Source organism: Carya illinoinensis, chromosome 3 (genome assembly GCF_018687715.1).
Source record: "Carya illinoinensis cultivar Pawnee chromosome 3, C.illinoinensisPawnee_v1, whole genome shotgun sequence".
Taxonomy (NCBI): domain Eukaryota; kingdom Viridiplantae; phylum Streptophyta; class Magnoliopsida; order Fagales; family Juglandaceae; genus Carya; species Carya illinoinensis.
In genome coordinates, this window is record NC_056754.1 from 9,065,428 (window position 1) to 9,129,815 (window position 64,388).

Sequence of the window (64,388 nt, forward strand, 5' to 3'; positions counted from 1 at the left end):
AAGGAAGTGTGGATATACAAAAAAATCCATACAAAAGACAACCTAACAGATATATTAACAAAGCCAATTAATAATGACAAGTTTATCTGGTGTCGATCCTCCTTAGGCCTAGCAGATATGTAAGCGGCATGGAGATGGAAAGTGTAGAAAAGATAGAAGGATTACAAAAGTGACTTTAAGCGGGAGATATGTAGCGGTAAAGCCACTTTTATGAACTTTTATGGGTTAAAAATGGTGGCTAGTTGATAACCTACATCAAGCTTGCGTTCACATTTGCTTCCGCCATCTTCCACTTGCTTCTGCCATCTTCCACCATCAAAGCCACCTTTATGGGTCAAAAATGGTGACTAGTTGACAACCTACATCAAGCTTGCATTCACATTTGCTTCCGCCATCTTCCACTTGCTTCCGCCATCTTCCACCTCCTTTAACTCCTATAAATACATGTTTTTGCTTTTAGAAACCTATCCCATTTTGAAAGAAAAATTTAGAGAAAGAGAGAGAGTTTTAGAGAGAAAAATAGTGAGGTTTCTCCTATATATTGTCTTTCCTTTTATAATAAAGAGTGAGTTTTCTTCTTTTATAAGAGAGGGTATTGTCAATTGTGCCCTCCTTATTCAAGAGAGAAATTCTTGTAATCCTTTTGCTATAAGTGAAATTCTTCTACAATTGGAGTTCCTTATTATTTTTTTTATTCTTTCTCATTTCTACTTCAATTGTAATTGTATGCCCCGTACCACAACCTCCTAACAAAAATATCATGCTAGAGGATCGGGTGCACTGTATTATAGATATTCTTTAAGTGGGAGCTAACTGTCCATTACCCTTTAGAATGACGATAATCTTGTGCTTGAGCTGTCTCTTGACAGGAAACACTATTAGAGTGCAAGATATGTCCCTTTGTAATGGAGATTGATATACTTATTTATTATGAAGTATATTTTGCATATTTTATATCAACTTAGGTAAATATTATGTCCATTATTTAAAATGCATTAGTCGATATACTCATTAGATCTGATTCTTTTGTTCTTTTAAAATAAACTCTTTCTTATGATTGGTGATACAATTTGGATAATATTTTTTTGTTAGAATGATTGGTTAAATTAATCACCTGAAGAGGTTGCTTATTTCTTTTTTCATTTTCTGAATTTTTGTCCACTTATGTTATCTAGTGTGGAGTATGTTTTAAACTTCTTGATTATATGTTTTTACATGCCTTCTAGCCTTCTTCAATATATATGAAAGCTTGACCCATGGATGGAACCGTACAGAGTCTCGGACATTTTGTGCTAAACCTGGAAAAACGTTTTTAGCGTTATCAATATTGCTTGTAATTGCTTGTAATTGCTTTTTGATCAGTAATATTACATGTAACTGCTGAAGATGTCTTGAATAATATTGTGAGTTTAGTACTCTGTAAATTGATTTCTTCATCAGAAAAGGAGAAAAGAACGCTTCAATCATGTGATTAGAAAATTGTGACTGGTTAAGAAGGAGAAAGTTGCTCAATCAACAGGCAGCAGAATTCATTCAAACCACGGTTTTTCCCTTTCCCTTCAACTTGTCCTGTTCAATATTTGTATTTGTTCTTTTTTCTTTTTCAAAGTTTCTAGCATCTTTTTCACCCATTTTCATATATGATTTGATCAAATATAGAGTTGGATTACCATGAAACAGAAAAATATTCCTCAAAGCCCAAAGGTGCCAGTTGCTATTTGCACTTAAAGCATCAAAACCAATTGCTGCTGCATGATCTTTAGAAGAAAACTTAGAATAGAAAATCTAAGTTTGAAATAGAAACAAATAGATCAAGACAGCGAAAGTGGGAGTTGAGTGAGTACTTGGACTACTGATTGTTATTTGACCACATAGCTTCAAGACAAAGCATCCATCCATACATAGGCACTATTTTCTAAAGAAGAAAAAATGCCCGTGTCTCCTACTTGCTCTTGCATTGTCACATCTGCCATAACTATATCCAATTAGAGTTATCAGTTATGCTTTTGGATGGCCCCCCATATTTACATGTTCAAACTACATGTGTGTGTATGAGGGTGCGAGAGAGAATAAGCTGAGGTCGACCCTCCACAGTGCTTATTTAACTACACCATATGACTATAGGTAAAGCCAACTACTGCCATGCTATGATTCTAATGTAATTTCACATTTGTCTCTTAACTGTTTAAAAAGCCACATGCCGGTGTAACATATCATAATATAAAATCCATTAATTAGAACTATACGCAATAGTGAAGTCGCAACATGCCCCCAACACCCAGAAATTTGATGTAACTATTTGGTTTACACTTTACACAACGTACCAAAAAATGGGACCCTTTTAATACAGCGGCAGCAAGAATCAAACTTCTCCCCCCATGTGGAGGTTGCATGAAGTAGCAAGCTTGCACACCAAACGACTTCAATTGCTTTTGATACTTTAGTCGTTCCTGGTCTTCTAATTCTGTCATGTTGCATGTGGAACCAACTTTTCCTGCATTGCTTACTTACTCTTATCCACGTTACTGAAAGTGCAAGGGGGAAGGTGAGCAGATCCCATGAATTGCCTCCCTCAAATGGGCCTCTCAATGCAATTGCTGGGTGGGTTCAAATCTTCCTTTTCTGCAGGAGCTTTGCTATACATAAACCTACACACCACACATCACATTTATTTTTATTTTTTTAAATTTTTTTGAGTTTATTCTTCTTAAATTAATTAAATTCTTCTACTCATTATCCATATATAAAAAATTTGGTAAAAGAAAAAAAAATGTAGTGTGTGGTGTGTATGCTTATGTTTATAATTTTTCTTTCTACATACTGTGGCACAGTAAAACAGTGGTCCCACCACAGAGTTTGTGGATTTGCTTTAGTAAGGTTGGCTAAAACATTTCTTGAGATAAAAACCCACCAACATTATAAAAACTTTCTATTTAGGATTTCTATACACTAACACGATGCTTTTCTGTCTGTATTTTTGTTTTGGTTTGTTGGGTCTTTTGACTATCAATGCATTCTTGTCGTGGTAAATTGAATTGCTCTATGATTTTGAGCAGAGCGGTCCGACTAGTTGAACCAGTGCCCCTGTTCTGCAACAAAGTTGGATTAAATTCCTGACATGGGCGGTAGATGGACAGTCCTGTAAACGACTGGATTGGTCCACTTGACAAAACGCAATGCACTGAAAACTGGTTTTAAAAGCTCTGACTGTTCAAATAACCGAGAACGTATTCTTCGTCCTAGATTTTATTATTCTATTTTTTTTTTTTAATAAAAATGATCAGATCTAAAAATAAAACTGTTGATTAGGATTGGTGGATGCATGGTCTTTCTGTTTCATTGTCTAATAAGAAATAATTGGAATGACTAATAAAACTGGAAGTTACCCATTGGAAAATGTATTCAAACTGATATGCATTAGCAATAAATCAACCAGATTGAACTTGGTTTGAAGACTCCAAGCCAAAACATTGGAAGTCCGTCCTAACATTGGAGCCAGCAGGGAAAAGAATTATAAGCTTGTCAAGTTTTGATTCCATGAATAATGATACATACAGTTATGTAATGTGTAAATATTATGTAATTATTTTGAAAAAAAATAAAGTTTATTATTAAAAAATTAATTTATTTTTATGTAAATTTCGTATTTATTTATTTTTTTAAAAATAATTATACAGTATTTACACATTCACGACTGCAACTATCATTTTTTTATTCTCCGTAATCCCATTTGAATTTGGTATACTAAAACTTGTCCTAATATAGTAAACATCTTTGACCTCAATACTTATAATATCCAGCCCAATGAGATAAAACAACATCCACATAATCCCCTCAGCTTCCCCCGTAAACATAGGAGGCATCCAAATTTAGCAGTAAAATACACAAACCTTGGTCGGTCCCCCTCATCTAACCTAACATCAGGGTCAATTGTCAAACTCCCCCACCACAAATTTTGTAGATTTTTCTCTTTCTACTCTCTTTCTCTGATCAAATAAACCCAACACGGTTTTGACTCCAAAAGTTCTGATTACGTCATTAAAATATATATTTTATTTTTTAATTTAAATTTATACAGTGTCAATTAATCAATGAGTTTATATTTTATTAATTATTGTTTATTTTTGGGTGGGAAAATGAAATTGATTAGATCTGACGGCGATCCACCAATGAAAAGGCACCTCACGTACTAAGAAAGAAATAAAGAACAAGAAGAAAAGAAAAGAAAACCCCATATTTTTCTCTCTCTTCCCCTGACTATCGCTCGCCCCCTCTCTCCGTGTGAAGACCCGTTGATCTGTGAGAGAGGAAGCTGTTCCAAACCCAGGAGCCCGATTTGGTTGATTGATTCAAATCAGTGATTGACTTCTCAAAAACCCAGTTGCTAATCTCCAATGCGGTCTCGTGGAAGACCAACAAGAAACGTAGTCTTGAGCGAAAAAACCCAGAGAAATAGATCTGAAATTGGTCAACGTCGTTGTGGGTGTGGGATAGGATCTAATGGTGATGATTTTGGGACCATTGGTGGAAGTGTGTGCAGCTAGTCGGGTCGGTATTGGTAGGAGCGTAGTAGTGGTTTCTGGTGCAGTGGTGGGGCTGCATAGACGACGATGCAGCTTCATTTCTCTCCTAGCATGAGAAGCATCACGATCTCTTGCAGCAATGGATTTATTGGATTGATGAAGATCAAGGTCGCAGCTCGCCACATCTCCTATCGGACCCTCTTCCACACTATTCTGATCCTCGCTTTCTTGTTGCCATTTGTCTTCATTCTCACTGCCGTTGTTACGCTTGAAGGTGTCAACAAGTGTTCCTCATTTGGTACTCTATTTTATCAACTTTTCATGCTTTTGCATTCCCAATTTTTGGTCCAATTATTTTACATATTGGTTTGTTCAGGATTTTATGTCATAGATCTTGATATGGACTCTGTTGTTTTAATATGCCCATGTTGTGATTATATGTGATATTTATTTTAGTAGCCTGTAGCTCAATATGATCGTCTTGTTCATTAATTGATTGGGTTGAATTGGATTTTGGTGCAGTGCCGTGTTTTGGCATGTCAAATAGGGAAGATATATTAAACGGCGATGATTAGATGTGATATTGAGTTTAGTAGCTGAATATGATATCCTTGTAATTTTTTTTTTTTTTTGATAGGTAAGATCTTCGTGTAAATTAATCGACTGGGTTGTTGTGTAGTGGCCATGTTTTGGCATGTGAATCTGATTGGTTTTTTCAATTTTTTGAGTTGAATTGGGTTATGGTGTTATGCCCATGTGGGGAATATTTGTCATGTTTATTTGCGTGGCTCAATTATGATTGGCTTGATGAATTGATTGGACTGAATTGGTTTTGGTGTAATGCCCATGCGTAGATTGTTTGTGATGATGATTTGTTTAGCTGGATGCAATTGGTTTATTAATTGGGTTGGAAGGTGGTTTTCATTGTAATGCTTATCTGATGGATCTGTCATTTGGGTATGTCTAACTGAGCTGGATGGTTTGTTAATCAGATTGGAATAATTAAAATTGATCTGAATATTAAGTTCTGGTATGTTTTAATCGAAATTGATGTATCTCAAAATCTGACATTTCTGTCAGTTTAAGTTTGTTTATCTGTTTTATAATTTTCTCTTGTTTTGTTTAATTGAAGTTGATTATGAGGTAAGAAATCATTTGTATTTGTCCCATTTAGACATGTATCGTTTTGCAGAACATTGTTGATTATTTCATGTCACTAAATTCATAGGTTATTTGTACATTTTCAAGCATCACATCATCTTAATATCTGAATTCAATTGTTCATTATGTTTCTATGACTTATAACTTTCTTTCTTATCAATTGATAAAAGGGTCACCTGCTAGGCAACCTGCTTTGATTTCCCAGCAGTTCGCATCTAACGGTGCCTACCTTTTTATCTGTAAAAAAGCTTATCAAAGCTTATTTTCTTTCTCATATTGCTAGCGTCAACTTTATTATTTGCCGAAATGTTGACTGTAAAAATTTGGTTCTTCCATGATTCATTTTTTTCTTCTCAATGTTGCCCCTTTTTTTATCATTGCATTAAATATAACTTGAACATAAATTGCAGTGTATGAATTATTATACGGTTCAATTGTGTTTGCTTTCTCTGGCCTGCTTGTAGCATCCATGGTAGTCAGTTAAGGTTTAGGATTTATTTCCTGAAATGATGTCATACAGCTTATGGCGGATCTACGAATTCATTCTCACTCTTCTGTGCTGCAGATTGTTTGGGCAGGCGTTTGGGACCAAGGTTTCTTGGTAGGGTTGATGATTCAGGAGTAAGAACTTTTCCCTGACACTTGAATTTCATATTAATTAGTGTTGATGGAAATCTTCAATTGTTCTTTTACATCTACAATGCTTATGTTATTAACTTATGCTGGATCCTTGCTGTGGTGGTGATGGTGCAGCAGAGACTGGTTAGAGATTTTTACAAGATTCTTAATCAAGTGAATGCTGAGGAAATCCCACATGGTCTCAAGCTGCCAGCTTCATTTAGTCAACTTGTTTCTGATATGAAGAACAACCAGTATGATGCAAGGACCTTCGCTTTCATGTTAAGGGCTATGGTATGTTTCACGTGACGAATATAATTGTGTAAAGATAATATATTATTGGTAGGACATAGGGTTTTGGAAACTGAGGTCTTCCTGAATGGTTCTTTCTAATCTCACAGTTTGTTTAGCTTTTTCAATTATAAACCTTTGAAATCATTTAAGATGTATGAAGGTTATATGAAATCCTGGTCTTTTTTCTCAAGTTAGATCCTTTGGTAGTATCATTAGCACTTATCAAAAAAAAAAAAAAAAGGTAGTATCATTAACATTTTAGAAACTGTCTTGGGTGAATGTATTTTATTTGGAACAATTTGCTCTGATGGTATTCATTCTTCTTAATTAATGAGATTACAAAGAATAACAAAGGGTGGAGTGGCGCTGATGAGAAAGTTCCCATTTTACATGCCCTCATTGCAACCATCAGGTTTTGATTTTAGTGGATGTACGAAGCATTAGAAAGCATAATTTCAGCATCTGCTGTCTAAAGTGGAATTCTAAGTGCTATTCTTTCTTAATTTGACCCTTTAATCTTGCAAGTTGATTTCACAAAGCATATTAAATCTTTGTGCTACTTCCCACCCCTCCTTCCTTCCTAAATGTAAAATCTTAAGATAAGTTAACACAAGCTCAACTAACGTCATGTTCATATGCACAGATGGAGAAATCTGAATGGGAGATTAGGGAGTCTAAATTTTCGGAGCTGATGAACAAGCACTTTGCAGCTAGTTCCATTCCAAAAGGGATCCACTGTCTGTCTCTTCGTTTGACTGATGAATATTCCTCAAATGCCCATGCACGCAAACAGTTGCCTCCTCCAGAGTTACTCCCTTTGCTCTCTAACAAGTCTTATCACCACTTTATCCTGTCAACTGATAACATTTTGGCTGCTTCAGTTGTTGTTGCTTCTACTGTCCAGTCATCTCAAAAACCTGAAAAGATTGTCTTCCATGTCATTACTGACAAGAAAACTTATGCGGGTATGCACTCATGGTTTGCACTAAATCCTATCTCCCCAGCCATTGTTGAAGTGAAAGGTGTTCACCAGTTTGACTGGTTAACAAGAGAAAATGTTCCAGTACTTGAAGCTGTAGAGAACCAGAATGGAATCAGGAATTACTACCATGGCAATCATGTTGCAGGGGCCAACCTCAGTGATACTACTCCACGAACATTTGCGTCAAAATTACAAGCTAGAAGTCCTAAGTATATATCCTTACTCAACCATCTTCGCATATATATACCCGAGGTAATTGCATGTGATTTAATACTGTTTCTTTTCCCCTATTTGATTTCTGGGGACCTATAATATACGATCCTGCTAGTTCAATTAAGGTAAAAGAAACAAATTAACAGGATCAAGGTAAAAGAAACAAATGAGAAAATAATGCTGATGCATGATATCATAGGCAGTTAATGCTTTGTATGGTTGCCCCCGGGGCAGTAATGTGGGCAAAGTTTTCCCTCACCTGTAAACCTTTACTTCACATTAATGACTAACGTATCTCATTATATTGTATATTGTGTCCCGAGATTTGCAATTGTTATATTGTATTTTTTGTTCTGTATAAAATTTCCCCTTCTTTCTCCTTTTGTTTAGTTCCCTTTTAATTTCGAAATAATTATGCTTTTTATTTGTATTGAACAGCTCTTTCCAAACCTCGACAAGGTCGTCTTTTTAGATGATGATGTTGTGATTCAGCATGATTTATCTCCACTTTGGGAAATTGACCTTGAGGGAAAAGTTAATGGAGCTGTTGAAACTTGTAAAGGTGAAGATGAGTGGGTAATGTCTAAGCATTTCAGGAACTACTTCAATTTTTCCCATCCTCTCATATCAAAGAACTTGGACCCTGATGAATGTGCATGGGCTTACGGGATGAATATCTTTGATCTTAGTGCTTGGAGGAAGACAAATATAAGAGAAAAATACCATTCTTGGCTGAGAGAGGTAAACCCAAGAATTCATTTTACTTGCCAACTGTTTTTATTTTACTTGCCAACTGTTTTTATTCTTGTTTAGAAGCATCCATATACACGCACCTCATTTGTTTTATTTTTCCTCTGTTTGTGTATTTTAAGTTATGGATTATGAAGAAATTGGAAATATTGATTTTAGGAAATATAATATCATCTTTCTATCTGGCAGGGGTGTCTATGCCCCGATCCATTGATGGGACCATAACCTTGTTAATGTTTCTTTTAGCCTCTGGGTTTAGAGAAAAGATGAAGTTCTTTTCTGGATACCCTTTTAGCTGATATATGATTACTACACTTTAGTGTGCATAATTTTCAGGCAACTTAAGCTCAGCTCAATATTCTGGATTTTGCAAAATGTTGTCTGTTTGCTTTGAAGTCTCTTCAAATATAAAATTTCAAGCTTTTGATCTCTTCTACCCTTTTCTTGATGAAAAGTGCTAGTGGGTTGACAATTTATTAAGGAACTCTGAGTTTCAACATCGAACTGATTTTTCAAATTGAATTGGTTCTTTTTTTTTTTTTTTCTGGGTTTTATTTTTAATTGTATTCCATAGGTTTTGCAATTTCTTATCCAACTGTAAGTAACTTATAGACCTGCCACCATTTAACTTGGATTCTGGGTTTGTATGTGGCAGAATCTGAAGTCAAACTTGACAATGTGGAAACTCGGGACCTTACCACCTGCTTTGATTGCATTTAAAGGTCATGTTCACCCAATTGACCCATCATGGCACATGCTTGGCTTGGGCTATCAGAATAACACCAACATTGAGAGTGTAAAAAAAGCCGCAGTTATCCACTATAATGGCCAATCTAAACCATGGTTGCAGATTGGCTTTGAGCATCTCCGACCATTTTGGACCAAGTATGTCAATTACACCAATGATTTTATTAGGAACTGCCACATCTTGGAATCGTAGTTGATCAAGTAGAGGAGCTATAAACAAGAGAGATGGGCTAGGAAAAAAGATCCGAGTTATACAGATTTCATACTGAGTCTTTTGTGGTTCAAATTTCTTTCCGAGATTTATTTGAGAAGACTAGCAGAAAGTGGCCCAAAGGTCAGAGGTCCAGATTTGCTCGCATTTGCAAACAAGGACCGGCATCAATATCACGGCATGAGATTCATTCTTTCAATCTGTAACATAGCAGTCCGTCCTTTATTTTTTGGTTGAGAAAAGGATATTGTTGTTGGTCCTCTGCCAGGGGAGTCTTGCCTGCTTTCTTTGAGCATATTTTGAAATAAAGTGAAAATATACAAGGATAGAAGGTACTGATGTTAATGCCCTTCATGTTGAATGGTGAATGGACAAGGCTGGCTAGGACAGATCTTTTGTGAGGCTCCCCCAGTAGCCCAGAAATGTTTCTTTGCCTTTATTTTTTTTTTTTTCTTTTGTTGTTTTCATTTTTGCTAGTACCCATTTTTCCCCTTTCATTGCTATTATTACGGTGGATTTGAGGGGGTAGGCCATGAGATTGCTCTGTTACAGATCCCATTCAAATGAGGAACTTTTTTAGGTTATAAATCGGTATCTGTTATGTGTATGATTAACGAGAGACATTGAAATGTGCAGAAAATTCTTTTGAACTTTCTTCCATCTGTATGCTTTATTGATAGTTTCAAAATGTTGTGTGGTATATTGTGCATGTATTTTTTTGTATGTATTCATTATGTCATCCAAAGGAAACAATTGCAGAAGCTAGTCCTTGCCTTCATAGTCATTGTTTCTTTTGTGGCTTTGCCGATCAGCCATTGACCATTATAATATATACTTCAATATGGTTTAAAAATAGTATAACTCATTTACAGTTAGTATCGATAATCCATGCACCGTCTCATCCAAAGCTCTAAGGAGATGGTTTTATGTATGGAGTTTCATCAGAATGGAATTTCTGCCGTCAACTGCTGGAGAATAATATTGGGTCATTAGAATCTCATAACGAGGTTTTCAAGAAGAGATTCTTTTATATAAATGGAACTTGGTGAGTTGGTGCTAACCATTCAGAATAAACCCTAAAAAATTTGCTATATTCTGATCTTTCAAGGTGCATGGTTCCTTATATTCGAGACGTTTTGTCAACAAACCAGCACCACATAATCACATATTTTCATTGGTCTAACCCTTTGTCACTTTGCTTTTCCTTAACTATAATACACTATTTGTTGGTCAATAATTCATACTATAACACTAGTGGGATTTGGGTGATTCTTCCAAAGCCTCAAATTGCAGAATCTTAAATAGTTAACGGCTGCCAATCCAATCAGACATCAAAGTGCATAGTATGAGGGACATGAATTACTGTGAAAGCATCAGCAAGGGGATATTGATTTGATGTTGTGAATATTAGATAAGTGGTGTTCTCTTCTTCTCCAAGGACAAAACAAGGGTCTCTGTGTTTATCTTCTTGCTGAAAATTCACGTGCTCATGCCTTATATTACTATCTTTTCCTTTGATATAGCCTTATAGGTTGTTAGAATGTCAAATTTTGTGAAACCTTAGCACATGATGCACAACCCTTGATATTTTCCCTCTGAAAATTCTACAGTATTTTCTTGATTTCCTTTTGTGTCATCCCAGTTGGGTATGAAAAGCAGCCATTTAAAACTTCAAAATGATGGAACATATAAACCTAAAGGAACATTCTAGAGGGGAGATAGACTTTTGATGGCTTCCCATAAATACCCCACATTCATGCTCAAATGCTTATGGAGCTTCTATTTCAAATAACATAGTCCGTATTTACTTAATGCAAAACATAATGTATATTGATCATTTTTAAGTGAAATAAAGATGATCCTATTCTCAAAAGTATGTCCATCTTGTACACACCTTTAATATTTAGAACTTTTGGTTTCCTCGTACCCAAAAAAGTAGACAGAAGTCTTCCTCCTTCCATAAAACCATCTTAAACCTTACCAAAATGATAATCTTCTACCGTTAAAAAAAAATTTAATAAAAGTAAATTTACAAACTAACATATTTTGATGTAGTATATTAGATTATAAAGTTACTTCTAGGTCTCATTTGGTTACACAGTTTAAATGAAATAAAATGAGATATTTTGATGAAAGTTAAATAAATATTATTATAATATAATTTTTTAATATTAATTTTGTTTTAAAATTTTAAAAAATTGAATTATTTATTAGATGAGATGAGATAATCTGATATTTAATAACTAAACCGAATCTTATTATAAAGTAAATATAACATATTATATAAAATCATCTCAATTTATAAATTTATTTTCATGAAATCTCTTTACTATCCAAAGGCTTCTCATTCGTAACTAGATTGATACCTCAATAATGGGTAATGTATCTTGACATTAATTGACGTCATCTTAGGATTTGAAGAAGGGTTATAGGTATCTCGTAAAAGGAAAAAAATGCAAATTTGCTTATACTTCGTCCGCCTTCACGATTCACGAATACGGTAACTTGTTCAAGTGGGATACAAAAATTGGTGTCATTGACCACAGATTAGAAGAGGAGACTTTGAAAACTCCGAAACAGCCTCGTTCCTTGGGAGCTTGTTCGATACCTTTCTATGACTTTTATTAGTATATTAATTATTAGAAGCTCCTCGACTTCTTCTTCTTCTTACGTTGCTTGGATTTCTTAACCAAAAGGTGCGGGAGAAGGGGAATAGATGAGAACCCTGATCAGTCTCTGAGCCAAGTAAGACGGACTATGAAGGGTTTTTGAATTTTTTTGATTGTTCCTTTTGATTTCTGATCGATTTGGAATTGGCCCATAGATTCTATATGTCACTGTGTTTATTCTTGTTTCGTATCTTGGTACTGGACTTAATTTCTCCCTGTTTTCTTCAAGACCCGGCTGGCCATATCTGTTGTCGAGTTCATTGCCCCAAAAACTCCCGTTGCAAATACATAATCCTTTCTTTACTGACCTAGTTGGGCATATTTGTTACTGATTTTCATTGCTAGTAAATGAAATTCACGCTGCAAATACAAATCCCTGTCCATACTGTTTCCCCTTTTGTATTAATTTCCAATTCCAGGCTTTGACTGTCATTAAACAAATCCTATTTAATTTACTATTCTCTCTATTTTTTGGATCGTAATTCAGATTTGCAGGATACCCGGTGGGAATTTGATGAAATATTAATGTTGGCGAGACAATTCAAGCTGCTCACTGCGCTAATAATTCCTCGTAGCGAGCCTAATTGACATATCGATACGTTAGTAGAAGGCCCAACTGAAACTATTTGGTGTCCAAAGTCTAATAGTGTCTTTCATCTTTGAAGAATGGCTGCGGTGCAAAATCAATTAGAGATCAAGTTTAGGTTGACTGATGGATCGGATATCGGCCCCAAAAGCTTTCCCGTTGCCTCAAGTGTTGCAAATTTAAAGGAAAGCATTCTTGCTCAATGGCCAAAAGGTTGGTTATCTTGTTTCTTTCTTGTTTTTTGTGTGTTTGGTTTTAATTTCATAATCATCTGTTCGTCAAGCCTTTATTATCTTATCATAGTTCTTCAGTGTGAAACAAGTAGTGAAAACTATTACATTATGAAATCTGGGGTAAAGATGCAGGGGATCATTCAGATTTACTGTACAGTGACTAAGAATTGTTTTGTGTTATATCTGTCATAGAGCATTACATTGCTTTTCAATTCACTAACCATCTTTTGGAGTGGAGCTATCGTAGCCAACCTAGCCATCACCATAATGATAACAAATACAGAAGTAGTGGACGATGCAGTATCCTACAAACTGATTCTATGCAGCATCCTCTCAAGAAAAACTAGGCTCGCTGGAGAGCACACTATGGAAACTTATTTTGAATGCGCTGGTTGACACAGAAGAGGCTAGCTAACATGGCATTGAAGGTGGCTTTTATTGGAAATGCTTCCTCAAAGAGATTGTCTGTATGACAGAAATAAGAACCAAGAACCAGTGAGAGTTAGCTAGTTATTCTTTGTATTGAAGTTAATGTTGTCCGAGATCCATGGGAAGTTTCTGAAAACTGCAGCATTTTTGGCAGCTGCCCACAAGAGGCAAAGAATAGCCTGTAGCTCTTATTGCCACATTGGGTAATGGTCCAGGAGATCTATATTTGCCGTCGACTAGCCTTATTTAATGGCAATAAAATGCAAGTCATACTTGGTAAAAATCAAGTGCATTAAGTTCTTTCTTGAAATTGCATTTGATATTCTAGATGATGAGAACTTAAGCATGGCCCAAGAGCATTTGATAACATGAGTCAGTAACACTAAAATTGGCATTCTTTAGGTCTTAAATTCCATCACCTTTTCTGTCTATTCTATGTCAGTATGTCTTAGTGGACCTCTTCGTTTGAAATTTATCTCTCTACTATCTTGCAATTCCTTGATTTTTAATGTTATATGAGATACATAAATGCTATATTTTGATTTTTTAGAGAAGGAGAATGGTCCAAGGACAGTGAAAGATGTCAAGTTAATAAGTGCAGGCAAAATATTGGAGAACAACAGAACACTAGGGGAGTGCCAGAGCCCATTATGTGAAATCCCTGGTGGAGTCACGACCATGCATGTCATCGTTCAGCCACCTTCTTCAGATAAAGGTAAAAATGTTTCTGAGACATTCCAAAAATTGTTACTGATATTTACAAAGTAAGACCTATTATTTCTCCGCCTTTTAGGTTCTTCTGTTGGGGAGAAATATATTTTCCTTTTCGATTCTACTGCTGTTTTCTTTTTAATTGTCACGTCTAAGTGATGGCTCCATTCTACCAATTTCTTGTTTACATATAATTAGAAATAGTTTGGTTATGTTAGCTCATACACTTTAGTTATGTTGACTTCTTAAACCTTGGCCATCTATGTATATTCATTTAACTGCTCTTCTTCCCAACTTCAAGTGCTATTTTACTCAACCTGATTTTTGACAAAATGCTTATCTTCTTCGAATTCAACAGAAAAGAAAGGGGGAAGCCAACCAAAGGAGAACAAGTGTCTATGTGTTATCTTATGATAAACAGTTTTAAATAGTGGACGTGTCATTATTATCAGGTGGGTGTGGATTTTTTTGTATGATTGTGGAGCTGCTGTCCCTTTTATTGCTAATATCATTCGGGCTCTTAATTTTACCCCTTCTCATTGAGTATGTGTATCTCATTTCTACTTCAGCTAAAGAGTATTGGAGCTAGTAAGACAATGAAAGTTGGTGGCTTGCTTTGATGCAGAATTAGGCACATTTGTTATTGGTCATGTTTCATTTCAGGTTAACGATTTCCTCATATGGTTGTTGCCTTTCTTTGATTCGGTATATTTTGTTCATTGTTAAGTACATCAGAGTCTCTTATAATGAAATCCTATCTCCAATTCTTTCTCTTTAAATATCTTATGCACTCCCCCAAACCTACATTTTAAATTTCTCATCTTATTTATAATAGTTTCAACATATGAATTGGAATTGCAATGTAGTATCTGAGGCCATTAATTTACCCCAATGAAAGGTTCAGAAGATACAGGAATGTTCATCACTTATGTACTTCATGGCATGCTGATTACCATAAATTGCCTTTTTCTTTATGAACGCACTAAGCTACATTTAGATGTTGAGATAATCTGTGGAAAAGTCTTTAGGATGACTTAAAGAAATTGATGCAGTCCAATGTGTTGTCTTAGTTTATTATTATTTTTTTAATATTCATTTTCCTTATATTTAAAAATGTACTGTCTTGGAATTATAAAGGATGACAGCCCTCATCTGCTCTCTGCTGTTAATGATTTTCATGATCTCTATTACCCCGAAGTAAACAAGTGAATGTGGTTGGAAGATGAAGGGCACCTATATAAACTTGGAAATGATAGTCCCGGCTCCCACCGATAATGGGTACAGGGAGAATCCACCGATTCTCTGGTTTTATTTTATTTATTTTTCTTTGGAAAACACTACTCCCTCCAAAACCTACCGATTGGGTTGTTTTTTTTTTTTTTTTAATACTTAAATGGTTAAGTTAAGGAGGTGTTTTTAATGAGTTTGTGATTTTTTATATTAAAAAAAAAAATATTTGAAAAAAAAGTAAAAAAAAAAAAAAAATCTTTTTGCTGTTCGGCGAGGATTCTTGGTGAGAATCCTTGTGGGGGTAGCATCACTTAAAAAAAAAGACTGAATGGTTAAGAAAATGTTTTAAAAATATTTTCTAATGAATTTGTGATTTTTAAAAAATGTTTAAACAAACAAAAATAAATTTTACAGAGTCGGTAGAAATTTTTGGAGTCGTTCCTAGGTGACTGTAGCCTGATCCTATAAACTTTAATGACGCAAATCTCTACATGTTAACTATTATAATCCCAATGCAGGAAAAACAGCACTACCATAATCTCAAAAATGTTAGATATATTTATGAACTGTATAACCATCACACACTTTTTTTTATAAAAAAATAAAATTTATTATTAAAAAATTAATTTTTTTATATAAATCGAGTATAGGTGCTTACTCACTCTAGAAGGATAAATATCATTTCTTCGAAAACCTTTTTAAAGGGGTTTCTAAAGTGGTATGCTTGCATATGGGGAAGCAGATCTAAGAACTTCAACGTCTGCCCAAATCCTGAATTTCCCGAGGCAGCAAAATAGAGATGGTATAACGCACCTGGCATACAACGAGCAATTTCAAGAATTCGAAAGTTAGGATTTTCTTGATTTTCGGCTTTTATATATATATATATATATAGAATATATGGATGTCCTACCAACTTTTGTTGATACTGCAGAATACAAGCATCACACTTTCTCTGATCGCCCCTATTACGATCTATAGTCTTTGAAGGTCAAACATACTACATCATAGGAATACACTTCACCTTCAAACTAAGTACACATTTTACCCTTTGCATATTAAACTCTAAAAATGGACACATTGACCTTCTAATTATCAACAACTGAGAAATGATACTTCTGTACAATTCTAAGAGTTAGTATGGATGAAAATAGGTGACATGATACAATCCGTTGCCGTCAGACATATTTCAACCTTTTATAGCTTCGCAATGCAATGTATTAAAGACAAATATAAAAATATATTATTTAGAGTATGTAAAATTAATTATATTTTCTTCAATCAAACTTTGTGAAAGTGAGAATAAGTCATTTATGAATGTGACATATTTGAGTTTGACTTCGAATTCAAGTAAATGTTGATCATATAAAGTCAATTATTATTTTTCACTGGTTTGGAAAAACAAAATTAAAAAAATTATAAATTAATTTCCCAAAATGAAATTGTTAGGACCTCTATCTATACTTTTCTAAATTACATACCAATTAGGAGCTAAAATGCATAGTCATTATCTAAAAGAAAAATTTTATGCGCAGTCATTTTTGTGGACTCCTTTGTACACTCCAGTGATATGATTGGTTGTGTATTAAAAAAAATTAATTCAGCCAATCATATCAGTGGAGTGTGCAGAGAGTACACAAAAGTGACTGTATGTAACATTACTCTAATATAAAATAACTATTTTAATCAATTATATCAATACAGTGAATAAAGAATACGAAAAAATAATTATATATAACAGAACTCTTTAATATTTATTAAAATTTTACATTGTTGGAATGTCCTATCCTAACTCATATATGTGTACTTCCATCTTCAATTCAAATTAAGAAGTGAAAATAGCTTCAATCATATAACCTTTTTCCAAATTCATGCAAAATATATAAATATATATAAAGATATTTGTAGTCTAATTTTCTTTTTTCTTTTTTTAAATTAAATTTTAAAATAAATTTACAAATGAACGTCTCAACGTAATAATAAGATAAAAAAGAAAGAAAAGAAAGATAAATCGTAATTTCGTAAGGAAAAATATAATTGTAAGTATAATTGTATATTAATTTGTATATTAATATAATGTGATTGATTAAAAAATAGATCTGATTAAAAGTAATATTAATTTAAATTTTAAATATAAATAAATTAATATTGCTATACAAATTAATACGTAATTATTTAGTAAACTATCGCATTATAACGATAGATACGGACAGTCTCCGAGTCGCATGTCAAAACTCCCCAAATCCCAACCCCACCCCCACGTGTCCGAGTCCGAAACTCCGTAACTCGACAAGTCTCGACGTTTCACGAACACTCTCCGAGTGTCTCCCTGTTTTTCACCTTTAAACGTGTGATCGAGGAGGAAGACTCTTAAACCTTTGCTCTATTCCCACGCAAAGTGCTCATTTTCTCTTTTAATTCCCTCGAACTCCCCTTTCAGTCGTCACTGAGATTTCGTTCGTTCGTTCGTTCGTTCAATCCTTCATTTTCCACGGCACTCTCCGGCCATGGCCTCGACGACCACGTCCTTCTTCTGGGTCAGTCCCGGTCTTTTGCAGTCAGCCTGGACCAACTGTTGCGATCGAAATGGTTTGTTCGGTCAGCCTCCGCGGCCCTCTATGAGCTTCTGTCCCGCGAAATCCAAACCGCTCATGGGCTTGAAGTCACTGCAACTGTGCAGAAACGGTGCGTTCCCAAACGGGTTTCGGAAATTTTGTCGGACTCCTAGGCTGCTTGTTGTCCGTTGTGAAGCTTCAAGTGGAAGGGTAATTCTTTGTTCTTTCTCCATTGTTCCCCCACCATCCTGAGAGATCTTTTTTTCTTCTTCTTTTATGGTATTTGCTGACATATTTTGGTACCTAGAGTCTACTGCGCATTGATGAGATTTTGGTTTTGAGATAATGATAGATAACGCAACAAGATTTTACGGATATGGCGTGGCAAGCAATTGTCTCATCCCCAGAAGTGGCGAAAGAGAACAAGCATCAGATAGTGGAGACAGAGCATTTGATGAAGTCCCTTTTGGAGCAGAAGAATGGGCTTGCTCGCAGGATATTCTCGAAGGTTGGAGTTGACAATACCCGCCTTTTAGAGGCCACTGATAAGTTCATCCAACGTCAACCGAAGGTAATTATTGAAGTATCATAGTTTTGCCTCCCGGGATATGTTTCCTTGTCTGGTTTTAGTTCTTGAATTTGGATTACTTGTGTTTCAGCATTCACGTTGATTGGCTATTAACTCCTTGTCTGTAATACAGATGTCATATGTTATAAGTTCATGATAGGAAAGAAGTTAAGCACCGTTTAGGAGTCCCTTAGCATGCATGCTGGCAGTAGCTTGATACGGTTCTTGATATTTTGTATTGCCTACTTTTTGAAGTATTGGATTGCCTGATTCAGACTTTCTGTCGGTTCATCAGTAAATGCATCTTCAGTCCGTGATCTTTTTATCCAGAAGCTAACTAATTCACCTCTATATCTGTACAATAACGGTAGGTTCTTGGTGAATCAGCTGGCTCAATGTTAGGACGTGATTTGGAAGCCTTAATTCAGCAAGCGAGGGAATACAAGAAAGAGTATGGGGATTCATTTATTTCTGTTGAGCATTTGGTTCTGGGTTTCACCAAAGATCAACGATTTGGGAAGCAATTATTTAGAGATTTTCAAATATCGCTGCAAACCTTGAAAGCTGCAGTAGAAGCTATTAGGGGACGCCAATCAGTTATCGACCAAGGTTGTGTTATATTCTTGTTCTCTTTTTTCAAATCTTAATTATCGTAAGGTAGTGTGTGCTTGTGTGTTCACGCGCTGACTGAAGGCAAATTTAGTTAAAAGTGTAAATGAACCTTAAAAGCCTTGTTTTCGCATATTAAAGTTAGTTGCGTTGATTGTTGTACAGGACAAAAGATGTCTTCCTTTATGATGTATCCAGGTTCTTTCATATCCTTGCAAAGATCATTATGTTAGTAAATATCATAATAGTGGATAGATTCATTATCCTGGTTATTAGGTAGTGAATCTGGAGTGGAACTAGGAAACTATTCAAAGACTTCCATGCAAATGTTTGTCAAAGAAATTTAGTTTCCATTCATGTATAACCTCTAGGTGTTGGCTCAAGTGGTAAAGGTTTTGGTTTTGGTGGTATGCTCACTCTTAAGTCTAATGTTCAAATCCTCTTGGTTGTTTAGGACCTTGTTCTCGGACGCCCATTGCCAATCAAAAAATTTTTGTTGGATGTATTGTTTTCATCTGTTTTTTAATTTCCTTTATATTTTTTGTTGGGCAAATATAAAGCGGCATTATTTAGTGTTTTCATTTCTTTCCCTGTTTGATTTTTATTGTGTCCCCACCCTAGTTAGGGAAAAAAGGTAGTGTTTTGATGTTTATGTGAGTTAGACAATGATTTTCTTCTCTCTCTTTTTAAACAGATCCTGAGGGGAAGTATGAAGCACTGGAAAAATACGGAAAAGATTTGACAGCCATGGCAAAAGAAGGGAAGCTTGACCCAGTAATTGGAAGAGATGATGAAATACGTAGGTGCATCCAGATTCTCTCAAGGAGAACAAAGAACAATCCTGTTCTAATTGGTGAGCCTGGCGTAGGGAAAACTGCAATATCTGAAGGGTAAGCACTTGGTTAGAGCTAGAATCCTGTCTTTGTTCATGGGTTTGTACAGGACGTTAGGCTGAATGGTTTTGATCTGATTTGAAGGCTCGCTGTTGCGCACTAAGCTTAATGATTCGTGTGAATTCCTTGCATGTTAGTCTAACTGTGCCTCCTTCAACAGGCTTGCTCAAAGAATCGTGCAAGGAGATGTTCCTCAAGCTTTGATGAATCGTAAGGTATGTTCTATATGTAGAAGTTCATACCAATCCAGCAATCTCTCTCTCACCCCCTATCTCAGGCTTACTCAAATATACTAATCTATGCCTGATGGTGGTCTGATTCATCACTCTCTCCATCTCTTTACAGCTAATATCCCTTGACATGGGTGCACTAATTGCTGGGGCAAAATATCGGGGAGAATTTGAAGATAGACTGAAGGCCGTACTCAAGGAAGTTACAGAATCAGATGGTCAAACTATTCTCTTCATTGATGAGATCCATACAGTTGTTGGTGCAGGTAACATGCTTGGTTATTGACAAAGGTGGCTGAAGCGACTAAATAGTCTTTGTTACCTGTACTTCAGGAATACTCTCTCTTTCTATTAATCATTTTCACATCAGTTTTGACAGCAGTGGTGGATTCATTAGGTAAAAATGAAATGTATTGAAGAATAAGAATGCCAATGGTGACCCAATGCTTTTGTTTCTCTTCAGGTGCTACAAATGGTGCAATGGATGCAGGCAATCTGTTGAAGCCTATGCTTGGTCGGGGAGAGTTGCGGTGTATCGGTGCAACAACTCTGGATGAATATCGTAAGTATATTGAGAAAGATCCAGCATTGGAGCGTCGTTTTCAGCAAGTTTATGTTGATCAACCTACGGTTGAAGATACCATTTCCATACTGCGAGGACTGCGTGAAAGATATGAGCTGCATCACGGAGTCCGCATTTCTGATAGTGCACTTGTGGGAGCAGCGATTCTATCCGATCGTTACATCAGTGGCCGGTTTTTACCTGACAAAGGTAACAGCAGATGCAACATTTGAGTGGTTCTTGTTTTATTGGAAGGCTAATGTGTTCATGATGACTCGCATTTTGCATGTGGCAATCAGAACATTATAGAATTAGTGACTGAAGCATAGATTATATTTATATTGTTCAAGCAGCATAAAGATGAGATCATACTAAAGAAGCACACAATGATTGTCATTTTTATGATAATATTAACATATAATGAGCATCAGATGGTAAGAACTTCAGTTTGGAAAGTATTCTTCTGAAAAGGGTATGGTTTTGAGAAGTACTCTTCCTTGCTGCCTGTTTAGCTTAAAAACCTGATGGTACTCTCATGGAGTTTATCTTTAAGATCTGCGCATTAGTTGAGAGCTAATATATTTCCCAATTGCAGCTATTGACCTAGTTGATGAAGCAGCTGCCAAACTTAAAATGGAAATTACTTCAAAACCAACTGCCCTGGATGAGATTAATCGTTCAGTGTTGAAGCTGGAAATGGAGAGGCTCTCTCTCATGAATGATACAGATAAGGCTTCTAAAGATAGGTTGAACCGGCTTGAGGCTGAGTTGTCTCTCCTCAAGGAGAAACAAGCCCAGCTCACTGAACAGTGGGAGCATGAAAAGTCTGTCATGACCCGTATTCAGTCAATCAAAGAAGAGGTAAGTTGTTGATGCTAACGCTATTACTGTCAAAAGTCTGTCAGACAATATAAATCTTGAGATCCAGCAATAATGATTTTACTAAGAAATCCAGTTGGCTGAAGCATCTTTAGAAATAATGAGTTTCTGAGTTACTGATGAATAAAAATTCTGGTCTGACTGACTTTTATGTTTATTTTATACAGATTGACAGGGTAAATCTGGAGATCCAGCAGGCTGAACGGGAGTATGATCTTAATCGTGCTGCAGAACTGAAGTATGGCAGCCTCAACTCTTTGCAACGACAACTTGAAAGTGCAGAAAAAGAGCTGGATGAATATATGAACTCTGGAAAGTCTATGCTGAGAGAGGAAGTTACGGAAAATGACATTGCTGAAATTGTCAGTAAATGGACAGGTATCCCTCTTTCCAAGCTTCAAGAATCCGAGAGGGAGAAGCTATTACATTTGGAGGGAGAGCTGCATAAACGTGTTGTGGGCCAAGATCCTGCAGTGAAATCAGTAGCTGAGGCTATTCAGCGATCTCGAGCTGGTCTCTCAGATCCTCACCGTCCAATTGCTAGTTTTATGTTCATGGGTCCTACTGGTGTTGGAAAGACAGAACTAGCTAAGGCACTTGCTTCCTACTTGTTCAACACAGAAGAAGCTCTTGTTCGAATAGATATGAGTGAATACATGGAAAAGCATGCTGTTTCAAGATTGATTGGGGCCCCACCCGGTTATGTGGGATATGAGGAAGGTGGACAACTGACTGAGACAGTTCGCAGGAGGCCATATGCAGTCATTCTGTTTGATGAGATAGAAAAGGCCCATTCCGATGTGTTTAATGTGTTCCTTCAGATTTTAGATGATGGGAGAGTGACTGATTCCCAAGGTCGCACTGTGAGCTTTACTAACACAATTATCATTATGACATCAAATGTGGGTTCACAGTACATACTCAACACAGAAGATGACACATCACCAGAGAAATTAGCATATGAAACTATTAAGCAGCGAGTACTGGATGCTGCAAGATCAGTCTTCCGTCCCGAGTTTATGAATAGGGTTGACGAATATATAGTTTTCCAGCCTCTGGACCGGGAGCAGATAAACAGCATCGTCAGGTTACAGGTAAGCTTTACCACAATGGTGCTTTATTGACTCAGATAAAAAATAACGATTTTTTGTTATTAAGGAATGAGCATTTTTAGTTTTCCGAAGGTGACAGACTTTCAACTTCGGGCACCACCCTAGACTTATGGGTGGATGGATCTCAGTGTCATCGTGAGATCTGATTGCCCCTCCCAAGATTTTGGGCTAGTCTAGGTTTTCTTTAATGGATCTTTGAGCTGTAAGTTAATGGGAAACCATCTCTCAGAGCTGCTTGTTTAGGGTCTAGACTCTAATAAGTGGACCCGTTTAGCGAATGGGAAATATGGTCATGCCACCGCCACTTACTTGTATCTTACACAGCCATTTATGTGGACATGCCAAACCTAGACGTTGATATTTTTTACTGACCTTCAAGGGAATTTGTTATAATGTTCTGAACCTAATGTTTTTCTGCAACATTTTCATGTATTTTTTGGGCAATATACGTATTCTGGGCTTAACTTCAAAACCTTATAACATGCATGTACGTGTTTTACAGTTGGAGCGGGTGCAAAAGAGGCTTGCAGACCGGAAGATAACGATCCGGGTGACGCATGCAGCTGTTCAGCTCCTTGGAAGTCTTGGATATGACCCGAACTATGGTGCGAGGCCAGTCAAGCGAGTGATTCAGCAGAATGTTGAAAATGAACTAGCTAAGAGTATCTTGAAGGGCGAGTTTAAGGATGAAGACAGTGTGTTAATAGACACAGACCTTACGGCATTTTCTAATGGCCAGCTTCCCCAACAAAAGCTTGTCTTCAGGAAGCTTGGAACTGGTTCAGAAACTCCAGCTGCGGAGGACAAAGAAGCTTTCTCACCCACTCCCTGAGGCCTTTAGTTTCACCGTATTTTATGTTTTACAAAAAAATTCGGCCAAAAATCATGGGCTAATACTATTGAGTATCCCCTATTGTATATTGGCTTATTACAGAAAATACAAACTTTAGTACGAGTGATTCTTGATAAGCCCAAAAATAAATAATAGATTATTCTTTTCTCGCTGGTTTTCTTAAAGATTATATAGACTGCATGCCGTTTGGTTTGTGCCGGCCTGAATAATTCGTGGTTTGAAATGTCTTGAGAATTCGTGGTATTCATACGAAACTCAAGGGGAGAAAATCCTTGATATTTGCATAATTGCGTAGGAGTGCAATGAAGCTGCAAGTATGTTTGCAGCTGCTTCAAAATTCGCCTCCATTTTTATGCCACGAGTGAGTATGGCCGGTAGGTTGGGAATCTCTCTAGGCATCACCAATCCTCTGGGCTTAGGTTACTTTCTTTAACTGACTCTGTCCTATTTTTTGTCCTGATGTTGGGAAAATATGTACGTTCATTATAGAATCGGGTCCCATTTTAATGTCAAAAGTTTAGAATTCCTTAATCACAGTGTCTATTTCTTAACTAAATCATTCATTGATAAAACCGAAAGCCAACAAGAAAACCGGTGGTCCAAAACAGCACTAAACGACAACTACCAAGCCGCATACGATGGATAAAAGTTCAAACAACACGAACCGACCAGCCAACAGTTGAAATCAGTGAGCCTGTAGAAACCAGCAACTTGACAGCAGCACAAAGAGCAAGCTGCAATTCCGTGTCCAGTACAGCAGGAAAAGGACGAAGCACAAGCATATAAAGCAGAAACAGCAAGCAGGACATCGAAACCAACAAGAACAACACAGGCACAAGCACAACAGAGGGTCAGAGCACAGAGTACACAGGATATGACATCGATTCTTCAAGACTGACTGATAATTAAGCTAAGGATAATGGGGGATGAACCTGCAACTGGAAGTGAGTTGCTGATGAAAGATTCATTAAAAAAAGTTAAGTGAGGAAGTGGAGCGAGGGAGAGTTCCATCTCCTAGGCCCAATTCGCATGCACGTCGTCTAGCATAGACATAAACCACCCCCTATGGCCTATACCCGTGTTTACTTGTCCAGTTGTCCTGTCCTCTGAGCTGGTGGCCGGGACCAGGCTCTCTTATACGACTGTCGTTCAGACCCAGACCATAACCTTGTCGTTCTGGCGAGTTCATTATAGCCTGCCGTTTAGCGCAAACGACCAGCGCATATGCATCGTCAGAGAACGCACAGTTTTCATCTAACGTCACCGTTTTGAGATTTTCTTTCACGATCATCCCCAAAGGCCAAAGCAAAAAGATACTACAAGCCACAAGGGTAGAACTTAGAAGGGTGACAACCATCGGCTGCAAAGAAAGGGCCGTTTTCCTGAGAATTAATTAATGGGTACTCTGATTAAACTGATCTTTAACTCTATTTTCGCATTTTGTTCTTCACAAATTTTTATTTTTTCTTCTTTATTTATTTATTTATTATTTTAAAATCCGTAGCAGAGGAAGTAGGAGCAGAATCCGAGACTGGGAAGGTGGAGAAGGCGATGGAAGGAGTGGCATCAATAGCACTGTTGCCATGTGGGTCCATCTCTGGCCACTTCATCCAACTTCCCCATTCTGTCTGCTATGGCCTTCATGGCACAGGTACTACTATCTCTGTGCACGTATATTTCTTGAAGAGTTCGTAACTGGGTTTTGTTTGTAGTTGCACCAGATGGTTGGAGAGAGGATGAATATTAGAAATCTTGGGGGGGTTTGGGATGCTTATTTCTGTGACTTCTTTCATCTTTGTCTTCTTTGAGTTAACTTTTCGGTCGTGGAAAAAGTTTTGAATTTGAAAATGGGAAGAATGATCATATAATTTCGTGTCGGAGCGATAGGGAAATTAATAGAATTTCAGCGGTGGCGCAGGTAGAAATGAAAATCAACGTTAGTCTTATTAAAGGGGAAATTTCGATTGGATGTCAATTTTATGCGTGAATTTTCGCTCTCAAATATCTTGCTTGTAAGACTTTTAAAACTATGCATCTACGTTGGCTTGGAAATTTTGCATCAAACGATACATTTTTCCACCTTAGTTGGCCTTTTTCATGAATGGAGATTTCTTAGCTTACTTCATACAATGTTTGTCATGGCTTATGTAGGAAATTCTCTAAATTTACGACATTGTTCTACCACGATATTATGAGCTTTTCATATCATGTATTTTTAACTTTCTTTTACATGGTGAAAGAGTTGGAATGTGAAAGCGAGTGCAGCAGGGGTGAGGATTACCGCTTGATCAAGCTTACAATCATCGACTACAATGTAGGAGCTGTTCGATTCTTTTTTATGACTTACATTTTTCTCCTAGTTTCTTCTATGATTATACGTAAGTACAAAATATTATCGTTGGGGACGATTACAAATTATTTTCATCTCTTTTGGAGGCTTTCGTTTAGACTCCCTATAGTTTGATGTAAGATAAAGTATATTTTCTGTCCCAAGTGCATAATTGTTGCATGAAACGGTCAAAATTTAGCCATCAGATGGTCCTCAGAATGAGCGCAAATGGGGGCTGTCTGTTTCCTAACCCAATGATCAAACTGTTTAACTGTCTCTTCCATGAAGCTTAAGTTCAATTGAGTGTCATTGAGGGCTAAATTTCATGTTCCAAGTAATAAGTTTACGTCAAATGAGAGAGTAGGTAAAATGAATATTTGAGTTTACTCCAAATGACAGAAAGATTAGATTAAGACGATGATTCCAGAAAAACAATAAGAACAACAATTTCTGAAAAACAATAAGATAATCTGTAAATGCCACTTAGCACAATGAGGTCATTTGTAATTTACTGTCAATCTCCTCTAATAGGTTCTGAAATGTTGCAGAGAAAGAAAGAGCAAAGTCTCGTAGTGGAGTGCAGAGGCCATGATGCTGCCCGCTTCCACAGCATTGATCATGCTCATGGGTAAGCAATGTTGGATGATCTTCTTAGTTTTCTTGACAGGGTATACATTCTAATATTGACACCTTCAATCCGCATTCTTTCATATTTTTAGTGTCATCTAAATTGACACAAGTTTCTTTTTTGCTCTGTTTCAGAGTAAATTATTTCCTTTTAGTTTGATTTTGTGAGACAATTTCTATCAAGTAGGTGGAATTGGTGCTATTTTGCATGAGATTGCATTTACTGGATGAAAAAGATTAAATTATATGAGCTTAACGTACTTTGATAAATTGTTTATCTAATGATTTCTATCATTTATCTGATAACTACTGTCTGAATAAATTAAATTTCCATTCATAAGTATTATATGCTGAAATATGTAACCATATATAACTTTTATCTTTAGCAGTAAATCCCGAATTCTCTTGTTTTTTTAGTTGAGATCTATTGTTCAATACCAGTCGACGTTGCATGTGAATAATGATTTCATTCCATCTTCATTTTGATTTGGAGGTAGGTGGGAGAATGATGTTGTGGGTATGGTTGAACATAAGGATGGAAAGAACAAGATTTTGGTTTCTTTTGCATGTGAGACACTGAAAGCCGAGAAAGCAGCAGAAGAACATATCAGGCAGTTCATGCCAAAATTGGCCGGGCTCGACGTTGTTGGTATGTGATGCACTCTCTCTCTCTCTCTCTCAAAATCCCTCCTCTATAACTTGCACGGAAAAGCTTCTGTTACCTAGGCAATGGTAATGGTCTGGGCTTCCCCTATCAGCTTGTTTTCTTGCAATACAGCAGGGTTTTGTTGTCCACTCTACCTTTAAATTTTATCGGGTATCCATTGTCTTAAGAATCAGCAATGATAACATATCTCCATTGGAGCTTTTGCTTTGGTTTTGCGGGACCATTACCGTGTACTTCTGTAGCGGTAATTAGTCTACAGTTGCATGCAGATCTTTAGACGTTGGTTTTATGGGAAAATTTTATACCTTGAAAATTGGAAATGCCTGTCAAGTTCATTAATTGAGAATTAAATTCTGCAGTTAACATCGGTCCAATGAGCATTGCTGGGCTTGACTTTGGAGCAGAAGAACCGGACATTAGGCAGGATGTATGATCCTGTGAGTGTGAATGCGCTTCTAACCTTGTTTGTACTCAATTGGATTGTAAACCCTGACCACGTGAAATCAGTTTGATCCATGCAGTTCATTGCAATATGAGTTTTTATTTATTGTTTTTAGAGTTTTGTCAATGAATGAGGTTTTTTTTTCTTGATAAAATATTATTTTTTATTCTAAAATTTATTATCCCCAATCACATTATTGGAATATTATATTTTAAGCATATATCTATTCAAATAATTAACATACGAAACCATTTAAAATTTATAACATAAATGACGGGTTACAATCTTTTTAAGTTTTTCAAGGAAACAGCAAGCAGTCAATGCCTGATTTGAACAAACATAGCTGTATTACAGATGACAGTACTTTTTGTAAGCCGGAATGTGAAGGGGTAACCTCAGACTTTTCAAAGATTTGTAGAATTTTGCACAAGGTTGTGGCTATCCACTCCACTAGGAATGCTGGGTACAACAGCTTTACGAGTGTTGATAATCATGATTTTAAGTCACAGCTCCAAGGTTTCTGTGCGCTACCATGATTCTACAAAGAAATTGAATTTCGTTGACAGAATGCAAATTAGAAAAGTAATGACTGCAAACTTCTTGCTCTCGAGTTTTAACGATTCACAAAAGGGTGGAACCTAAAAAGGCTAACGTGAGTTGTAATTCGTTGAGAAAATCAGTAGACAATTAAGCAGAATGTTCTTCGCAGACGAGTGTGTATGGTTTATTGCACAAACCAATCTACCATCCAAATGCATCTATGGCTCAGACATACATGTACACGTTGTATATTGTTCACATTAACAGTTTATGTAGAGGATGGTTTAAAAAGAAGTGTTTAGCAGCTGCTTTTGGCCTTTTGCAGGAACATGCCTGTCCAAGGCGAGACTGGTAAGCGGCTGTCGCGAGAGTCCGTACGAAATTGAGATAATGGATTCCAGATTCCACCAAATAAGTTCAACAGCAGCTCACTGCATGTTTGCCCAACCCAGATTAGGCGCAATGATTATAAATCTATCCAGGGAAAGAATATGTCTGTTAGAATATATCAAAGAATTCATACCAGGGAAAAAAGAACAAGACATTTGCTACTCATTATTCCCACAAACCACACCAACTTATTTTTATTTTTATTTCTTCTTAAACTAATTAAAGTCTTCTACTTATCATCTATACACCATACATTTTGTAAGAAAATAAATAAATAAATAAAAAGTGTGGTGTATAAAGATGATGAGTAGAATTTTTCATTAAAAATAATCCATAAGACAGTTTGACAGGGAGAGAAAAAGCTAGTTTTGCCACAGGGTTACATAGGCATAACAGCGCTAGCCAAAATTGACAACATCTGAGGGCTAAGACAAACATACATAAACATGAGCTACGGTTCGATGCAATTCAAGGCAGTTTGTCCAACAGAGTGTTTCCGTTGCAGACTCTGGGCAAAGCTACTAGGTAAGAGAACAGAGTATCACAATCAGAATTCAAAGATACTTTACACCTGGCTCAAAAATTTTCCGGTCAATAAGGTCTTAATGAGCTGTCATTCAGTCTCATAATGCCTAGCATGCATGAAGAACACGCAGCTGTGGGAAAGAAAGTTCACCATGCAACAGATCCCACCTAAAAGATTTTACTCTAGTTGTTTATGACCAGATATTTCCTGCGGATATTTTTATAGTCATTTCTAGAACCATCCAGACTTACTAAACCCCAAAAATAAGCTTCACTCAAAAATAATTCACATTTATGATTTACCCAAAGTTATATTTAACAAAATTATAAATACTTGGCGCAAGAGAGTACCTGAGCTTCATTGCAACTATCACTCCAACTCAGATGCCTCTTCCGAATCAGACAAAGGTAAAAGGGTGCAGATCCCAAGCATATGTCCATTGAGACACACATAATACTCAATGCAATCCTCATAAGCACCCAACCTGCAGCTGGCACTTTGTGGTATCATCTTGGCTTGCAGCATGTTCCACAACTTTGCCTTACAATAGGGACACACCTCTGTCGGATGAAACTCGGCCCCCCTTTTAATTAGCAGCTTCCGCGCCTTTGACCCCAAGAATGACTTGAAAACTCCACGGAAGAATCCCACATCCCCTTCCTCCCCTTGATCAAGATGTTCACATGGGTCAGACACGTACAAAACATCTGATCTGCATTGTGGCAAAAGAAAACTCTTCCCTGATGTCCTAGAGAACCGAGTTCTATAAACGAAGTGGCCTGGGATTTGAATTCTATCAAACAGGCCACCTTTCTTACATCCTGAACAATAAATAAGTAGTTTCCCAAGTGCTCTCCAGTTCCCATCTACATTGTGACTCCCGTTAGATTGCAGATCAATCATCATCTTTGGTGCTCTAGTTCGGCAAAACTCCTTCCATAGTACCCTCTTTGCAAGATCATCAAACCATTTGCATACACAGGACAGAGTAGCAATTAACTTAGGGTTCCAGTTCAATTGTTGAAATACCAGGAATATCACATCTTCGCTTAGATGCCCTTTTGTGCATTTACAGCTTGCTGAATGTATGCAACGATACTGCTTTGTTAGAATCATTGCCAGCCACCTATTCACATATTTTTTTTATAAGTGTCACCTCTTAACAATCATAATAAATCTTTGTCATATATAACACAAAAACACACTACGTAAAAGAACCAAATAACAAACATGATCTCAATGGCCAATATCACTGCAGGAATATGCAATTTCTAACACCGCAAGGTAAAAGGCAAGGACATAGTTCAAGCAGTGACATATCCAACCACAGAAAATGCAATTAGAACAAGCAGCCACTGAAAGAAAGCCGAAATGTATACCAAGAGTGACAGTATCATTCAAGGCAGCTGGTTCAAAATTTTACATGAAAATGATAACATTCCCTCCCACGTGGAATAACAAGCATTAGCAATGATGCCATTAGACTTTAGAACGGCTAAAGAATGTTGTAGCAACACATCCTCCAATTCAAAGTTGACCTCGGGTCCACAACCCTACCAGTCAAAATTGTGTCAAGTAATCCAGGAGAACTCCTAATGCAAAATCAATCCCAGGATATCTATGTCTACAGCTCATCCCAAGTCCTTTTAATCACTAGGCTGCATCCTGACAGGTATTTACCAAAAAGAAAAATTACCTCAACGATAAACGGTAGATTATAAATGGAAAGGGGATTTTCAAACCATATACTGCAATGGCATACACTTACACACCCAAACATTACCCTTTCTTTTTTTTTTCTTTTTTATTTTATAAGTAAACGATTGGATTAATAAGAATAGGCATAGCCCAAGTACACACCCAAATATTACTTCTACTACTAGCGTAAGCAGTGATGGAATCCAATCAAAAGTAGTTCTAAAAGCTAATCGCCAGAAGCTCAATTAAGACTCGCCTGAAAATTTTTCAAATTCTACAATGCCCATTGCCCACAAATTTGACATTTCAAGAGCCCGATCCTGTCTTATGAAAAATCAAGAGGGACCGAACTCGTGAGATGGGTAGCTTTGCATTTTGATCAGAATTCAGTCTTAATATACTAAAACACAAACTAAGAAGCAACTCGTTATACAAAACACGAACAATTCGAAGCCAGAAGCATGTGTTTCAGTCGCAGAGAAATAAATTTGACTTCAGTATATTTTCTCAATGCATGTCAATCACTTCTGAAATTCCAGATCCACTGGCCCTCCGCGACAAAATCTACAACAGCTTTAAGCAAAAAATTAAATACAAACAAAACCCATGTTAGTTTTCGACCTCATTCGACAAAACAAACAGGAAATGAAAACCTTCACAAAACCGTACCCCCCCCCCCCCCCCCCACCCCCCCCACCACACACACAAACAACACAAAATCAAAACCAAACAAAACCAGGGTAAAGAATTGGAGAGAGGCTTGGATCGCAAATAGCATGAAATCAAAGGGCCAAATCCTCACCTCAGTTACGAGCCCGCCCGTCCGCACATTCCCAAAACCCCAAAAAGTGAACTCTGCGCAAATAAAAATCAACACACAGTTAGGGTTCAGCAAGTGATAGAAAGCAAAAGAAAGGCCAGAAAAGGCAGAAAACCACAGAAAAAATCAGAGGAATTACATACAAGGCAGAAGACGGAGTTTGGCTTTCCGGCCGGGACAGTTTCGTCAGGTAACAAATACAGTCATGGAAAGGCATGCACAGAAAGCAAACGCAGGAATGGAGTGAGGTAAGAGGAAGGCCTGATCGGTTAGATTCTGAAGAAGAAAATGTAAAAGATTTCTGCATGGTTAAAAAACGACGGACCCCTTTTTTTATCTTAGATGAAGGACAAAGGGGATGACGCCACGTTTACAGATATATAGTTGGACTGGCTAGTTGGCGTCTTGGTGGAACTTATAGCGGGACCACTTTGTCCTACATGTCATTCCGGCATTGGCAGGTCAATTTTATTTCAGAGTAGGGGCAACCGAGGCCAGTGTTTTTACTGTTTGTATGTCGATTGTTTTGTCGGGACCTGAGTGGTATATGTCAGGAGTCGCAGATTCTTTCAGGCACAGCTGGCATCTCATCATTGGTTGTCCTCATTTCGATCTCGTCGATATATATTTTACTGTGCCGCCCCCACTTGTAGTATAAAATATTTTTTTAGTTAATAATTAAAAAAGTGATTTTAAATATATTAATATATTTTTTAATTAATAATTAATAAAATAATTAAAAAATATTAAAAAAAAAAAAGAAAGAAACCCAACCAGGTGGTACGCATAGTATACTACAGGCGGCATCCTTATTACATTGTAGGATTCAGTACTTATCATTTTACTTATATTTTTATTTAAAATACTTATTTTATTAATTATTTTTTAAAACTCAAATTTTGATTTTTAAATTTTATAATTTTCAACGGATCAATAATTGATATGTGTAAAAATAAGTTTTTAAATTTTTCTTAAATATATTTAGAATTTTTATTATATTTTTAATTTTGATTATATTTTTATATTTAATAATCTATATCATTAATCACTGATTTAGTTATATAAAACTAAAACTATCTCATCTTATTTAATCTTATATAATCATTATAGTTTTTCTAAATTTTTACATAAAACATGATAAACAATTCAACTTTTTTAAATACCAAAACAAAACTAATATTATAATAATATTTTATTTAATTTTGAACAAAATATATATTTTTATCTTATTTGAACTGTGTAATCAAATAATGTCTTATATCAGGCAGAGTTCACTTTTAAAAATTATATACTTATTTTTTTTTTTTGAGCTTAAAAATTATATACTTATAGATTAATAAACAAATACCAGAATTCTCACATAAATCCACTTTCTTTTATAATACACCAACTTATAAATAAACGTTCAACGACAAGTTCATTAATTTAAATATAAATGTAATCATAGTCTTTTATATTGATGAATTTAAGCCCGAAAAATATAAAACAATAGATGTTATGGTACCACGTCTCCTTTTCTTCACAAAATAAATATCAAAGTTTTTACTAGAATTGACAAAAGAAAAATATATTTATCATCATTTTTATTATTATCTTGTCAATATGTATTGATGTGGCATTAAATAATTGATCCATAAATAAAATATAATAAATAATTTTTAATAATTTAATATTACATCATAAAATAATAAAAATATGATATTAAAATAGATGACGAGGATATTACTCATTTACAAATGGGTTTTGCTACACAACATCCCAACACCCCACTTTCTTTTAATTTTTTAATATTTTTTTAATATTTTTTTTTGAATTTATTATTTTTAAATTAATATAATTATTTTATTTATTATTTATATATTAAATATTTGATAAAAGATAAAATATTAAAAAATAAAAAAAAGGTGGGGTGTTGGGAGGTTGTGAAGATTTTTTCTATACAAATACTCTTTCAGTTTGCTCGGCAGACTTAGGCACCTCTTGATAATTTTCTTCGGTCATCATAAAGGTTTCTTTCTTCTTCTTTATTTTCTTGTTCGTGGTTTCTCCATTTTTTTGTTTACTTTAGTTTCTGTTGGTACTCGGAAAATGGAAGAGAAGACAAAAGAGAAAAAGAGTAACGCTGAACCATTATAAATTTGTGTGCGGCAGTTGCTGTTTCTTTCATCTTGTTTTTTATTCACCACATACGCATAGCATCATCATCAACAATATGCCATTTTAGGCTCTGCTTTTTAAGAGACCCGACCATACCTAAAACAAACAAAAAAACCTCTGTTTCCATCCTCATTCTACATCTCTATAGACTCAGTTGCAACAAACGCCAGTGGAAAAAATAAAGGCAACTCATTTCTCAACCGAAAAAAAAAAGAGGGGAAGAAAATACAGCTAAAGTTGTGTAGTTTTTCCTCCACGCGAAGTATAATAAAGTCGAGAGTATGCTTTGTTTTTTATTCACAATATACAAACCAATCACATTAGGTATGAAATCCGTTGAAACAATCACCGGACCCTTCAGAAATGTAGATGAAGCATGTTAAGAACAGAACACCACATGACAAAGTTCACAACAAGACCGTCCATTCAACTCTATACACAGGCCTTCCAATGTCAACTGTAGCAATCCACTATTAGGCTGTTGCAGCTCCATATCTTGTTAACTCGCTTCTGCTTTAAAAGCTTAGACTTATTTCGTATAATTCTTTATAAAAACTGAGGGATTTTTATTGCAGATGCAAGGGGGGCTTTAAAAAAGAGAGAAAATTTCAAGTGACAGTATTTATGAAGGATTTTTCTCTTGGAGGGAGATCACGGTTTCAAAAGCACCTACCAATGCCTTAACCTTGCTCTTCCGGGTTTCAACAAGTTTACTTGCCGTTTCTTCAATGACATTATTAAACAAACCCTGTGCGTCTCTCTTTCCCTGCACATCTTGATGTCTCAAAACAACTTTTTGGGGGCTAGGTTTGGTGCCATTTGTGTCACCATCAACTTCCGTCCTCTTAAAGCTTCTTCTTCGGGAAATGACCTTGACATTATGGTTCTCCCCCAACACTTTTCCTTGCCTAAATTTGAGCCTCCTTGGATTGTCGGTCAAAGACTGACTATCAACTACCTTCCCTCTCTTGAATTTCAATTTCAACAATTGGCCCTTTTTATCTTCAGAATGAACCACTCCAGCCTTTCTGGACTTGCCATTGAATCCTTTTTCCACAGTTTCTGCTTCTTCTATGCTCTCAACTCCATTGTTTTCTGAGGGTGAGTCATCTTCTGCTTCACTTGCTATATTTTCAGATTCCTCTTGACGAATTTCTTCATATGATGAAGAAGACTGAGCATGTGGGGGGGATGAAGACTTTGGTGATGACAATAAAGCAGGCGATAATTCAATCACACAACTTTCATTTTGATCAGATTCCAGAGGCCCATTCTCTGTTTCCATCTTAATGACATACAGGGTTTTCTCCTGGACCTTGTCGTCATTGGGTTCCCTAGGTTCAGCCTTTCTGATCTTGTTTTTGTTCGTGGGAGGAGACACAGTTTTCAAGTCCCCATGCTTTCTTCCATTTACATTTGCAACTCTATTGACAGAAGACTTTGAAGACAATGGAGCTGCTGGATGAGCCAAGACCTTATTTGCAGCTACTTTAGAGGTTCCTGACATCCAGCCCGTCTTGACATCACTCTTTCTTAGGCCACTTTTACCTACTGTTGAATTAGGAAAAGATCTTGGCTCCCCTCTCAAAGATTTTGGATTCAAAGAAGCAACAGGCTTCACAGACAAGTCCAAATCTTTAGCCTTCAATGAACCTTTTTTTGCAGAAACTCTCACTTTTTCAGCAGATGGCACTTCCTGCTTCATGGCTTTGGGTGTATCGGATGTATGGGTTTTTGAATAGGGTGAAGATTTAAGCATGACCCCAGATTTCTTTTTCCTTTCGGCCAGAACTTTATTTTCCACAGGACTTTTTCTGTCAGATGGTTGTATTGACACTTCCTGCTTAACGATTTGAGGGGTATGAGATGCACGGGATTTGGACGTGGGTGAAGGTTTGAGCTTGACCACTGGTGTCTCCTTTCTCCTTGGCAGATCTACACTCACTGCTGCACTTCCACTGTCACATGCTTTTTTAGTAACTCTTTTCAGCATGGGACGTCTTGTCTTTGCTTCAAGTGCATGACATCTCCCATACTTACAAAGATCATGACAGGAACCAGTTGACGCCCTGAGATAATGAGGAAGAACACTTTCTTCAGGAGTTGAAGAACTTACTTTTCCTGTAGAACTTCTCCTCAAATTGTTGACATTTGGCTTAGTTCTTTCTGGGGTCACTGGTAAATGGACACTGTCCTCACCCATCACGCAGGAAAGAGATATGGAACAAAACCCAGAAGAGACCCTGAAAACCAACCATATCGTAGTGATGCAAAGGAATAATGAGTTAAAATCACTAACCTAAATGACAAAGATATAATTTTGGAGAAAAGATCAAAGAAATTTAAACGTAACGGTATAGTAGAAATAAACATACCAATATCTAGTCTAAATTTGCAAATTACAGAACTTCAAGCAGATGTTTCCACAATATCTTTAACCTGAAAATAAGAAGAAAACAATTAAAATGGGATATCATTTTTGGGATCAGTTGAGACGTAAACCAAAAGGGAGATAAGGCACCGTTACCATTTGAAATAATTGATAAAATTACGAATTAAGAAATGGCAAAAACTATAAGCTTTCAACACTATGATCTGTCATGGACTAAAAATATTCCAGACTGACAACATAATAAATGCTTTCTTGTATGCTAGTACCAAATTTAATATCATATTGGCAACCATTGATGGTATGACGTTTAAAGAACATATCAAATGAAATTTAGAAGTTTTCTCTTTCATCCAAAATATTTTATGTCATTCTCTTTGGATGGAGGAGAAAATTCTCACTTATGTTGTGATCAAATATGTGAATATACTAATAAGAAAAGATGAGCAAGCCGAAGGCAATAAGAAAAATAACAAACGGACAGAAGGTATCCCTTAAAAACTAAAGCAAAAATAAGAAAACCTCAACTGTCAATCATTCCCATATACGAATCAAAAGTACGCAGCCTTTTATAAAAATACAACCCACGCAGACTCGCAATATTTACAAACGCCAATTAACGGATAGATGCATCAAACTCGTGCAATTTATAAGACCACTACAGGGCGACAATTACAATTCCGCAAACTACACTCATTTTAAAGATATAGATAATAATTTTCCAAATAATCCAATCCAAGATCCCAAATGCAAGAGAAAAGGACATCACCGGATTCGTTTCTAATAACAAATATCAGGGAAAATTAAATAAGCAAGAAATAAAAATACGGCAACACAAAATTGTAAAATTCAGTTAAGGGGAAACAGAAGTCAGCGCTCCTAGGTTGCATTCGATGGGAGGAAACAGGTCTTTTTGGAAGAAAAGGAACTCCAAAATCTATAATTTAACAACATTTATCGATAAGAACAATGACAAACTACCAATATAACAATCAGACAAGACAAATCCATCAACAATGGCTAATTATTCTTCGAACCCACTTCCAAAAATCAGAAACTGAACACAGCCCACATCAGAATATTATTAAAGAAGATAAGATGGCGCCCATAGCAAGCATGAAAGCTAAGTAACCCTTTCAAATGCCACAAGAGAAAACAAACCTTTAAACAAAGAAAACCCAATGTCCCAAACCCACGGACATATACATATTATCAAGATCGACCCATAAAAGAACAGAGCAGAAACAAGGCTTACCAAAGCTTTCTTTACAACAAACCACCGCCGAAACCAGGATTTTCAGCAGACGCCTGCGTGTAAAGGTGGGGAAAGAACCAAAACGGCAAAACCCAGCTCAAATTTTGAGAGAAAAACGACTTTATAGCGTGGGGGAAGGCTCAGCAATGATCCTGAAAACGCGTAGAGATATGTACCTCTTTTTTTGGCTCCCTCAACTAAAGCCTGCTTAACCAGAAACCGTAGAAAATGCAAAACCGAAAAATTGTGAATGAACGAATGCGGCGTGCACGAGTGTACGTGCCTACCTGCCTGCCTCCCCGGCCGTTCTGCATTTATTTTTTCCCTCTATTGGGAAGAAATATATAAATACATACGATAAAAAAAGAAATATATAAGTGTGGGATTTCTTTCAGAAATTGTGCAAGCAACTGTTTCTGTTTTCTAGATTTTTATTTGTTTATTTTTATGGATTAGGTGCGCTTTTCTCTTCCCTGCGTGCTTGTTACAAATACAGAATCCAATAGAAAGGCCGAAAGATACGAGGAAGGAAAGCGTTGGGAAATAGCATAAAGGGGTCCCGCACGAAAATGGAGAACTTGTGAAAAATCTAAAATCGAAAAATACTACACGCATAATTTTATTTTAAACGAGGTGATTTTTTTATAAAATAATATATAAAAATAATTTTATTCCCTCAATAATAATTAGATCAATTTTTATTTTAAAAAATAACAAACTTAAACCTCATTTGTTTTCGCAAATGGGTTAAGATTAAAGTTGAAAGTTGAATAAAATATTATTAAAATATATATTTTTAATATCATTTTTGTTTTAAGATTTAAAAAGGTTGAATTGTTTATTTTATTTTGTTGGAAGAATTTAAGAAAATTATAATAATGAGATGAAATGAATTAAGATAGATTGTTAAAACAAACGAGACCATATTACATTAATTATAACAATAAAATATAAATAAAGTATGAAGTATTTTTCTAACATATAGTAAAGAATTGCAAGGATAAATGTGTTCGTCACAATTAAAACGACTTGATATCCCATTGCCTTTTGAGCCATGGAATATTCTTGTGGCTGATGATGGCCTTAGAATGAGAAACATTTCTTTAATGGAAAATTTTCGAAAGTTAGTTCTATAACCATTTTGTAATCATATTTTTCTTTTGTAGTTGTTAAAAATAATCCATTTTTCATCTAATAAATCCTACATTTTTACACTTATTAGACAATAATAGTTGAAAAAATGACAATAAAAAATCTTACTGTATAGAGATAATAAGTAGAATTATTTTTTCTAAAAAAAGTCAAAATACTAATAATTTTATATATAAGTTGATGTGGTAGACTTGTACATCAGTTATGTGTTTAGTGTGTCAATAAAGAAATTTATTTCTTTTTATTATTATTATTGATGTGTCGGTGCAAATTTTATAGAAGAATTTTGCTATATATAAGAAAAGTCGCATACTAATTTGCGTATCAATACTGATTATTTCATATTCAAAATTTAAAATAGCATTGTTTTTAATAAAATTTACTTTTTGACCAATCACATTCCATTGGTATATATATTATTGTACATTTATACTTGTAACTAGATTTTTCTTGTATAGAATCGAAGACATGTATGATGACATGTCTTAAATGTGACCTTTTATTAGGAATTTTGTTGGCAAAACCCCTTTTCTTGATATACTATATTCTTAATTAAATAGAAAACATATTTTCTAGATCCTTTTAGTGTTTATCCTTTTGATATTTTTAATTGAGATGGTATACATTGAAACATGCGTTGTCAATTGCACTTAAAAATAGTAATTTATAGTTGGCATTTTCTAGGCCAAAAAATAGAGGATTTAATTATTACTTTCTTTAAGAACTATGATGAAATATATATATAATCCATAATTAATTAAATCTAGGACTTCAAAATACCTCTATATTGGAAACAAATATGAGACACTTGGAGTCTATAATCTGATTTGATAGAGTATATATATGGTTATGAGATATGAAGAACCGCAACAATAGGATATGAATATTGTCTAAATTTCTTTATTTTTATCGTCTCAAAATAATTAATTTTTCAACTTTAAAGGATATTATAATTAAAGAGGATGAAGTGTCAAAGAATCGAAGAATGAGGAAATCTTGAATGGATATTGAAACGTTTCATCTTATTTCATCATTAAATTTTTTTTTAAATTTTCATATAAAATATAATAGATAATTCATTTTTTTCAAATTTAAAAATAAGAATAATATTAAAAAATAATATTTTATTTAATTTTCGACTTTCATCTAAAACTATCTCACCTCATTTTATTATCTAAACTACACCTAACTTAGAGGTGCTTACAATTTCAAAGAGTTAGTTGTGTAGCGGGTGTCCCCTTAATTGAAGTAGGTGTGTGCCTATTTTTTATTTATTAATATAGCATATATATATATATATATTATTTTGTACCATAATGTTAAAATATTATAGCAATGACGATTTATATTAATTATAATACATTATGATGGTCCTCTCTCTCGATCATGTGGACCGACTTTTCAAACTACTTAACAAACAAGAATATTATGTACTATGGTGGGGAAAATTATAAAAGAAATTATAATTAATTTCGTACAATATGAATGATCTAAAGCAAAGCATATATAGTTAATTGAAGTTTATAAGCTTTCTTATTAATATTTGATATTTACATAATTTTTTAAGTGATACTACATATAATCGTGGAGTATTCGAGTGTCGTGTTGTTGCTTTGAAAATAAGTGAGATTCATTATTAAAAAATTAATTTATTTTAATGTGGGTTATGTATTTAATCAAATTTTTCAAAGTGATTGCACGGTACTTATACACTCACGACCGTCAATTGAAACTATCATTTCTCTATTTTTTTTTTCTTTGGTGGGTTGCAGAATGTGAAGTTTTCTTAATGGTTCCTAATGGCTGTCACGTTTTCTGGTTTTTTAGATGAACATTATTTAGAAGTACTTTAATCAAGCTTGATGGCCCTTTTCATCGAGAGAAAGCTCCTTTGTCCTTTGATTAAATAGAGGTTTGCCATTTTGAAATCTCATTAATTTATTCAATAATTTAGTACTTAAAGCCAAATTGAGATTCAGCTCAATAATTATTGCTTAATTAGTACATGCAAATTGAAAAGATTTACACTAATTGTGTGAAAATTAATTGGGACAAAAAAGAAAGCACGTAAGAGTTCAAAGCTTAAATAAGAATGAGTTTAATTGCCAAGATCGTAAACCACAAGGCTACCATGCATCGATTGAATTCATTACTAATAATAAAACTATATCTATGTATACAGCATCAAAGTTGCAGTTAGTTCAAGCAATGATGATTGGTGATGATCATCCATGCATGCCACCACATAACACTCATTGGTTTTCAACTAAATTTCTTGCAATGATGACATTTCAATTTGTTTGTTTTAACTTAAAATAAATCATGTGTTTTCAAATGATTGTTTCCTTATTATTATAATCATAAATAAATATTTTAGTCAAAAAAAAATTATACCAAATTAAATTTACAATTTCACATTACTTGATGCAATACGTTAAATTATAAAATTATTTTTATTATAGTATAAATATAATAGATTATATAATAAAACTACGTCAGTTTGTGAATTTATTTTTTTTATATATATATTTTAAATATATTTAATATTTTTTTTATGTAATTTATTTGTATTTATATCAATTCTTTATTATAAATTAACTAAATTACAAACGGAAATTGATAATTAAGATCCTATGTTTGAAAACGAGGATAAAGCTGAGGGGAGGAATTTCCCTTTTCAATCCAAAGTCGTATGTTTCGAACTTTTCAGAGCCTGTTACATTCTATGCGGGGGAGGACTTTAAGTAACGACGATCTCTTGTCCAATAAAAAGGAATAACGTGATAACGTTCCGTTGCTTGTTCAGCATGTCATGACACGGAGTAGGATCGTGTCATGACAAAGGACGAGGTGGGGTTGGTTTCAAATATGACCTGTTCTTTAATAAACTTTTTATAGGATCAATAACAATGAAAGAGAAGATAGATTGCGTCAGAATGTGAAGGTGGGCTTGCTTGCCCTAAAGTTTTGATAAAGTTGTAGCAGCAAAATAAAGTAAAGATGGCGGAAAAAGACAATAAATATAAGAGGAAAATATACCACCTTGGATTCTGATGTCTCTGATGTCTCTTTCTCTCCAACCTTTGAAATCTAGCATCATCATGTTCTGCCATATAATTATTACAGATAAAAGGCCACTTGCCCACTTTCATACAGAGTGCACTCAGTGCAGGGCCACGTTAAATAAATAAATAAATAAAATATCTTAAAAATTATTTGAATAGTTAGATAAAATGAAATGATTTAAAATATAAGTTAGAAATTAATAAAATATTATTATAATTTTATTTTTTAATATTATTATTATATTAAATTTAAATAAGTTAAATTATTTATTATATTTTATATAAAAATTTTAAAAAATTATAATGATGAAATGAGAGATTTTTAAATCCAAACGGTTACTTAAATTCAGGTACACGTACAAGTGCCCAACATGCATGCAATGGAAAGTGGAATCAAAGTGTCAATGTATTTGGTAGTAAAAAATTAGTTGAGGAGGATGACCCTCCAACCAAAAAGTTTGCTATGCTCTCTTATAAACTCCTCCCCCTTTGAATATTCACAGCTTCCAGACATGTCCAATGGTGGTGGAGTGCAAATGTGTCTTATATAGTCAATTAATCCTCAAAAAGTTTAAAATTGGTGGGAATAAAATGAATTTAACTATTTAATTTATATTTAGGCGTTGTGAATTTTTTGTTTTCTTCCCAGAAACCAGAGATCAGTTTGGAAAATGATCAAACAAGAGGAACTACTGCTACAATCTCGATGTCTTCGATATGTTTAATGGGTTCTGCAAGATGCATGGCGGATTTTTGGAAGGAAACATTAGCAATTAATTGCTTGCTGCCAACATTTCTTTAAAATTTTCTTTTACTTTCTTTGCCATAAACTAAACTGAATGCACAGTTATGTTAGTACTCGATCGGCAGGTTGCAATTTCAGATTTTGTTTGGTATAAGCGCTCGGAGGAGCTATGTTGGATTGTCCTAGACTCCTAGTACATGGAATTTTAGTTGCTAAAAAATAATAATAAAGGAATAATGTCCAAAAAACACTGAAAAGAAAGTTCTGAAAAAAATGATTTCTATGTTCCTTCCTCGTATCAAACAGAGCCGGACAACAAACATTTATTGACATAGACTTTGGTAGGGTTTACGTGCAAATTTGCTTAAGCTTAGTTGAACTTCGGAATTTGTTTGCCAATAAATAGCCATGCATAAAGGAAGTCATACAAACACAAGCTACCTAAAGAGATTCGTAAGGCCAAAAACTTCCAACAAAAAGAGAAATTTTATAAAAATAAACTCACAAATTGAGGTGAATTGATATAATATATTATATTGTAAATCTTTTTATTATAAAATAGATCTAATATATCTTATAAAACCATATTAATTTATAAGATTACTTATTTTTGTAAGATCTCTTTGTAATCGTAACACTTCTCAAACAAAAATCAAGTGCCTTAACTGATATCCCCCATTAGGGTTGTGCTTGTTGAGGAGGGATTGCAGTTTTCTGCAACAACAGGCCGTTCCAATAACTCAATGGTAGGGAGGGTTGTTCAATTTATTTCAAGTAAGAAAAAATCTATTCATCATCATAATTCATCATCCTATGATGTGACATTAGATGGTAGGTTCATAAATGAAATATAATAAAAAATCTCTAATCATCTAATGTCACGTTATAGGATGATGAGTGAATGATGAGAATTAGGATGATGAGTAGCATTACTTTTCAAGCAAATGATGTAACATGTGTTTACCACCATAGTTGTCTGTACTCCAATGGCCTTTACTGTATAGAAGTATCACAAAGCGAGAAATCTGCTGCACTGATTCTGCTTATTCTTTTCCTTCTTTTATCGTGAATTTGAATGGAAATTGTTGAAGATTCACAGCACAACGACAAAAAACAAATCCAGCATGATACATGCTCATTCACGAGTTGCAGGTGATGCAAAGAACCTGCAGAACAAAAGACTATAACATAAAGTTGCTTTGTCCCAACTCTACCATCAGACAAACAACTGTAATAAAATTACATAACTATTACGTAGAATTTGTTCCAACACAAACAAGCGATCAGGCTATTCATATATAGGTCTCGTAAGAATTACCTATTACAACTGTACTCTTACAGGAGCTTTGAAAATCCACAATGGAACCGTCCGCAAATAAAGAATTTGCATTTGGACCTGGATGAAATCAACACTTTAAAATTCCAGAAACTAATGTCACATCTTCATGCCACCTGCATTCGATAAGAGGCAAAACGATTCTGAAAATGAAGACTTGGATGCTACTGAGACAGAGGGGCTTCGATGGAAGCACTCAGTTCAACCTTACAAGGTGGAAAATCGTCGCCCACTTGCAAACTAAGAGAAAACGAGCATCTTATGTGATGATTTCTCTCACAAGCCAATTCAGAGTAGGATATGCAAAGTAAAGTATGAGAAATGATGGGAGAGCAAACAGAAGTGTGACAAGTATGTACAGAGCCAAGATGGTTGCACTGGCAGGTATTGCATATAAGACAATCAGAAGAAATATGACAACCAACGGGAACTTGGCTGTCAAATGAACGAAGAAAACCAGTGACTTTTGAAGCGAAGAGTGTAAAGCCTCCATACTGAGGTAATTATTGAGACCACCATGGTTATGGCTTGATCTTGATGGCTCAGGATGTCGAGTATGTTGTGCCCTCCTAAGGTTAACCTGGCCCACTTGACCATTTGGTAAATTGCCATTTGCTGGCCAGACTGATTGATGATCCATAGAGAAGGACGAATGAGACTTCCCTCTATCACCATTCATGCTCTCAACCATCCAGAGAAGAAAGTAGTTCTTGCGAGGAAACTTGAGATTTCCCCCATAAATGAGACGAAAGGATAAGAGATTACACCACGGGCAGGAGATAAAGAGTGGAAGCTGAACTGGTAGAGTGGGAAATTTCACAACGGCCCATTGCAGTCCCAGTATGCAATTTTTACAAAGGGTATGGCCGCACCATAACACATAGGGTACATTTTCAACAATGTTGAATGATTCCCAGCATATTGGGCACTCTAGACCTTCCTCTCTGCTAACAGTTGAAGAAGCCTCATCATCAGAGCCTTCCGAAGCAGCTTGGGTGGCGTTTAGATAACCATTTTTCAGTCCAACACTTCTAGATATGCAATTGGATGCAAAATTCCACATTCTAATATCAGAGGGAGAATGACCAAAAAATTACATTGCTTGCTAAGGCTGACAGCACTTTGGCCCTGAAAGTAAACATAGAGTAAATTCATCAGGCAAATCAACTTTTATGCGGCGCTTTGATTAAGCATTTATCCAGTGCTTCATTTTGTATCATACAATTAAAATCTGTTGAAAGTGCCAGCACTCAGCAGTATAAATTCATGACAAGACAGCCCAACTATGCCTGAATCCTAACTGATTGGGGCAGGTTACTAACATATATTAATTGTACTTTTTTCAAAATTGACATAACGTTCTAATTATAGTCCTCCAGGGAACAAAATCAAATTCAGGCCTGTCAAGGCCCCTAAGAGGTATAGCACTAATAAAATACAACGCAAGCAAAAGTGTGCAGAGGTGGAGTGAATAACCCAAGATGAAGAGAAACCAACTCATCCAAAAAAGTTTGGTAGCAAATTGATTGAACTACAATGGTGAAAACTTGGAGCTTGTAAGTCAAGCAAAAATATATCTGCTTTGCTCATAAAATCTGAAAAAAGATCTATAAAACCAAGAATTACCAAGCAGCCCAACTTTATGCACTAGAAAGGATATAAATATGCCTCACTAAGACTTGTTACTAAAAAAGATACACAGAAACAAAGTGCCTGATAGACGCTGATCTATATAAAACAAAACTTTTTATTTTTATTTTTTATAAGTCTATATAAAACAAAACTTGATCAAATCTTGAATCAAACCAGTTCGTCCTAACTCCTAGTTAAACGCATACCCATGACTATTCAAGGAAAGTAATTCAAAACCTCAAAAAACATTTTCTTGGCAAGGTTTTATATTATATATATATGTATATATTTAAGTCAGAACCCCAAACAACATTGAAAAGAAATATTTAACAATCTCAAAATTTCCTCCATTAAAGCGAACTTTGAATCAGTTATCAGTAACCCCATACATTTCCACACCAAAAACTAATCCCCAGATTCAACTAGAACCACGTTTATGTTTCTAGCTGACACAGATTTACCAAAAGGTTAATCGGTCAAGCTTTGAAACAGGCACTCCGGACAAACAGTGAAAACAAAACGTCCGGGGTCCGGCTTCGCTTCGAAGACTACCCATTTCAGAATCTAACCAACGAATTTCAAATAGGGCCATTCAAATTCAGCCTTTCATACCAAACCCATAAGAACTCAAAGAGAGAATCATCTAAAATTGAGGTCATAAGCCTAGACCTAAAAACCTAGGTAAAAAACAAAGGAGCATTAAATAGAAGTGGCAAACGATCCGCCAAATAACAAGCACGCTTATAAATATCAATTAAGCTAGAAAGCTTAAAGACTGAAAGGAATGAAAGAATTGAGAGACGGCCTCACACCGATTGATCGTAGTGCAATTTGACAAGAAACGGGGCTTCAGAAGCAAACACTCCCAATCTCTGAGCTTCAAGCCCTGAAACGGGCTATTGTAGAGAAATCGAATTTGGATATTTTTGTTGTCGGTTTCGCTGGGTAACAAAAAGGAACGTCGCGGAGGTCTCGGCGGTCTCGGCTGAGTCGGCTCTGCAAAGTACCCTCCCAGTTTTACAAGTGGCAAGGCAAGCTCCCATCCCGGATTTATGTCACCTCCGAACAACGTCGTTTTCGGTTGAATGGAGCTGCCGCTGTATTTAATTTTATTAAAGAAAACTACGTTAATTTATCATAGAGTTAAATATTTTGAATTATAAGCTTACGTATTAGCAATGCCTTTAATATGTCAACAACTAGATTTAGATCTTTATTTCTATTTATTGATAAAAAAATTTTATTTGTAAGCTGATGCGTAAAAGCACACCTTCCATCTCGTTGAGACGAAAATATTTAATTTACAAAAGAAACTTAAAATTTAAATATTTTATAAATTAAATTGAATTTTGTTATATATAAGCTCACGCTATATTTTTTTATTTTTTAATTTATTTTGAGTTTATTTTTTTTAAATTAATTAAATTCTTCTCCTTATTATTTATATATCAGACATTTGGTTAAAAAATAAAAAACAATAAAAAAATAAAAAAATATTATTTTTTTTTAAGTAATATAATGTACAAATCCCAACTAAACAAAACCTCACGCAAGCATTTTGTAAAAAAATATGTTTCGCAAAAATATAATAGATTTTTTTTTTTATATGTTTTGAGATATAATCTACTTTTTTTATAAAATAATTGTGCAAAATTTATCTATTTGGAAGTAAACCAAGAGAACTTGGGCTTGGGCTTCCCAAATCTTCCCCCTTTGAACGTGGCAACCTTAGTCAGAACGAAACGTAAGGAGCCCATAATGCGAAAACTGAACACCGCCATTGGCAGCAGGCATGCCTTTCAACAAGCCACAAACGTCTAATAATGCAAGATTATCATCCATTGGTTGAAATTGTTTATAAAATAATGGTAGAAAGGAACAACTATACATTTGTATGCTGAGATGATTTCAAATAATTAGAATTGATATATAAATAATAATATTTTGTGAATCCTATTGAAATGTGTTTGATATGTATTTGAAGCTCGGTTGGGATCTCACGGAGTTATTAGCAATTGGGATTCCTGGGCTTTGATTCCTCACTTATTGAGAGGTGTACTTCGTACTGATAGGCTTTGCTTGCCTCAGATTCGATGACTTCGTTTAATGTATTTGCTGCTTTTATAGGTCATTGTTTTAGTTTTGTTTTGATGGTTGAGTTAGTAGTTAGATGCTTGGGTTTGAGTTTTATTTCTGAATTTCTTGTAGTTCCCAAGTGTTAGGTTATAACCACATAAATTCCTCTGCCTAAAATAAGGTTTCTCAATAGAATTAAGGAGGAGTCATCCATGGACAAGTGATCCTAACTCTTATATAAAAAAAAAAAAAAAAAAAGGTTGAGAAATGTGTGTTAATGTATGAGTAAGTTAAAATGAATTTAATTTTTTTTTTTTTATGTAAAGTTAAAAAAAAAATCTCATTAATAATTTATTTGAGATCAACCAACCAGACACAACTTAAAGGTTGGAAAGTTGAAACTACGTATCTATCTACTATTTGCATCAATAATATTGATAGATGAGAATATACTATTTGCATTGGGGCACTCAATTGCGCAGCGTTTGCAATTCCATGACTGTATGTAACATTGCTTATAGAGGAAAAAATAGTAAAGCTTGCATGGCTATAATGTTACATTGGAATTAGACTCATTGGACGGGGATTCGTGTTCAAGTTTAATTGATTAGGCAGGTTTGGAGAATCCTAGAATGAGATGAGAAGAAAATTTTATAAATAGTAATAAAATAATTTGTGAATAAATAATGAGATAATTTGAATTAAGTAATTTTTGAGTTTTAAAAAATGAGATAGAAAAAGTTGAATAAAAAATATTTTAAAATTAAAATATTGTAAGAATATAATTTTATAATATTAATTTTTTTTAGAGATTTGAAAAAGTTGGAATTATTTTTTAATTTTTTTTTTAAATTTGAAAAAATTATAATGATTAATTTAAAAATTTTATATTTAAATTATGTTTAAGAATAAAATAGAACAAAATAAAATAAAATTAAATAAACATTTTATATCTTATCTCATGCTTCAAACCAGCAATAAATATGTGAAACAAATGTCTCACATATAAGAATTCCAACGGTAAACTGTACCCAATCCAATGCCAGGAAAAAGTGATTGGAGTGATGCGATGTAGACAAAATTGAAGGGAAAAGAATCATGAACACCACATGCATGTACAAGTACCTAAATGAAAGACCATGATTACGTTTAATAGGACCATCCTTGATGGTGTGTCCCGAAATTTCGTTTTTGTGAATTTTTTATTTTTTTAAAAATATTAAAGTTGATTAAAAAGTAAATAAAAAAAGAGATTGCATCGTGAATCTCTCGTTAGTTATAGTGCTAGTCAAATAAAAATGATTGTAAGTACTAGTTAAGAATATTGAGATATGATGAGATTTTTGTCCTTTATTTATAAGTCGGGCCATTTGGCCTGATATGAACAACCTATTGCACGGACTTTCTGTTTCAATGAATGAGTGTGTTGGTTATAATAAAAAATAAATAAAAATGATTGTACTAGTTGTACAGGCTAGGTCAGGGTGTTCAAATTCAAAACCCTTCCACTTTCCAGATTAGTGTTCACAGAAGCATGTGCTTCTGAATTTCCCTCCGATTCTGGGCCTGACATGAATTCGGTAGATATGTAAAAAGCTTCCAATGATCTCCACCATAGGAGCCGATCGAGATCAGGGAAGTAATTCATGAGATGGTTGGTCCGTACAAGAATCTGGTGTGTGATAATTCAGTGCAAAAGGTCCCGATCAAAGGGACACCGGATTGGATTCCATTCCATCAATAATTGATGCCTGTTCCGTGCTTTATTCATTCACTTTCACTGAACCTGTTCACGTGTTCTAGCTGTATGCATCTGTCTCCAACTCTGACCTTACTGTATATAATCTCCATGGCCTTATGGCTTAAGTCGCTATATGGAGGGATTGCAGGCCCCAGAAACAGGAAAAAAAAAATGCCATTTCTCAGGCCACCTCAGGTAGAAGTAGTACTTTAGTTTACCATGATGTGTTGCAGATGTTGTCCACTTCGATAAAATTTAGAACATGACAATCACGAGTACTACTTATTGTACGTTCATGTTTATTAAGCAAGCATATTGATTTTGTTTGAGCAATACTTGTTTATTAATGAAGCAGTACTCGTAGAAGTATTTCTCAAAACCCACATGATGATCATCAGCATGGATTCATTAGTAGTATATATGTTAGCGTGATTTGGAGTTGAGTTAATAATTAATTAGTAAGTATGTAGCTAGCTAGATAATTCTAAAACCCTCGTTTCCAAATTACCAAGCTAACAACTGCATATATTCACTTTGGTGGGTTTCTCTCCTGATAATTGAGTTTCATGCTACTACTGCTACTACTAAATAATGCCTCATTCAATATTCAACGTAATTTAATCTTATCGACTCTTCCAATTAATAGTTCTCCCCCACCCCCCTCCAAAAAAATAAAAATAAAAACTATTGGCTAAAGTGTGTCGTCCCAGCTTGATAAACATGCATATATCATGAAAAATGATGTTGCGTGTTCTTAGCTAAGCCTGGTCATAAGGTAGGTAAGTGTAGTCAGGACAAAACGCTCTGTGTTTACGTAAGGAAACTAATGCTTGATAAGGAAACTTCGTAAAAACTCTGCTAGGGTTCTTGCCAGGCTGTTTTGCATGGCGGCCGTGGAGGACTTGCCTCCACCGGCAGGCCATCAACGGTCGTTCTTGGAGGCTGTTTCAGCAGTGCCGCAACCTCTTCCGGAGATGGACATTGCAGTGTGTCCTCCCAAGATTATAGACGTGAGTTTTGTTTTATTTTCTTAACTGAAGAGATCGATCGCACGGCACGGCCGTTTCGCTTCTCGTTGGTGATGAAATTCCTGAAGAAGAGATCCTCTCTTGATACCATACGAGGTTATATCCGAAGCAGATGGGGGTTGAATCAAGTCCCTGTAGTGTCGTCCATGCAGCGGGCATGGAATGTTTTCGTCCGTATGTCTAACGAAGCAGATTTTTTCAAGGCTATTTCCAGAGAATCTTGTGATATCAATGGGGTATATTATCGGCACTTTGCCTGGACTCTTGAGTTTGATGAAGAAAGCGAGCCCTCATGCGTACCGATATGGATCTTCTTGCCTGGGCTTCCTCCTAATCTTTATCATACGTCTGTGTTGAAGTCTCTTACGGCACTAATTGGAAGAATGATTCGTAGAGACAATCCTACCCGATGTGCTACAAGAACCGATGGGGCTAGAGTATGCGTTGAAATAGATGCATCTAAGGAACCCATCCCATATTTTTGGATCGGAAAACCTGGTATGCCAAGTAGCCGAAAACAGAGTATAATATATGAAACGTTGCCGGCATATTGTAGAAGCTGTAGAAGACAGGGCCATATCCAAAAAAAACTGCCGTGTGGGTATTGAGAATAAGACTAAACAAAACAATGGAGGCAAAGTCTGGGTTCCGAAGTCTGAGACATTGAAAATGGACGTGCAAGCTGTCGGGGACACTCAAACAGGGGAGCACGTGGTACCGAAGGAGCCGGAAACTTTGATAGAAAATGCTGGACGGGAGAGGGGAACCAATAATTCAAATGATATTGTTGAGGTTGTTTCGGAACCTCCAAAACGTAATGCCATAGTCATGGAGAATGTGGAGGCCGAGAATCAAGATCCTCACGTGGAGACTGTGGTTGATGTGCAGTTGGGATTTGAAGACCCATGCAACGTGCATGAGATGGAGTCCTGCTTGAATCCAGTTGAGACAACCGTGGCTCTCAATGGGATTAATTTGGAGCATCCTACGACATGTACTTCTAATATAAATGGCTTGGAAGTGAGTCCCACGTTGAAAGTTAATTATGGAATGGATAATGTTAATGTTGAAAGTGGTGAAGGCCATTCGATGCAGGATATTGATGCTTTGGAGGAGACGCTGGAATTACGGCAAGTTCAACATATACCCAATAATTCTTGGGTCGCCGACGGCAAGGATTCTGAGATGGATTTCAGGTTGGAGGACACTCAATCGGAAAATGAAGATGATAGCGACATGCTGAGGGAGGATATGCAAAAAGAGTATTGCACTGATACAGATATCCCTCGAGGTAATGTCAGTAAGGTTAAGACACGAAGTTCCGTCAAGCAGGTAATACGACCCTCTAAATTTAATCTATGATTAGTCCTATTCTTTTTTGGAATATAAGGGGTATTGGTACTTCTCAAATGCGTTTAAAAAATATTATTCATAGTTATAAGCCTAATATCATTGCTCTTGCTCAACCTTTTTTGCCAGATAGTAGAATTCCTAGTTTTTTAAATAGGTTTAGATGTGATTCTTATCTTACGAATGCTATGTATGATGGAAAAATTTGGATTTTGTGGAATTCTGTTGTTTCTGTTAACTTGTTGGCTGGTTCCAGTCAATATGTGACTATGCAGGTGAAGGATAATGATCATGAGTTTGTTCTTACAGTTGTGTATGCTAAATGTAGTTGTGCTAAGAGGCAGATCCTTTGGGAGGATTTGGAGGCTACTGGTAGTGGTACTCTTCCGTGGGTTCTATGTGGGGACTTTAATATTATTAAAGAGGATTTGGAGAGGAGAGGTGGGCATCCTTGAAATTTCTCTGCTATAGAGGACTTTAACCTTTGTCTTCATAATTGTGGTCTGATGGATATGTGTTTTAAGGATCCTCTTATGACTTGGTGCAATGGCCAAGGTGGCTTAGCTCGGAGTTGGGCTAGATTAGATAGGTGCTTCATTGATTCTAATTTTATGAACCTTTTTTCGAATGTTTATTATCATGTTTTGGGTCGTTCCACTTCAGATCATTCCCCTCTGGTGATTGATATGGGGGAAGACCCTTTTAAGTATGGCCCGAATCCTTTTCGTTTTCAACATATATGGACGAATCCTGAGGATTTTCTAAGTTTTATTAAAGGGGTTTGGAATCAAGTCAGATTTGGTTTTGGGCTACAAAAGTTTTCTTATAAATTGAAAAGGGTCAAGGTGGCCTTAAGGGAGTGGAATCAGCATGTGTTTGGGAGAACTACGGTTATCATAAAAGATCTAGAATCTCGCATTGAGAGGTTAGATAACCGTCTTCAGGATTGTTTTAATGATGAGGATGCTTATGATCTCCTGGTCTCTAATTTGGAACTTTCAACTTGGAAGAAGCGAGAGGGAATTAGGCTTGCTCATATGGCTAAAAAGACCTGGTTGAAAGATGGGGACCAAAATTCTAAATTTTTTCATGCTATTTTAAAGTCTAATTATCATAAGAGGATTAGTGATATGTGTCTTGCGAATGGTACTTGTTTACAATCTCCCTTTGAGATCCATAAGGCTGCTGTTGATTATTTCCAAAATTTTTTGGGCGACAGTTGCAGAATCGATTTATCTGATTTGAGTGATCTTATCTCTCCTGTGATTGATGATGGTGATAATTCTTCTCTTTGTCAGGATCCCTCGTTGGAGGAGATTAAAAATGCTCTCTTCAGTATCCCTATTGATAGTAGTCCTGGCCTTGATGGTTTTGGTTCTGGTTTTTATCGTGTTTGTTGGGACTTCATTAAGGATGATTTATTGGAAGCTGTTACTGAGTTCTTTCATACTAAATCTTTTCCCAGGTTTTACATGGCGTCATATATTGTTCTCATTCCTAAGGTGGATAAGCCTTCTGGTTTTGATAAATTTCGGCCCATCAGTCTCTACTCGGTTATTTATAAGGTATGCTCCAAAATTATTGTGGCTCGTTTGACGAGTCTGCTTACAAAAATGATTTCTCAGGAGCAAGGGGCTTTTATTCCTGGTCATGGTATTTTTGATAATATTAGTTTAATCCAGGAGATGGTCCATTCTATTAATAAAAAAATTAACGGGGGTAATGTGGTTATCAAATTGGATATGTCCAAGGCATATGATAGAGTGAATTGGAATTTCTTACTTCATGTTATGGATGCTTTTGGGTTTTCTCTGCAGGTTTGTGATTTGATTAAGGCTTGTATTTATTTGCCTTGGTACTCGATCATGATTAATGGCACTCCTCTGGGGTTTTTTAAAGGTTCTTGTGGCCTTCGGCAAGGAGATCCTTTATCTCCTTATTTGTTTATCATTATGCAGGAGGTGCTTTCGCATCTTCTTAGACGCTATTTTGATCATGGTAAAATTGAGCAGTTTTCTCAAGCTAGGGGTACTCCACTTGTTTCGAATCTCATGTATGCTGATGATATTGTTATATTTGCAAATTGTGGTAAAAGGTCTATGAGAAGATTGACTCAAATGTTAAAGCTTTATGAGAATTGGTCGGGCCAAGCCCTTAGTAAGGAAAAAAGTGCGATCTATTTCTCTAAGCGCATTCCGGCTCCCCGTAAGAGATGGATTCTTTAGATGACTGGTTTTTCAGAGTGTTTTTTTCCTTTTAAGTACTTGGGGGTCCCTATTGTGACTTGTAGGTTGAAGGCTTCTGATTTAGATGATTTACTTGGGAAAGTTAAAAGGAAAATTGCTGGGTGGAAAATGAAACTGCTTTCGGCTGGTGATAGAACTATTCTCTTGAGGCATGTTTTGTCGAGTATGGCTACTCATTTGCTTGCGGTTCTACATGTTCCTAATGTGGTCTTGGTGGCGTTGAATAGACTTCTGAGTTCTTTCTTCTGAGGTGATTCTGCCGGTAAAGGTAAGAGTAAATGGGTTGCTTGGAGACATATTTGTAAACCCATTCAGGAAGGTGGGATTGGTCTCCGTGATTTTGGTGATATTCAGAAAGCTTTACATATGAAATTTGCCTGGAAATTGCTTCTGGGAAACTCTTTATGGTCGGACTTTTTCAGAGGAAAATATGTGCGAGGTAAGCATTTATCTCTTGTGGATTCTAATAAAGGTACGCGATTTTGGAAGGCGATTGCTACAAGTATCCCAGATATTTTAAATAATTCTCAGTGGCTGGTGAAAGATGGTAATGTTTCCTTTTAGTATGATACTTGGGATGATGATGGTCCTCTGCGTGACCATTATCCGGTTATTGATAAACCTCTTCTGAAGATTAAAGAGTGTCGTATTGATAATGGGTGGGATATCCCTCTTTTGGAAAGGCTTGTGGGTAATTAGAAAGCTACAGAGTTGGTGAATTTTTTCTCCACTCGTAAGGAGGGGCATGATGTCCTTGTTTGAAAAAATGATATTGCTGGCAATTTTAACACTAAGTCTGCTTGGAATTGTATAAGGGTACGGGTGCCTGTTTTACCTTGGGCTCATTGGATCTGGCATGCTATTCTCCCTAAAAAAATTTCTATTATGATGTGGAAAGCTACTAATAATTGTTTGGCAGTGGATGAGAAGATCAGGTTGGCGGGTATCCCCATCGTCTCTAAATGCAATTGTTGTTCCGTGGGTCATATTGAGGATCTTAATCATATTTTGTGTACAGGTGAGTTTGCGAGGCAAATTTGGTGCTTGGCTGCGATTCATTTGGGTGTGCACATGTGCAGAAGCAGGTCAATTTTTGGTTTCGTCGTGCTGGTAACTCTTCTTATACTCGTATTATTTTTGGTCTTATTCCGTCTATAGTTTCTTGGAAACTCTGGGCTAAACGTTGCAAAGCTAGACTTGAGGGGAAGGACGACACCTCTGAATCGGTTTGGAGCAGTATTAAATATTGGATTTGTCATCTTATTAAAGGGTCTATAAAACAGTTGAGATTGGCTAAACAAGATGGTGATATTTTAAGGAGGTTAGATATTCCAGTCCCTCCTTCTCCACCTAAGAAGGTGACTATGGTGAAATGGATTAAGCCTCAGCAGGGTTAGGTGAAGCTTAATACTGATGGTAGTAGCTTGGGTAACTCGGGTCAGTCTGGTGCTGGGGGTGTTATTCGAGATACCAGTGGTCATTTGTGTATAGCTTACTCCATGGATTTAGGTCATGGTTCCAAAAATTATGCTGAATTGAAAGGCTTATTGGAAGGTGTGAGGAGGTGCTGTCGGTATGGTTTTTTACAGGTTTATATCGAGGTTGATTCTCAAATTCTGGTCAACTGGGTTACTAAGGGTGCCTGTAATATTTGGTATCTTGAGGATTTTTGGGATGAACTTCGTGAGTGCCTTGCATGCTTGGATTATAGACTAACTCATATTTTTCGTGAAGGTAATGCTGTGGCTGATTTTCTGGCTAAGCAGGGAGCTGAGGGCCTTACTCGAGATTGGTTTGATGAGAAGGAAGACTTGCCTAGCCAGTTGTGCGGTCTCCTTCGAATGGATAGAATTGGCTTACCATATTTGAGGCTTTCGAAGTGAGGTATGCTCTTGTAATTGTGTTTTCCCTTTTGATTCTTATGTGTGAGCTCTTTTGCAGGTTGGTTTATTTTGGTTGTTTTTCGGTCTTGTCAGTTGTTGGTTTCTTAGTTGGTTTTGGTTTTTTGATTCCTGGGTTTTGGGCTTTTTTGTAACCCCCAGGCATCGGGTTGTAATTACGGTTTTCCTCTGTCATAAGTGAGGGTTTTTTAATAAAATTGGGAAAGGGTCACTCATGGACATGTGACCTCGTCTCTTTCTAAAAAAAAAAAAAAATAAGGTAGGTAAGTGTAGCAGATGAAATTTTATGCATAGTTATGTTTTTGGCTCACTCTCTCTCTCTAGATTAATCAACCGATCGAGTTTCTGAACCGGTGAGGCACGAAAGACCATAGCTAATGACAGGACCGGCTCAATACTTTTTGGGACTTAAGGCTAAATATTTTTTTTTAAAATTTATTTATTTATAATTATTTTAAAAAACAAAATTAAATACTTTTTTTAAAATTTTTATATTACATTTTTATTTAAAAATAACACCTATAGTTTTGCAAAGTAAAATTACTGATTAAGATTTTATACCACATTTTCAATTGATAACTAATTTTATGAAAAGTATTTTGATTTAGAGATAATTTTATTAAATCTAGTTTTACAATACGTGCTTTAAACTCTTAGAGACTCTTAGAAAACACAACTCTTCTTAAGTATTCTCAACTATTCTCAATTTCAAATTTTTTTTCCTCTCATTTTACAAAATCTAATAAAATATCTTCACTCAAACTATTTCACAACTATTTATAGATATTTTGATATATTCTTAATATTCAAACAAGCTTTAAAAGTAATTATAATCATTACTGTCAATAAAATTCTATAAACAACCTATATATTTGAAAAAAAGTGAGACCTTGCCTCTTCAAAGGATTATATTAAAAATTTTATGAACACTCAAAAATTAAATTTTGCTATTTATAATTTTTACATTATATATTAAATTATTAATGATAAAAGAGAAGTGGATTCTTAGCATGAGAATATTTGAAATAATTATTATGTGGGATATTTTTAAAATTAATAATGACATAATATCTATTTAATATTTTTGATATTATTTCATTGAATTAATTAATTTTTTTAATTAAATATTTATTTTTTAAAAATTATATTTATTATTATTATTATTATTATTTTATCTTCTTCCATTGGTCTTAAGCAATTGCCTAACTTACCTAATGGAAGAGCCGCAAATCATAATACGTGTACGTAGCATTAGTTCATCAACAGGAGTGGGGTCACCTTTGTTTTGTAATTTTCTTGCATCTGCCTGTTCTGCATGTATTGACTAGGAGTGAGAATTTAAATCGAAAAAGTAGAAAATTGGCCCGGACCCATTGGTCTGGTTTTGGACCGGTTCCATAATTTTACGAATTGAATAGAATCGGTTTAATTTCGCTTCTAGAATTTTTGTGTTTATATAAATAATTAATTTTTAATAATATATAAAATATTATATATAATTTTTATATATAATATATATAATTATATATAAAATAATTTTATATTATAATTTATAATATTAAACATGAACATTTAATTGATCATATATTATTAATATAAAATATATATTAATTACATTTTTAGACCTAATAAATTCTCAACACGTGCCTTTGAATTATTTTTATAAATACATAATACATTAGTAATATTAATATATATTAATATCCTAATTACATTTTGCTATAATTAATTAATTCGTATACATTAATATACTAATGTATATTAATACTAATATTATATTAAATCACTATAACTTATAATAACATAGTTAAACTAAAATTGAAAAATCAAACCGAATTGGTAAAATTAAAAATATTGATTTAAAAAAATAATTAGTGCAAAATCGGTTATTGAAAATATAAGATCGATAATCGATTCGGTTTAAAATTTTTTATAAAATCAGATCGAATCCAACCGATTTTATTCCTAATATTGATTATTGAGTAGTGGTTGATATTTGACTACGTATAAACCCAACCAAATGATCTCTGCATTTTTATTCCACATTAATTAATTATATATATATAGTCGTACGTCTTAATCTTTCTAGAAACGATGAGCCCCAAACAATTAATTATTTTCTTCTTTCTACGTTCTCTTCCCTAGCTAGTACTCTATCATCATCGTCACATCAAGATCATGTAAAGTCTCTTGTGTTCATATCCCGGAAGGAAACAGGTAATTTACCTGGCTGGAAACAAATCTAGTGATATATTTCTCACCGGACAGCTAGCTTTAGCTTACATACCGAACACATCCCTTTCGATCGTTTCATTGTCTTTTTTCTCTTTTTTCACAATACTTAAAAGGCAAGCATATCTGATCTGACTATATATATATATGCGAATGGAGAATCTGATCAATTCTGCTTATATATATATATACACTACAGATAATTGGGGCAGGTATGCATATACCATACAGATCATCTTAAAATTCTTGTCTTTTTGTTTTTGTTACCAAAAATTTAGTTATTTGGGATAAGAACTTAAAATACCCCATTTACCCAAAAAATAAGTTGTTCGATCTACATGGTCTAGATCCCTTGATCATGATGATGATACGATCAAGAGCAAGCACTTTAACTTGTAGCCAAATGACAAATATGATATCAGAAACACTGAGCCGGACAAGAAAAATGTAGAAATTTGATCATGACCTGTACGTTCTTTTGTTTTTTTTTTTTTGTTTTGAAGAAACCATGGAAAAAATGAAAACAAAATTGGCCTATCTATGCTCATAATATTCATGATTAATTTTAAAACGATCGAGTTTTCCTAATCAAATATATAAATATTTCATTAATTCCTTGATTGCAACTTATGTATGCATTAATGGATGCATGTCTCATTAATACTTCAACTTCACTCCACATGATAAAAAGCGGTACGGCCCGTTATGGGCACGGAAGCACTGAAAATGACCACTCATCTATGGAAAGACCCCACGTCAATTAAGACGTTGTCGTTTTAGATTATTTAAAGAAATCATATCGATCGGCAGTGATATGATACTGTCTATTATTTAATTTATTTAGTTTTGTCTATTCATTATCATTTACCCCCAAAACTCCAAATGTTAGGGGCCCCCCAATTGTAGGCATTAATTGATGCAAAATATGTTTCCTACCTAATGATCCTTCAATATATTATATAATATGAAAATTGTTACATAGATTATATAAAGTAAATTTATAAACTGATATGATTTTATAGAATTTGTTAGATATATTTTATAATAAAAATAAATTTATAATTTAATATATAATATCAAGTCATATTAATTTTTAGATTTAGTTTATATGTAATCTTTTTATAGTTAAAATATTTTCGATGTAATATATCTGTTGGCCAAAAAGCAATGGAAGTGGGAAAGGTTGGTTTCCCCAAGTTACCAACTTAGTTTGCCCACTTCTGTTACTAAAATATCGTACTCATGCATTGGGGGGGGAAGAAAAAACACACAAGAAATGACGTACATGACAAGGTAGGCTAGCTGCATGCATATATATATATGTATGTATGTTGAAGTCGTTTCTTGTAAACATGCAATAAACCTCTTTTTCCAACAAGTTGTTGGAAAAGAAATCTAATCATGCATACACATGATGATCAATTATAATGTACTGCTAATTACCATGCATTTCCCATGCTTTCAAGGAATATTTAATATATATAGAAAATAGAAGAAGTTTCTGAAAGGTTTGGCCGTGTTAGTATATATATATATATATATATATATATGTTTACCTGGTTGCTCGATCAGACATTAATTTCAGCAGTCTCTGTACGTCGCATGATTTGGAAGGCTCGTTGAAATTAATGGTCAAGCATGCATGCAGGGAATGTGTGGTCTGACACTCTTATCAAGTTGCCATGAATATATATATATATATATATAGATATATATGCTTCCTCGATCAGCAATGTGATCTTAGACCACATAATTTTATGCGGCGTTAACTAATTATGGTCAACGACCCAAAAGTCATTACAAGAAAAATAATAATTTGTAATGAATTATGTATGACGAGAATGATTATTTATAATAAAAATAGATTTATTTTAATAAATAATAGTAATTTTTATAAAAAATAACTAATCACAACTGAATAATTTGCATGTAGGGAGTATGTTGCACTGTTTTATATGATACAACAAATCAATATGATCTAGATGCCAGTCCCAATTACATATATGAAAAAAAAATCATATATATATATATATATATATATTTATAGATCAAATCTTCCGGACTCATATATAATTCTTCGATCGATCACTAGTAATTACCACTCGATCCAAGAAAGCCTAGGAAAATGAAAGCTTAATATATAATTACTTTGGTAAGAATAGCATGCATGAACTGTTATGATTAAGATGGTTTTAGTTTTAAAAACTCTATGATCATTGCCAAGATATTTGAAAAAATAAATTGAGACGTACGTAGGGCCAAACCATGTATGAATATTATTTATTAATATATATTTGAAAACCTTATGACTAACCCTACTAATTAGCCCCTTTTGAGTTGCTCGATCCCTCAAGTTGCTCCCTCGATCGAGTTGTCCCTATTGCATTTTTTTATTTTTGGTTTCTTAATGTTAAAAAAAAAAAAAAAACACACACACACACACACAAATACACTAGTCATAACTTTTTTAAACATTTAAAAAAATCAAAATGCACTAATTAGGGACAACTTAGTTTTTTTCCATATATAATTATGGAAAATGAACCCATTGAACCGTACAAGCCCATGTATTCATTTTCCCAAAAAAGAAAAAAAGAAAAAAAAGATAAACTTATGACTCAACCCATTTTTTTTTAGCAGTGGGCTCCATTTTAAAAATAAAATAAAATGTGTGAACCTTACACAATATCCTAGAAATGTAATACCTAACGTTATTTTACAATTATCAACAAGAAATGTTATGGCCACAAAAAAATTTTACAAAATAAATTCATAAATTGATATAACTTAATTTATATGATACATTATATTTATTTTATAATAAAAATAATTTTATAATTTAATATATTACATTAAATCACACTAATTTATTAATTTACTTTTATGAAATCAGCTCTTTATAGTTAAAATATTTATTATTATTAATATACAACTCGTGTTAATAATTAGTTAATAATTATTGGAGAAAAGAGCAATTAATTAATAATTCACTTAGGGGGGGTAAATTAGCAAAAGCTAATTAAGCAGCTAGGTAGCATCAGCTTGCACCACCTCGTGCCGTACCCATGAATTAAATATGCTAATTCAGTCGTCGAGTATGATCTGCATGCATAAGATGGTGAGATTTCAAATAATTTGACTTATGATCATGGTGGTACGTAATTAATGTTGGTTAATGGTAATTAATTTTTGTCAAATTCAATAATGTTCCTGCACATTCGAGGTGCTGTTGAAGAATATTTATTTGAGCCTTTTGAGAACCAATTAGTGGTAATTAACTTTTAGTCATCGATCTCTCTCCAAACTTCTTTATACAGCCAACGTGAATCACGCTTTGCCTTTTAACCAGAAACGTGACAACAATGTTACAGTAGTTAATGTTCCATCTTACATTATTCTTGTTGCCTGCTGGCCTCCAAATTAATTAAACTAATATAGGTATATATATCCTTCCGCTCCTTTCCTAACTTCGTAGTTCGTAAACTAGCCTGCATCCAAGTGCAATATCGTGTCATGTATTGAGATTAGCGTTGGAATTTCAAAAGGGGCTGGTGCTTGGCCTGGCTCTCTGTTGCTGGTAAAGACTAAAGACGTACATATTGTTGCAAGATTTGGCTACAGATCAGAATATTTCATCCTTTTGACAACCCATGCGTGCAATTATTGGCAACTTTCACATCTCTCCCAACTTCTTTACAAAGCTTGCAACGTGGATCACACGATTTTGCTTTTGGTAACGTAGCAGCTAGGCTTGCGTACATTAAGATACATGTAAGTATAAACTCAAATCCAAAGATTGACAAGATTTCGTTTGATATATTATATTTAATTTATTATAAAAATAGGTTTATAATTAATATTTGATCCTATGTTATTTTTTATATTTTTTCACACTACAAGAAAAAGAGGCAATTGCAACCAGTAACGAAAATATTATTAGTAACTAATTTTGATTGCTAATGGTATTTTCGTTGCTACAAATTGGTCGCAATTATCTATTTTTCTTATAGTGTCAAATCTAATTTTTATTTAAACTTGAGACTTAAGACTTAGAATAAGAGGGAAATTAGACACAAAATACTGCAAAACTCATGTAAATATTGTCAAACTAGATCTATCTTCAGGGGAAAAAAAAAAAAAAAAAACTCCATGCATGGGATGGAAATTCCTCATCTTCCTGATAAACTATATATGCATTTTGAGATTGACATCGGAATTTAAATAGCTCATGGTTTTTGGTTCGATCTCTATTACTTTGAAATGGACTACTGATGTGCACCACAATGTAATAATTTAGGGAAATGGCCAACTGTACAAATAAATCCAAATACCAAATCGGGATACATTCTCAACTATCAACTGCCCTCAACCCCAAGCACCTGATCTTCAAACTCCGGCCACCATTCTCTTATAAGATGTCAATTTTTTTTTTTTTTTCCCCAGTTCTCGGTCCTAAAAATATTTTGTACGAATAATCACTCACAGGCTTTCCGAACTTCTTGGTCTGTTTTCACATGTAAAGCAGCTAGCTGATGGAGGACGTTGGTAATATTCGTTGGCATCCGCCGCTTCATTTGTACTTTATCATCGTATCATTTACCTAAAAATAAGGGTCTTGCCTCCTGTGTAAAAAGAATAAATATGTATAATGAATAAATCTTTAGAAGGAATGAAATGTATTGGACGTTTAAGAGATAAAAATTATTAAGGTTACTAACAAACAATCATGACCATTAATCCTTTAACAGGAAATGTTCTGTTCTTTTGTCACGTGACCCTAATTGTAATAATACATTTTTACAGCAGCACAATTAATTTTTTTTAAATGCTGTAGCAAATTGAATCAGCCTGTCGAATCTACTGTTGAAGGAAAAAGATGCTTTGGTGAAAGTCCCGAGGATTAAAAAACAGGATCCCCATTAAGAGAATCGTGGAATAGTATTTAAAGTTTTTATTTTTTGATCTTTTTGTCCTCAATTTCATGAGTTTTACGTGCCGAAGAATAAAACTACTGGTGTGAGTGAGACCCCACACATAATTTTCCTTTTTCTTTTTGCTGTGAAGTACAATTGCAAACTGTGCTAGTTTTGGATCGTTGTTAATTAGTCACGAAAATATATGAGGGGTACGGTAGTTTTGGGAGGTTTAGGAACCTTCCACTCACACACGTAGAAGAGAGCAAACTAAGAACATATTCAAGAAACAGCCATGGCATGCACAGATCAAGGAAAGTGGCCGAGAAGTAGTGGGTGTGGCCGGAATGGGAAGTTAGGAGGCTGTCAATTAATGTTCCCTCGTGAAGACAATCAAATATTACTTAAAATGTTTGCTCAAACCACGAATGCATGGGAGGAGATCACCACACATCTCTTTTATATAACTTGCAAGAATCATACTGCATCCATATTAGTTTAACCGGAACAGGCGGGGTGCCGCGTGCGCGCTTTGTAGAATAATTATTTGGAGAATTCGAAATATTTGAGCTCGTGGCCATTTTAGAGTTGTCTTATTACCTGGTCGCGTGTCTTAAAGTTGAGTTTATTTTCCTGGCATGCATGTTGACAAAGGGCTGAATTAAATATGAGTATTGGCTCTCATTCCTACGTAAGGATGGATTAAAAAAAACGCTACTTTGAATGGCGGACCATATAAAAGATCATGTTTTAGTGCATGTGATCAACCCAACAAAGCTAAAATCAATGTCACTCGGGTTAATTTAAGCAATGAATTACAGGTGGAATAATGTACCGTTGAATCTTTGATCGGCGGGCCGGGCTGGCCTTGTGTTTGTGAACGTTGGTACATGCATAACTTTTTAATCGCAACTAGAGCAAGCGTGAGGTTTACCGATCGATAAGCATACATACGCATGAAAATCATGGCAAAGTGAAAAGATCGTGACATTATGTGAGAATTTCCAATGAGCTCTCGCACTTCACAGCGACACACGCACGAAGAGACATGATGTCTGATGTTATAGTTTTGGGATGCCATTAACCAGTTGCTTAAAGTTCGAGTCATCTGCATTAGGGGATCAGACAATAGGCAATGAATTATTAGCTTGGTGGGATATTGGAGGATATCTTCGATGCTAAAAATATTAGTTGTGGTGGATATATAATAATTTTTGTATATATATTAAAATAAAAGTTTAAAATCCTCTTTAATTAATTACCTTATCTTTTAGATTTTTGTAGCCGTCCATCTTCTCGCATTTTGAGATATCTCTCATCCTCGATCATCGGTCGTCAATCTTGGTGTTTAGGCAGGTATCTTAACTTGCCGCATTGACTGCATTCCTTTGTTCAGCCTTAATTCTTGGTCGGGATATCGGACGGCGGACGCTTTGTGACCTACTTCGATCTCGTTAGATCTAATGGTCTTTTTGTTTTATTGCATTGATCAATGCCTTCTCTAGCCAACTTG

General features: G+C 35.0%; 7 protein-coding genes and 1 long non-coding RNA gene across 31 annotated transcripts; 5 read left to right on the top strand and 3 right to left on the bottom strand.

The window, feature by feature from the left end:
* The first annotated feature begins 4,190 nt into the window (after positions 1–4,190).
* LOC122303090 (probable galacturonosyltransferase 14) lies at positions 4,191–10,153 on the top strand. Of its 4 annotated transcripts, none has more exons than XM_043114644.1 (6): positions 4,191–4,821; positions 6,250–6,305; positions 6,438–6,596; positions 7,240–7,830; positions 8,230–8,532; positions 9,197–10,153. In XM_043114644.1, the coding sequence occupies exons 1-6, from the start codon at positions 4,611–4,613 to the stop codon at positions 9,479–9,481; spliced, it is 1,605 nt and encodes a 534-aa protein (XP_042970578.1). In that variant the 5' UTR covers positions 4,191–4,610; the 3' UTR covers positions 9,482–10,153. The 4 variants fall into 4 exon arrangements, with proteins under 4 accessions (XP_042970578.1, XP_042970579.1, XP_042970580.1 ...); XM_043114645.1 differs by having other exon boundaries at positions 6,441–6,596; XM_043114646.1 differs by having other exon boundaries at positions 4,191–4,797.
* Positions 10,154–11,965: 1,812 nt separating this feature from the next.
* On the top strand, positions 11,966–14,906 carry LOC122303095 (membrane-anchored ubiquitin-fold protein 1-like). The gene is made up of 5 exons (XM_043114667.1): positions 11,966–12,244; positions 12,656–12,967; positions 13,967–14,131; positions 14,486–14,579; positions 14,697–14,906. The coding sequence occupies exons 2-4, from the start codon at positions 12,835–12,837 to the stop codon at positions 14,539–14,541; spliced, it is 354 nt and encodes a 117-aa protein (XP_042970601.1). The 5' UTR covers positions 11,966–12,244; positions 12,656–12,834; the 3' UTR covers positions 14,542–14,579; positions 14,697–14,906.
* LOC122303098 lies at positions 12,974–13,810 on the top strand. The gene is made up of 2 exons (XR_006240595.1): positions 12,974–13,482; positions 13,571–13,810. It is a non-coding gene; the product is annotated as an uncharacterized LOC122303098 (long non-coding RNA).
* Positions 14,907–17,612: 2,706 nt separating the features above from the next.
* On the top strand, positions 17,613–23,767 carry LOC122303091 (chaperone protein ClpB3, chloroplastic). Its single transcript, XM_043114648.1, has 10 exons — positions 17,613–18,122; positions 18,265–18,483; positions 18,852–19,089; positions 19,784–19,979; positions 20,143–20,197; positions 20,328–20,478; positions 20,676–20,984; positions 21,370–21,635; positions 21,821–22,747; positions 23,268–23,767. The coding sequence occupies exons 1-10, from the start codon at positions 17,865–17,867 to the stop codon at positions 23,595–23,597; spliced, it is 2,949 nt and encodes a 982-aa protein (XP_042970582.1). The 5' UTR covers positions 17,613–17,864; the 3' UTR covers positions 23,598–23,767.
* Positions 23,768–24,839: 1,072 nt separating this feature from the next.
* LOC122303094 lies at positions 24,840–27,797 on the top strand. 3 transcript variants are annotated; one of them, XM_043114665.1, is made up of 6 exons: positions 24,857–25,018; positions 25,126–25,269; positions 25,859–25,932; positions 26,496–26,575; positions 27,072–27,223; positions 27,601–27,797. In XM_043114665.1, exons 1-6 carry the CDS (start codon positions 25,015–25,017, stop codon positions 27,672–27,674), a joined length of 528 nt encoding a protein of 175 aa, XP_042970599.1. In that variant the 5' UTR covers positions 24,857–25,014; the 3' UTR covers positions 27,675–27,797. The 3 variants fall into 3 exon arrangements, with proteins under 3 accessions (XP_042970600.1, XP_042970599.1, XP_042970598.1); XM_043114664.1 differs by having other exon boundaries at positions 24,859–25,018; positions 25,123–25,269; XM_043114666.1 differs by lacking the exon at positions 25,859–25,932 and having other exon boundaries at positions 24,840–25,018; positions 25,123–25,269; positions 26,479–26,575.
* A 549-nt stretch (positions 27,798–28,346) lies between these two features.
* On the bottom strand, positions 28,347–31,963 carry LOC122303092 (EID1-like F-box protein 2). Of its 14 annotated transcripts, none has more exons than XM_043114655.1 (6): positions 31,801–31,963; positions 31,640–31,692; positions 31,282–31,401; positions 30,697–30,804; positions 29,490–30,265; positions 28,347–28,697 (listed from the first exon to the last, which is right to left on the bottom strand). In XM_043114655.1, the coding sequence occupies exon 5, from the start codon at positions 30,253–30,255 to the stop codon at positions 29,509–29,511; it is 747 nt and encodes a 248-aa protein (XP_042970589.1). In that variant the 5' UTR covers positions 30,256–30,265; positions 30,697–30,804; positions 31,282–31,401; positions 31,640–31,692; positions 31,801–31,963; the 3' UTR covers positions 28,347–28,697; positions 29,490–29,508. The 14 variants fall into 14 exon arrangements, with proteins under 14 accessions (XP_042970589.1, XP_042970587.1, XP_042970590.1 ...); XM_043114653.1 differs by having other exon boundaries at positions 31,282–31,410; XM_043114656.1 differs by lacking the exon at positions 31,282–31,401.
* A 2,114-nt stretch (positions 31,964–34,077) lies between these two features.
* On the bottom strand, positions 34,078–37,915 carry LOC122303099. 3 transcript variants are annotated; one of them, XM_043114669.1, is made up of 4 exons: positions 37,635–37,914; positions 37,459–37,511; positions 36,190–36,253; positions 34,078–36,057 (listed from the first exon to the last, which is right to left on the bottom strand). In XM_043114669.1, exon 4 carries the CDS (start codon positions 36,015–36,017, stop codon positions 34,437–34,439), a length of 1,581 nt encoding a protein of 526 aa, XP_042970603.1. In that variant the 5' UTR covers positions 36,018–36,057; positions 36,190–36,253; positions 37,459–37,511; positions 37,635–37,914; the 3' UTR covers positions 34,078–34,436. The 3 variants fall into 3 exon arrangements, with proteins under 3 accessions (XP_042970603.1, XP_042970604.1, XP_042970602.1); XM_043114670.1 differs by lacking the exon at positions 36,190–36,253 and having other exon boundaries at positions 37,635–37,915; XM_043114668.1 differs by having other exon boundaries at positions 37,459–37,914.
* A 5,023-nt stretch (positions 37,916–42,938) lies between these two features.
* On the bottom strand, positions 42,939–46,459 carry LOC122303100. 4 transcript variants are annotated; one of them, XR_006240597.1, is made up of 4 exons: positions 46,201–46,459; positions 43,739–44,884; positions 43,385–43,586; positions 42,939–43,134 (listed from the first exon to the last, which is right to left on the bottom strand). XR_006240597.1 is itself a non-coding variant. In XM_043114672.1 (2 exons), the coding sequence occupies exon 2, from the start codon at positions 44,817–44,819 to the stop codon at positions 44,016–44,018; it is 804 nt and encodes a 267-aa protein (XP_042970606.1). In that variant the 5' UTR covers positions 44,820–44,884; positions 46,201–46,459; the 3' UTR covers positions 43,637–44,015. The 4 variants fall into 4 exon arrangements, 1 of the variants encoding a protein (XP_042970606.1); XR_006240596.1 differs by lacking the exon at positions 42,939–43,134 and having other exon boundaries at positions 43,151–43,586; XR_006240598.1 differs by lacking the exon at positions 42,939–43,134 and having other exon boundaries at positions 43,151–43,601.
* Between the last annotated feature and the right edge of the window lie 17,929 nt (positions 46,460–64,388).

Coding starts and splice junctions, on each gene's coding strand:
- LOC122303090 (XM_043114644.1), top strand. CDS start 4,611: ATGCAGCTTCATTTCTCTCCTAGCATGAGAAGCATCACGATCTCTTGC. Junction 4,822..6,249: donor CAACAAGTGTTCCTCATTTG/GTACTCTATTTT, acceptor TCTGTGCTGCAG/ATTGTTTGGGCAGGCGTTTG. Junction 7,831..8,229: donor TTCGCATATATATACCCGAG/GTAATTGCATGT, acceptor TGTATTGAACAG/CTCTTTCCAAACCTCGACAA.
- LOC122303095 (XM_043114667.1), top strand. CDS start 12,835: ATGGCTGCGGTGCAAAATCAATTAGAGATCAAGTTTAGGTTGACTGAT. Junction 12,968..13,966: donor TCTTGCTCAATGGCCAAAAG/GTTGGTTATCTT, acceptor TTGATTTTTTAG/AGAAGGAGAATGGTCCAAGG. Junction 14,132..14,485: donor GCCACCTTCTTCAGATAAAG/GTAAAAATGTTT, acceptor CGAATTCAACAG/AAAAGAAAGGGGGAAGCCAA.
- LOC122303091 (XM_043114648.1), top strand. CDS start 17,865: ATGGCCTCGACGACCACGTCCTTCTTCTGGGTCAGTCCCGGTCTTTTG. Junction 20,479..20,675: donor CCATACAGTTGTTGGTGCAG/GTAACATGCTTG, acceptor GTTTCTCTTCAG/GTGCTACAAATGGTGCAATG. Junction 21,636..21,820: donor TTCAGTCAATCAAAGAAGAG/GTAAGTTGTTGA, acceptor TATTTTATACAG/ATTGACAGGGTAAATCTGGA.
- LOC122303094 (XM_043114664.1), top strand. Junction 25,933..26,495: donor TTACAATCATCGACTACAAT/GTAGGAGCTGTT, acceptor GAAATGTTGCAG/AGAAAGAAAGAGCAAAGTCT. Junction 26,576..27,071: donor AGCATTGATCATGCTCATGG/GTAAGCAATGTT, acceptor ATTTGGAGGTAG/GTGGGAGAATGATGTTGTGG.
- LOC122303099 (XM_043114670.1), bottom strand. CDS start 36,017: ATGGGTGAGGACAGTGTCCATTTACCAGTGACCCCAGAAAGAACTAAG.
- LOC122303100 (XM_043114672.1), bottom strand. CDS start 44,819: ATGTGGAATTTTGCATCCAATTGCATATCTAGAAGTGTTGGACTGAAA.